The sequence below is a fragment of the Babylonia areolata genome, chromosome 28 (assembly GCF_041734735.1).
Source record: "Babylonia areolata isolate BAREFJ2019XMU chromosome 28, ASM4173473v1, whole genome shotgun sequence".
NCBI classification, from domain to species: domain Eukaryota; kingdom Metazoa; phylum Mollusca; class Gastropoda; order Neogastropoda; family Buccinidae; genus Babylonia; species Babylonia areolata.
The window spans coordinates 15,978,038-16,050,126 of record NC_134903.1 but is presented as its reverse complement, the minus strand read 5'-3'; the positions used below and the strand labels follow the sequence as shown (position 1 = coordinate 16,050,126).

The 72,089-nt window shown below is 42.2% G+C and overlaps 1 protein-coding gene across 4 annotated transcripts; it reads right to left on the bottom strand.

Annotated features, from left to right (window-relative positions):
* Window positions 1-16,064: 16,064 nt before the first annotated feature.
* Window positions 16,065-66,225, bottom strand: LOC143301982 (uncharacterized). Of its 4 annotated transcripts, none has more exons than XM_076616462.1 (16): window positions 65,323-66,225; window positions 59,094-60,951; window positions 55,227-56,347; window positions 42,698-42,819; window positions 39,582-39,722; window positions 37,575-37,635; window positions 36,537-36,621; window positions 30,890-30,995; window positions 30,109-30,169; window positions 28,627-28,760; window positions 25,413-25,530; window positions 23,071-23,134; window positions 21,607-21,727; window positions 21,281-21,336; window positions 18,443-18,559; window positions 16,065-16,479 (listed from the first exon to the last, which is right to left on the bottom strand). In XM_076616462.1, exons 2-16 carry the CDS (start codon window positions 59,431-59,433, stop codon window positions 16,391-16,393), a joined length of 2,736 nt encoding a protein of 911 aa, XP_076472577.1. In that variant the 5' UTR covers window positions 59,434-60,951; window positions 65,323-66,225; the 3' UTR covers window positions 16,065-16,390. The 4 variants fall into 4 exon arrangements, with proteins under 4 accessions (XP_076472577.1, XP_076472578.1, XP_076472580.1 ...); XM_076616463.1 differs by having other exon boundaries at window positions 65,392-66,225; XM_076616465.1 differs by having other exon boundaries at window positions 65,491-66,225.
* Between the last annotated feature and the right edge of the window lie 5,864 nt (window positions 66,226-72,089).

Here is a 72,089-nt window from a genome sequence, read left to right as displayed (position 1 = left end):
AAAATGATGCGTGGGGTGAGGGAATAATAATAAAGATTTAATGTCAAGGTGGTAGTGGAGGGAAGGCGGGTAGCTTGTGCATGCTGAAATCATTGTAACGTTTGCATAGTATCTAGCTACGATATCCATATATGAACACTTCATCTGCCCACTGTTTCTTTTTTTCTTTTTAAAGATTTTATTTCTATCAACCAACCATAAAAAAAAACCCCAAAACAATTATATACATTCCTACCATTCAACCATAGTTTGTTTGGTTTTTTTTGTGGGGGGTTCTCTCCAAATTTAAAACAATTTTTAGAGAAATGACTTAGTCATACGTTTTCATAAAAAAATAAAATAAAATAAAAAAGCAACATAAAAGGAACAATTGTTTACCACAGATTTCCTCGGGCTAGTTTTGAGACTAGAACACACACCCATACCACCACAAAACACTTTCAAATTCAAAATGCATTGATCACAAAACATTTAACTCCATTTATCTGTCCACTCAGTCATATTCTTTTGAACAAAACAACAAAATTAAGTCAGTAAAACCTTTAACAAACAAACTTAAAGGTTTTATCTAAAAAAAAGTTTAAAAAAAGAAAAAGAAAAAAAAAGGAAAAGTTTTACTAAATAAATCAGTCAACACAATTTATGAAAGTTTAAAAGAAAGTTTGAATTTCTTCACATTCATCTGAATTACTACAAAAAAAAATATTTTCCTGGGTTAAATTTTCTTAACAATTACAGAAATAAATCAAACTTAAATAACTGAACATATACATGCAACACAAAGAGGCACCTGGCTAATTCTAAAGTAACAGAATGCCAAGTGATACACTCCTTCAGTAGTTGTACTACCATCACCCTGAACTAACATTTTCCAGAAACTTTTTGACTGTTGCATCAGGATAATCACTTCTATACGTACACAATGATCACTACATGGAAAATCTTTACACAGAAAAAAAAATCCTTTATTGTATTGCTGAACGATTCTGGCCAATACATAAAAATATTTCTACATCAAATATGAAACAAACAAAGAAAAACCCAATGTCATTTTTCATTACTCCCGCAACGACATAACCTAGAGGCATTTAAATCTGTTCATAAATCTACAGGCAGTATCTGACACCTTGACCAAAGACAAAGAATAATAACAACTGTTCGAAAACAATACCTGATAAAACATTTGAACCCAAAATATTCATTACTCCTTCAAAAAAAACAAACTGCACTCCTATAGCTGAAACAGAAAAGAGGCATGGGACATCTTTGTATTATCACAAAAGAAGCCCCTAAATCCTCAACAATGTACTAAAACAGAATTTTTCTCTCAAATTCATTGAAAACCCCCCAAACAACTTGTGAACTAAAGGGAAAAAAAAAGTTAGACCTTGGGACACCAACAGAAATTCTTTCCATTTATGCATTCATTAAAAAAAGAAGAAGAAAAAACAGAAAAAAAAGAGGTGGAAGATGAATATAAGAACAGACACAAAAACACTTTGTCACAGACCAACAACATTCAATATCCAAACTCAGCCACTTGACTAGAAAAAAGTAAATGGCGACAATTTAAAAAAAAAAAAAAGAACACACACTGTAACACTTCTCCCACAACAAATAATAAAAAAAAACGTTCAGCATCTTGCAGGAAGAGGATATTATTTTAAAAAAAACAACACGTCCTGTGTAAAAATCATCCACAACACACACACACACACGTCCCAATGAAGAAGAACAATACAAACCACCACTAACGTTCCTGTTTCCAACCCCCAACACCCCTCTCTCTCTCTCTCTCTCTTTGCAACCAAAACATACCCATCCCGGAACATGCCACACAGTCTTTACATCCAATGGGGTTTGAAAAAAAAAAAAAAAAAAAAAAAAAAAGGATTGACAACAAATTTCGCAGATGGAATGTTCAACACCATTCACGTCAGCAGGCCTCTCCTCGGAACCCAATGATCCAGTATCGTTGTCTGATGGGAGTCTGGGAATCAGGGATAACCCCCCCCCACCCACCCTTCCCAAACACACTCCTCCTCTCAACTCCCAAACAATGAGCACCGCAAAACAGAAACCCCCCCACCCAAAAAAAAACCCAGGTCCAGTATCATCATCCAACCCTCAGCCTTCAAAACAAGAGTGAGGAAGGGGGGGAGGGGGGGGTGGGGGCAGGGAAGGGGGTAGGAGGGGGATGGGGAGGGGGAGGGATTGAAAGGGAAACGGAATGGAAGACCAAGTCTGTTTATTGAACGGGAAGTACAGATTGATTTTTTTTTTTTTTAAAGAAAAAAAAAAAAAAAAAGAAATGTCAGTCGCTGGAAGAAAATTATTTTCCGAGTATTTCAATTCATTCTTTCTTTTAAAAAATCAAATTATTGCATCTGTCTTTTAATTTTTTTTTTTTTTAATGCTGATAATGGCCAAAGTTTTAAAAATTATTGCATTTCTATCATTCTCTCCCTCAATACTGACAATGTCAAAGATGCCAGGGCTCTCTCTCTCTCTCTCTCTCTCACACACACACACACAGGAAAAAAACAACAACAGGAGCCACAGCCTTGTATACAGGAAGACAGCAATGCTGACGACTCTTTAGAACAAACAATATCACTGCCATCAATACTGAAGAGAAGCAGACGTCTGAACAGTGCCACGCTCTGGAACAAAACTCCCAAGCAGCGTCAACACACACACACACACACACACACACAGATGTACCCCCAAACCAACGTCCAATACATGATCCTGTATGTCACCATCACCCGCAGAAACCATCCACCAATAAAACATCAACAACTCAAAAAAAACAACAAACCCAACCAACCAAACACATGAACATCCAAAACGAGGTTCATTACTGGCAGGGAGTGTGGGGTGGGGGGTGGGTTGGGGGGGATTGGGGAGGTGTAAGGGGGAGGATGAAAAAAAAAGAGAAAAAAAAAAAAAAGAACCGCCCACATTCAGGCCTGTACAACACTCCTAACCAATTGGCAATCCTCATGCTCCAAAATGTCCACCCACGCAAAGCAAAAAGACACCAGAACCAACCACCACAAACGTCGCCTGCTACGACGATGCCCCGATCTTTTCAGCTTACACCGCAATATGGTACTGTAAATAAACGTTCTTATTCACAGCATTAAAAAAAAAAAAAAAAAACCCCAAAAAAAACCAACCTTATTTGTATACACATAAAAATATATTAAAAACAGCCACCAAAAAAAACCAAACAAACCCCAAACCAACAACAACAAAAACAAGTTATCATTTATTTGACTAGACTTGAGATTGCTTTGCTGTAATAACATGCATTCCCATCCACAGCTGAGTATTCTTTTAGATCCGTAACATAAATTATAACGCTCTCTCTGAAACAATCATTATCATACACAAGTCTGTACACCAGTGCCTCCCATCCACAATGGCAAACGAATAAACAGCAGGGAAGTAAAAATGACCCAAAAAAAAACAAGAAGGGAAGGGGTGGGTGTTGCAGCAAAAAAAACAACAAAAAAAACAAAACAAAAAAACAAACCAACCTCTGAAGACTGGAAGACAAGCAGCCAGGAATACTGCGTATTACATGCCCCTGACAAATGTCTTTCAAATCAAATACATCACAATTAAACACACCTCAGAAATGCAGCTTCTGCAATTACATGTATTGCGGACAAAGAAAAAAACTTAAAAAAACAAACAAACAAACAAAAACCAACAACATGTAAATTCAAACGTAGACAATACATAAAACCGAACAGACTATAATATATATTCCTGTGTCAGTTCAAAAACCAAAGAAAGTTTCAACACAGGCAACTGGAAAGCGGATGAAACACTCCATAATGTGACTTGACCAACGCCCAGTCTTCCACTGTGCATTGTGTGGAACAGAACGTAAAAAGACTAGACGTGTGCAGAGATCACGGCAACGTGAAACATTTCCATTATCTGAGACAGGCGAAGACCAGTTTTTTGAGAGCAGTTTCAAAGATGACAACCTTGTTACGCACTCCCTGCCCCCCTCCCTCACCCCCACCCTCTCTTCGCATTTCAAGGATTCTCATTTTATTCTATCTCATTTATTTAATTTTATTTCTATGGTGAAACACTCAACCATTCTAGGGGTCCCCCACCCCCCACCCCTTTTACGACCACACATATATATATTTTTCATTATGGATATTACTGAGTGCATTTTCAGTATTTCATTAACAGGTCAATTCCTCAGTTATACTTTCATTTCCAGTGATCAGTGCTGAAGATATGGCCATCCACATTTCATACCAGATGTAAAGAAAAAAAAAAAAAGAAAGAAAAAAAGATTACTATCACAAACAAATTGTGCTCATCGTCATTGACTGCACACGCTAAAACTACTGCCCTTGAAAGAGGAAACTACTCACCTTGTCAAGTTCTTTAGAAATAAACTTCACCCATCTTTTTTTTTTTTTTTTTTGTCTGCTTGTTATCTGCACAAATTGTATATTTACAACAAACAATATTTAGACCAGACCCCGTGGCAAAGCGGTTAGCATAGTGGAATGGCGGCAAGGAGGATGCTTGTTCAATTCCCAGGTTACAGCTCAAATTTCCTGACCAACACTGCAAATGTCTCTCTCTGAGGCCTGGTTAACACCAGGCTATTGATACGAAAAGAAGCCTAAAGTAACAATGTCCCAAACCTAAAATGGTTCTCCACAGCAGCACTGTCATCATCATCATAATTCAATATCAATATAAGGGAAAAAAAAAAAAAAAAAAAGTCCAAAATTCTGTGACCTTTCACACCCTGCTCTCACGGTGACCTCAGTTTCGATCCCCCTCCACTTCTGTGCTCCGCGACTAATCCATTACTGACGTCAGTAGGGGGCTTAGAAGCCGGTGTCCTGCATATGCTGAAACAGAACAGGCACGACTGAACATCACCAAAGTGACTCAGCAGAAGTGCAGGGTCTCCTCTGGTGTGTAGCCTCCTGGTGACTTGACATCGACGGTTCCCTGTAGACTGCCCACACTGGGCCTGTGACTGATGAACCTCAGTTTGGCCATATACTGAGGGGGCAGGGGAGGCGAGGGGCGACTCAGAATGGCTGGCGTGGATAGTAATGCCAACGAAAGGGTGAAGATGATAAAGCAGTAAATAAAAAAAAAAAAGGGAAAGATTAGGGTTAACACTCTTGGGGGGGGTGTGGGGGGGGGCAAGCACCAATGGTATGCAATCAGCGTGAATCCAGGAATTTTTCATACTCACTACAATTCAGAAAAATACTGAGCTTAACATTACATTTTTTTTTTTTTTTTCTTTTTTTTTCTCTTCTCTCTTCTTTTTTAAAATTTTTTTTTTTATTACTTTTTTACTATTTTCATTTTCCAATATTGACGATATTACTTCAACCTCAAGAAGAGGCAAATTCTTAACATTTCCAGTTTTCTGAATTATTGCAGGAATGAATTAATTTACTGGTGACACACAACTGACAAAATACAACCAAGAAAACACGTCCCAGAAAAAAACAAAAAAAAAAAAAAAACGAGCAAAACTAAAAACACAGAACAAAGTGCCAACCAGACAACTACACTACTTCTGAACTGCTTGCAATCAACCGTCATCATCAAACAGAATAAATACTATGTACAGCAACATTCTCATATTCAAAGTGATCCACGAAAACATGACGGACAAACAGCATGCGTGCTGGTCATGATTTTAATTAAAAGTGAAACTGCTGCCATAATGTCATTTAAAAAAAAACACACAAAAAAAACGAGAATCATTTATGTGACGCTCTGCAGATATCAAGAACAAAAAACAGGTTATAAATAAATAAGTGCAAAAAATGTTAAAGGAAAAAAAAATAAAAAGAGCTAAAAAAAAAAAGTTACCCATTTCCAGCGATTAGCCTCTGGACTTAATTGTGTGATTGTGTTTAAGATGCACATTAAAAAATCATCTCTGGCCATCACACAAAATCAATTTCTTCTACAGCTAAAAATCATGAACTGTGTAAAATAACTTAACCCCCCTTTATCAAATGTAAGCTTCTCCTTTTTCTATCTAATGCTAACATCAAATAGTTATGGAATATATAAAAAATATATGAATATATAGCCATGTACGTGTCTGCACTAAATAAAGGACAGTTGCACTAAATAAAGGACAGTTATTGCTACCCAAAATAATTAATCACTGCTTCCTAATGAACAGTTTGAATAGTGTAAATATACCTTTCAATCCGAGTTTATAAGCAACAAAACCCACAAAAACAGATTTCAATGTGGAAACACTGTTGTCACTGCCTTTTACGGGAGCTGAAAGTCAGATAAAAATTTTTGTCTCATAAATAACTATTATAAATGCTGTGAATGTCCCCCTTCATTTAAAAAAAAAAAAAAAAAAAAAGGAAAGAAAGAAAGAAAAACACAGTTAAAATATCTCTCCACACCTCTTAAACAAGTCATAATAAAAATATCATCACTGATACTTGATTAACCAATAAAACGCCAAGACACTCCTCACATAAACAATAAGATGTCCCTATCCAAAATGCAAGTATATGAAATATGTATATTAGTAATACTGCCAAAAAAAACAAAAAACAAAACAAAAAAAACCCAATGCCGAGTAAACCTGACAGAGAAATAAAAAGAATGAACACAAACAACTAAAAAAAAAAAAAGCAAAGCAAGCAGCCATCTTGCCCAATATTCGAAAACAAAAAACAAAAACAAAAAAACCAACAGCAGCAGCCAATAAACAAAACAAACAGAACAACAACAAAAAATCATCATAAAACAAAAAGCAGAATGCCAGTTCATCCAAAAGGAAGCCTGAACAACAAATAGCAGCAAATGTATGTCACTTACATCCGACATCTCCATGGAGACACCACACCGCTCTCTACCCGACAGTGTGAACGACAACAAGCAGACACAAGCCCAAACTCTAGAAAAAACAAAAAACAAAAAAAACAAAAACAAACACCCAAACCCATGAACGATAAAAAGCAGACATAAACCCAAACCCACATTCAATTACACAAGATGAAAGAAAAAAGAAAAGCCCCCATATTTGGCACAGTGACTGTGGACAGCGATCCTATTTCTGACATCTCCGAGCAAAGCAGTCCACGATCTCAATCCATCAAACATCCAGGCAAAGACTCTTGAACAGCAGCTTAAAATAAAAAAAAAAAAAAAAAGTATGGCAGGGGTTGAAAAAAAAAAAAGTATGGCAGGGGTTGAAAAAAAAAAAAGTTTTGAATAACATGTACAGAGATTTGTTAATCAAAAGTGACAAAATAATCTGCCAAATGCAAATGACAGATAAATATGTTTTTAAAAAAACCAACGAGCCAAAATGAAAAAGGAAAACCAAACAATCTCTCTCACAAACATTTACTTATTATATGCTTGAACCTGAAAGCTGTACACAGCTTTTACTCTCTCTTTATGTTTGCCTCCCCACCCCTATTCTTCTACATCATGAACACTTTAACTGTTACAAGATATGACTTATCAATGAAGCGCTGCTGTTGTTTTCCATCAAATGTGAGACGCAAGCAAATTCAGTGAAAATTCTCTCCCCTTCATCTTCCTTTCATAAAATCTATTTGATTTTAAAAGTGATGATAATACAACAGCAGGGAGCAGAGGGAGAGGGGGGCACGGTGGTTAAAGAGTCAGTCAGGCACCGGAATTCTGACCCAGTGTGTGTAAAAAGTGAGGTGTTCACGCATCACACTGCACTGTTCCCGTCAGTGTACGTTCGGCTTTCCTTGTCCCCTCCCACACTGGCTGAAAGGGACCCAGGTACCAAGTCAAGTCAGCTGGACAGCCTGAACGTGTGACAAAACCCTTGCCCAAAGACTGTCGTCTTTCTCTGACTGACTTGTATCAACACGTGACAAAACCCTTGCCCAAAGACTGTCGTCTTTCTCTGACTGACTTGTATCAACACGTGACAAAACCCTTGCCCAAAGACTCTTGTCTTTCTCTGATTGACTTGTATCAACACGTGACAAAACCCTTGCCCAAAGACTGTCGTCTTTCTCTGACTGACTTGTATCAACACGTGACAAAACCCTTGCCCAAAGACTCTTGTCTTTCTCTGATTGACTTGTATCAACACGTGACAAAACCCTTGCCCAAAGACTCTTGTCTTTCTCTGACTGACTTGTATCAACACGTGACAAAACCCTTGCCCAAAGACTCTTGTCTTTCTCTGACTGACTTGTATCAACACGTGACAAAACCCTTGCCCAAAGACTCTTGTCTTTCTCTGATTGACTTGTATCAACACGTGACAAAACCCTTGCCCAAAGACTGTCGTCTTTCTCTGATTGACTTGTATCAACACGTGACAAAACCCTTGCCCAAAGACTCTTGTCTTTCTCTGACTGACTTGTATCAACACGTGACAAAACCCTTGCCCAAAGACTCTTGTCTTTCTCTGACTGACTTGTATCAACACGTGACAAAACCCTTGCCCAAAGACTGTCGTCTTTCTCTGACTGACTTGTATCAACACGTGACAAAACCCTTGCCCAAAGACTGTCGTCTTTCTCTGACTGACTTGTATCAACACGTGACAAAACCCTTGCCCAAAGACTGTCGTCTTTCTCTGATTGACTTGTATCAACACGTGACAAAACCCTTGCCCAAAGACTCTTGTCTTTCTCTGACTGACTTGTATCAACACGTGACAAAACCCTTGCCCAAAGACTCTTGTCTTTCTCTGACTGACTTGTATCAACACGTGACAAAACCCTTGCCCAAAGACTGTCGTCTTTCTCTGACTGACTTGTATCAACACGTGACAAAACCCTTGCCCAAAGACTGTCGTCTTTCTCTGACTGACTTGTATCAACACGTGACAAAACCCTTGCCCAAAGACTGTTGTCTTTCTCTGACTGACTTGTATCAACACGTGACAAAACCCTTGCCCAAAGACTCTTGTCTTTCTCTGACTGACTTGTATCAACACGTGACAAAACCCTTGCCCAAAGACTGTCGTCTTTCTCTGACTGACTTGTATCAACACGTGACAAAACCCTTGCCCAAAGACTCTTGTCTTTCTCTGACCGACTTGTATCAACACGTGACAAAACCCTTGCCCAAAGACTTGTCTTTCTCTGACTGACTTGTATCAACACGTGACAAAACCCTTGCCCAAAGACTGTCGTCTTTCTCTGACTGACTTGTATCAACACGTGACAAAACCCTTGCCCAAAGACTCTTGTCTTTCTCTGACTGACTTGTATCAACACGTGACAAAACCCTTGCCCAAAGACTCTTGTCTTTCTCTGACTGACTTGTATCAACACGTGACAAAACCCTTGCCCAAAGACTGTCGTCTTTCTCTGACTGACTTGTATCAACACGTGACAAAACCCTTGCCCAAAGACTGTCGTCTTTCTCTGACTGACTTGTATCAACACGTGACAAAACCCTTGCCCAAAGACTGTCGTCTTTCTCTGACTGACTTGTATCAACACGTGACAAAACCCTTGCCCAAAGACTCTTGTCTTTCTCTGACTGACTTGTATCAACACGTGACAAAACCCTTGCCCAAAGACTCTTGTCTTTCTCTGACTGACTTGTATCAACACGTGACAAAACCCTTGCCCAAAGACTGTCGTCTTTCTCTGACTGACTTGTATCAACACGTGACAAAACCCTTGCCCAAAGACTTGTCTTTCTCTGACTGACTTGTATCAACACGTGACAAAACCCTTGCCCAAAGACTCTTGTCTTTCTCTGACTGACTTGTATCAACACGTGACAAAACCCTTGCCCAAAGACTTGTCTTTCTCTGACCGACTTGTATCAACACGTGACAAAACCCTTGCCCAAAGACTCTTGTCTTTCTCTGACTGACTTGTATCAACCCGTTTCGTATTCAAAAGAGGGCAACAAAACTGACAAGACTTTACAGACTACATCTTCAAATTATGATCCACACTCACTACGCAGGTCACTTGCGAGTGCCAGGCCCTTGTGCCAGTTGTAAAGGGAAATAATTCAGTTGTAAAGGGAAATAATTCTTAGACTGACTTCACCTTAAAAGTGAATGTTCATGACTCGAAACACAAGTGTCTTCAAGGATCGCATCTCATTTCTCAATCAGGTTTGAACTGTTCTGATTCTCCCCACTAACCCTTCAGAAAACACTGCAAACATCATCAACATGTGTTAGAGCACTGGGTTTTTTTTCTATTTTTAGAGGGGACAACTTCAAATTTTCACAAACCCAAGTCCAGTTTTCACAGACTTTTTGAGGCCTTCAAAAGTGTGCCTCAGTTTCTCTGACCTACTCCAGACCTTCGACGACAGTACAAACCCTGAAATAATTACAGTTGAAAATGTTTTAGTTCTGTTCGTTAACACACCTAGAGAACACTAAACAAGCAAATCAACAGAGCCCCCACCCCAACAAAATAAAAACCATACAAACCCAATGCAGAAAATGTCCAGAGGTCTTGTCATCACCTTCATACATGCATACACATGACCAAAGAACAGCTGACTGATTCGTCAAGCTGCAAGCTGCTTACAGGGTGTACATTTTCAGACAGGCGGAAATATAGCGTCCCCCAATGCATTACTTAGATACACGGGAAAACATTCAATGCATCATGTCATACAGACAAACAAAACACGAACAAGCAGTGAAGATTTAAAATAATGCAACAACATTACAACAATCTACATTCTATGGGTTTATAAAACAGCAATGTAACATCATTACGATATGCTAAAACTTTATATGGTTTAATGTGGTGTATATTACATTTTTGTTTTGACCGAGTGGAAATCTCTTCAAAGATTTCTTCTCGCGTGACCATGAATGCTCTTTTTGATAGATTTTCCGTTTACTTGATGATTAAAAGCTTTCAGTTAAATATATAAACTGCCAACATGTCCTTAAAATGTTTTGCGTTATCAACAAAAATACTTAAAGGACAGGTTGTTTTGGTTTTTTTTTACCACTGATCCAGAAGCCAAAATACTTTCGCTGTATAGTTACAACATAAACACTCACTGACATGCACACAATCATGAGCAAAACAACAACATAAAAAGCATGAGCGTATCAATTCCTCCAAACTGACCTCTTTGTCAGATCTGCCCCAGTATATTGAGGTAACTGCCCTTTTGCAAGGTTTCCATCTGTGTGTGTGAGTGTGTGTGTGTGTGTGTGTGTGTGTGTGCGTGTGTGTGTGTGTTTGTGTGTGTGTGTTAAATACAAACAACAGCCAGGACCCACAAGCTCTCACGTCACAGCTTCTCCAAGACCCACTGAAGGATGAACCAAGAACAACACAAACACCTGAAATTAAGTTACTACGACCACATCATGGCAAGAGCATATGGCAGCAAAAAATCAGTAAAGAAAATAAATATCGTAATTAAAAAAAAAAGAAAGAAAAAAAAAAGAAGAAAAAAACAAAAACCACAAAAAAACTGCTTTTCAGAACCATTGTCTTCACCTTCATCTGGCAGTATTTTCTCAGGGAAAAACAACAAAAAACCCCCACCAAAACCAAAAAAACTCTTGGTTCTCAAAACTAACCTAATGATGGGACAATACTGTACACAAGAGTAACAAAAAAAACAAAAACAAAAACAAAAAACCACGAAAACTCCAGGTTATTTCAGGATACGACTGATGAAACACGCCTCTGGCAATAAAACTGCTTCACACGTAAAACAGGTGCTAAACAAGGCATATTCTGTACATGTCAGCCCTACTTTTGTCCTATTAAACATCCCCCCCACCCCACCCTCCATTTCCGATATACTTTTCCTGCCAACAGGTCCACCAAGCTATGGAAAGTTCCAGAATACTGATGATAACAGAGGGGTCAATACTAGGACCTCAACAAACCATAACTCCATTCCCTACCTCACTTCCCTCTCTCACACCCATACATGGACTTCATCTTTACTATCATGTCAAGGAAGACTTTAACACTTCCCTGCAATCACACACTCACTCACACACATGTGCACACACAAACACTAGCACTGTGTGCAAACACACACACACACACACACACATACGAAGAAAAAGCAAACAGCATATATCGGAAGACAGTATATCACTCCTTAATAAAAACAGACATCACACAATCATGAAAAAAAATCATTCAGCATGTAGGGAAAAATAATACCATTTCTTCCTCAACATATTAAAGTAAACAATATGACCCAAAAGCCCGTCAGCGTATCAAGGAAGACTTTAACCATCTTCAACCCCCACCCCCCACCCCTACCCATCCCTCCCTGCCTCCCTCACACACACACAGACAGGCATCAACCAGTGCATACTGGAAGACACTCAACATCGCTCTTCAAAATGCCGTTAACACCAAAACCAAACCTCCAGCCTAGGCAGAAAGACAAATCGCAACCCCCAACAAACTCCCTTCCACACCAGCAGCAAGCAAATCACGGACTCTTAACTCCCCATTCTCCAACACTCATATCCACACACACACACACACACACAAAAAGAAATACCCAACCAACCAGAAATGCAGCAGGAAACGACCCCAGCTCTCACATAATACGGAAACGGTCCATTTCGCTTTTTAGTAACAAGGTGAATGCTCTTGTTCTATATATACAGACAAGCCCCTCCACCTTTGGTCTGAGGAAGAGGTGGGGGGGGGGGGGGGAAGCGGGGAGGGAAGGTGAGCTCCTGGAATGTCCTGTCTTATTGTTTTTTGGGGTTTTTTTTTTCCTGTACAGCCATGGTTTACCATGACGATCAACACAACAGTCTGGAATCCACGGTGAAGCCGAACACAGCCGACTATGTAATGCTCTGCTGCGATTTGTATTTGCTGATGCTAGGTTCAGGAAGAATGCATTATTGCGCAGCCTCGCATATATTAAGTTTTAGACATGAAGAAATGTTCTCTTTATGGGTGTGCGTGTCTGTGTGTGTGTGTGTGTGTGTGTGTATACAGAACACACTGAACACTGCGTTTTGAATCCAACATGTCTTAACGTTTCAATTTCCCTTGGGAAAGCTCATAACAAGGAAATAAAAGCAAAACAAAAAATACCAAAAGCTAGTATTCCAAGCACAGTTGGCTGAAATTTACATGTCTCACCTAAAAACAACATTTTAAAAATTAAATTAAAAAAAGCAAAAAGTTAACTCTCAAGAGAAGTTATCTTTATAGGCAAGACTCATAATTTTCCCATACTTTTCCATAACCACATAAAAAGAAAGTGTTGAAAATTATCAAAAGCATAGGGAGAAAATTTTGAGGTCTATCAAATGCACAGGCAGAATTTTTTTTTGAAAATTATAAGACGCATTTCCAGAAAAGTCTGAAAATAATTTCAAAGGCGTCTCGTTTGCTTGACGTGAACGCAAGAAGCCTCTTCATGACCAGATTACTGTCGTCTGAACTGAATACTGGAATTTCTGTTTTATAAATCACCGGCTCCGTGTCAGCAGTCACACATTTGAATGAAATCAATGACGATCTTCCAACACGCCTGTCGGTCTGTAGGCATGACCACGCGAGGCCAACACTTCTACAACGAGCATGGCGTGACAAAAAGAGTTGCACGTTTGTTCAGCAACGAAGGTTCTCCAATGAAAACCTGAACAAAACTGCATCAGTTTCTGTCAGCGATGACCTACGTGTGATTAAGCAGACATTCGATGACACAGTGGTAAAAAAAAAACCCTCAATATATATCACCACTTCAAAAGTAGTTGGAATCAAAATTGGCAGCTTGGATCAGGCAAATACAGAGGTCTCTCAATTTAAATATAAAAAAAAAAGCTGTCAGCATTGTAAAGTGGAGTATCAACAGGAATAAGATTCAGTTTCAGTTTTAAGGAGGCATCAATGCGTGTGGACAGATCCATATACGCCACACCACATCTCATCGTGATTCAGGGTTAATAAGACTGAGGTTTACCAACTTAAAAAAGAAAAAAAAATGAAAGAAAGCAGGGCAGCCTTCAACTTGACAACGCATCAACAAAGCAGAGAAACTAAACACTTATTTTCAAAACTACGTACAGCTATATCAGACTACCGCAAGGGACACAACTACATACTCATACCCAGTTCTATTTCATATACACATATCTATACACATATATGCATATACATATATATAGGATATTTTATATATACACATACAAAATGCTCAAAGGTCTTTACAGTCTTTATATAAAAATATCTGACCTCTGTAATGACCCAATGGGGGAAAAAAAAAAACGTCCATGTATGTACAGCAGCATTGAAAAAAAACCCCAACATGGCAGTGTATTCAACATGAAGATTTGCTCCGCATGAAGATGCACTCACCATTCTGATCATTCCACATGAAGCACCACCATATTAGGATGCATTCAGCATGAAAATAAACTCTGGACAAGGATAAGTTTGCCAAAAGGATTCACTCCACATGAGTACGCGCTGCATATAAGGATGCGCTTCACATGGATATTCACTCCACATGAGGAATCACTCCACATAAGGATGTGCTCCATATAAGGATGAGCTCCACTTGAGCATGCGCTGCATTTGAGGATTAGCTCCATATGATGATGTGCTCCACATGAGGAAGAGCTCCATATAAGGATGCACTCCAAACGTGGATGTACTCCACTTGAGGATACTTCCACCATGAAGATACAAACTGCATGAGGATCCTTCATCGTGAAATACACACCACTACAAAGGCTATCCCACCAAGGAAACACACCACCAGTCAGGTTGTTGTCAAAAGGAATGTGTCAGGGCAGGTAACAGTGTGGGCTTACACCAATACCTGGGAGTCCGTCTGCCTACACGTGACGCAGTCACACAAACACACTTTAGGCCTCTTTGAGTCAGTCTGCCTGTCTGCCTGTTCCAAAACCACTTCAGACGAGCCACAGGGAAGGAAGGAAGGACACCAAGTCATCAACAACATCAGTCGACAGGGCCTTGACCCGTGCTTGGCATGCTAGACACGCAGGGAAAGGGGCAGGCCAATGGAAAACAATGCTGACCGTAATAATTCTGGACCCAAACGGCTGCCTAGCGCCTGTTAAAAGACATATGACGACAGCTTTGTAGTGATTGCTTTTTCCTCTCTCCTCAACACAAGCTTTAGTGAGAAGCGCTAACGTAGCTCATTTTGGGCAGGAAAGGATTGATTTCCTGCCAAAACCCACTGGCAGGTTTGAGTCTAATGACAACCAAAGATCTTGGGAACCAGAGAGTGGTACGCTAACTGGATCCAGAATGATTCCGGTCGGCAGGTTTCATCAGTCTGTACATGAAAAGAGACAAGAACCTGAAATCATTTCCTGCATCAACTGCCAAAAAAACCCAACAACAACAAAAAAAGAAGAAAAAAAAAAGGACATACCAAATCAAACAAACAAAAAAACAACAACATTGTTATCACGTCTTCACTGTTTTATTCCCATTAGTTTAGTTAAACTCAACATGTCGAACAAATTAAAAAAACAAAATTTTTTGTTTAATGATTTTCTCAAGTTTGCTCTACATCCTGACAAATACACTGTAAAACCCACCCACACTGATGATTATTCACCTGTTTGTATCCAGACTAGCATCAACATCAACACATGAGGAAACACACTATCAGTATTAAAAAAAAAAAAAAAAAAAAAAAAAAAAAAAAAAAAAAAGTATACCTCTTAAAAACTCAGAGTTATTTCATACAATGATTGTCAACTGTTACCTCCTTCCCAATGTTTTTAACGGTTAGTATCCATAATCTTTCCCAGTCATTTAAATCACTGATTCTACTAGCAACAGCTGCTTTCGATTTCTCCGCTTGGACAGACTAGTAGTACAGGAAATCAGACACCCCTGCCACAGTCTGTACCAGCGAGTCACGGTACAGTATGTGTAATTAAAACCTTTTTTTTTTTTTTTTAAACACACACAAAAAAATCCCCATAAGCAGTAAGTATAATAAACCTATCCAGCAAAGAGGGAACACTTCAAAAAACAACAGCCCCCCCCCCCCCCCCCCCATTCCTCCCCCTCCCGCCCCCCCTAAAACAGGAAAAAGAACACAGAAGTTCCATTCAACACGGAACCCATTCACGGCACTTCCAAGCACTTCCTGACGAGCTTCATTCAGCAAGACCCTTCCTTCAAAGGGCATGGGCAGTCAACGTGTGACACCACTGGAAAGGAAAGGAAACCGTCGTGTCGATCAGCACAATTTCAGGCACTCAGCAGCATACCAAAAAAAATTCAGGCAGGCAGGCAGGCAGGTAGACAGTTCACAGGCAGTCGACAGGTGGCAGGTCACAGCGTCAGCAGAGTGAGGGAGGGAGGGAAGGAAGGAGGGAGGGAAGGAGGGAGGAAGGGAGGGGACTCCATCAGCTGGAGGAGGTGGAAGGGGCGGTGGACTGGGGGTGGGAGGTCTTGCGACGTTTGGCGTAGTGCTCTATCCTCTCCTCCAGGCTCTCTGTTGACAAGCAGTGAAAGGGGGGGGCATGGTCAGATACCTGGGGCGCTCAGTACGCACCTATGTATCTCGTGTTTGTATTTCTTTTTTTTTTTATCACAACAGATTTCTCTGTGTGAAATTTGGGCTGCTCTCTCCAGGGAGAGCGTGTCACGACACTACAGCGCCACCCATTTTTTTTGTATTTTTTTACTGCCTGCAGTTATTTTTTGTTTTTCCTATAGAAGTGGATTTTTCTACAGAATTTTGCCAGGAGCAGCCCTTTTGTTGCTGTGGGTTCTTTTACGTGTGCCAAGTGCATGCTGCACACGGGACCTGGGTTTATCGTCTCATCCGAATGACTAGCGTCCAGACCACCACGCAAGGTCTAGTAGAGGGGGAGAAAATATCGGCGGCTGAGCTGTGATTCGAACCAGCGCACTCAGATTCTCTCACTTCCTAGGCGGATGCGTTACCTCTAGGCCACCACTCAACTATAATCTATGCATGTGTACACACATACACACATAATCTTTCCAGACACAGCTATGCATGTACACACACACATACAAACACACATATCTATGTGTGTATACACACACCCACCTGCATCAATACACACACATCTGTGAATGTATACACATATCTATGCATGTGCACGCACGCACCCACATAAATACATACATACATCTATACATGCACACACCAACATCTTAACACACAGATCAATGCATGTGTAAACACGCAACTACATCAATACATACACACATCTACACATACTCGGACACCCACATCTACACACAAAGATCTATGCATGTGTAAACACGCAACTACATCAATACATACACACATTTACACACACTCACACAACCACATCTATACACACAGATGTACACACACCAACATGTCTGTGCATGTATACACACAATCCACACACACACACACACAAACACACACACAAAAAAAACGCAGCAGGGTAAAAACAGAAAGCCAAACCCCACACATAAAAACAGGCAAAATGTGGAAGTTTTGTAGGCCCATGAATGGAGAAAGAAAAACATGGTTCATGCAGGTTTTCATACATAAAAAAAACCCCAACACAACCACATCTATACACACAGATGTACACACACCAACATGTCTGTGCATGTATACACACAATCTACACACACACACACACACAAAAACAACAACAAAACGCAGCAGGGTAAAAACAGAAAGCCAAACCCCACACATAAAAACAGGCAAAATGTGGAAGTTTTGTAGGCCCATGAACAGAGAAAGAAAAACATGGTTCATGCAGGTTTTCATACATAAAAAAAAACAAACAAACAAGAAACCCCCCCCCCCCCCATCACTTTGAAAGACAGAAGGCCATAACTGTCATGTTAGGAACCCAGACAAAAGGCTTGAAATTTTTAAGTACTAGTGTATGCCCCCAGAATAAAGTCATCCGCTACACAGGTGAGAACCCTAATTTTTTTTTGTTGGAAAACCCTTTTGGTATTGGGTTTAAAATTTTTTTTCTCTCTCTCCTAATACGTTAAAACTGAAAAGCCGGTGGAACAATCTGCTACTCCACTGACAGAAACGATACATTTTTTTTTTGTTCCAATAATATTGAAGAACCAAAACACATCCAAACCCCCCCCCCAAAAAACACCACTTACTTGTGTCATCTATTAAAGACTAAAACAAAACTAGGCATCTCTCTCTTTTATGTTTTAATTCAATTTCTTAACAAATTAAGACTAAAAAAATTTTTTTTAAATATAAAAAAAAAAGCATCTCTCTCTTTCTTAAAATCATTATTTCTTAAATTAATACTTCTTATAAAATCTAAAACGAAAATGAACCCTGGAAAACAACTGACCCCGCAGACTGCAGGACAGACAAGAGGAGAACAACAACAACAACAACGACAACAACAAAAACCACCACCAAGCAAACACACAAACAAAAAACCCCCAGACGATCCACTGACCACAGGTCTGGCGCTGAAGCAGAGGGGTGTAGACCCGGGGCTTGTTGCCCGGCAACATCCACTCGCACTGCTGCAGCACAGGGGCGCTCAGCTCGTTCCAGGGGGCAATGTCCGACTCTGTCCCCAGGGGAAAGGAATGTTCGTTAGGACGTGTTGATTGGGTCGATACGGACACTCAAAAAGCCCCTCTCCTCCTCAGTCAGACAAGTTGTAAGCACTTTACAGATTGACATCATCTCACATTTGGGGCCAACAGCAAAGTTGAGAGCTGTACGATCCATGGTGTCTCCATTGCAATGGGAAGTCATTTACAGTTTAGTCTTTAGTGAAGAATTATGACCCTCAAACTAGGAGGCAAGACTGTACTGGCTCTTAGCGCTGCAGCCCTGGGGGCTAGTTGGCCGTTGGGAACCATCCCCAATGCCGACTGTCCTAAAACCCTCTTGGCCGAGAGAGTGGGGATGTCGCTTGGGCAAGACACTCTCCACTATAATCAAATCCTAACCCAGATAGTTGGGACAGCAGTTGCCTCCTCTGCTGTCCTGATGGTCATAGTTGGACACCACTATCATACAGAGTCATTTGCACAACAGGCTACCTACCTGGGTACAGCTGACCTAGAGCTGCCTTAAGATGCTAATCCATTCTTTTCCGGTGTCATTCAGTAAGGCTTAAGTCTCACACACACACATACCGATATATCAGAGCAGATTTCAATACGAAATTTTGCCAAGGAAAACTCTCTGGTTGCGGTAGGTTCTTCTATGTGTGTTGAGCACATGCTACACATGGCACCTCGGTTTATCACCTCGTCCAAATGAATGGCGTCAAAACCACTGATCAGGAGGGGGACAAAATTCTGGCAAGTGTAGTAATCGATCCTGCATGGTCAGATTCTCTCCCTTCCAAGAAAGACAGACACATTACAACTAGGCAACCACTGCTCACATGTGTAAATGGTTGATGCATTTGCCTTTCATCAAAATCATTCTATCACGCATGCAAGGACCCTCGATGTCAGTGTTATCAACTGCTCACGGACATCACAGATATCGTACTTGATTCATAAGGTTTTGGAGGTAATTATACTGTTTGGCTTTTTCATGATTTTTAGGGTTTTTTTGTTTTTGTTTTTTGGTCAAACACTGAGATACTCAGCAATGTTTCATTCATTCTATGCTGATGGAAACAATACTGCCTGTAATGTCACACTACATTTTTCCCCTTGTTCACAAGGTTTGATGGATGTGATTTCACCTTTATCTAAAAAAAAAAAAAAAAGAAGTGCCTAAATCATGCGTTTATTATCTACTGCTCACACTTACACACACACACACACACACAAGGTCCCAGGTCCCCAACTCAAGTGTCACTATTATCAACCCTTACACACAGCACACACAGGCTCCTCAATTCATGTGTCAGTGTTACCAACTACTCACACACACACATCACATCAAGATCTCCAGTTAAAGTGTCAGCGCATTATTCCCCACTCATTGCACATCATGTGAAATCAGCATTCTCTTTCTCCTAAGATACCGTTCTCCTCCAAAAGCATTTCTTCAACATTCTCGCCAACCATGCAGTACAACAGTGTCAAAAATCTATCCACACAGGCCCAATGACAGACCAGAATACAGAGAACTGATCTCCCCTCTTGTTTTCTACCACTTGACAATCCGTTGCAACTGATCTTAACGTGTATGTTAACTCTTTCACTGCCAGTCAATTTAGAGTGCAAAATGGCAACTGATCTTAACGTGTATGTTAACTCTTTCACTGCCAGTCAATTTAGAGCGCAAAATTCCCTTGTGCTATAACCACAGAAAATATGGTGTTAAAGAATAGCTGGGAATTCCCCCCGCGATGTGTAGAAAATATGGCCTATCCTACCACCAAACATAAAGAGCAGTAGATTCATGGATAACAGTCCCATGATCTGGTCACCCTTCCGTGACATGGGTCCTCTACCTAGCTGCTGCATAAATGGGAGCTTGCCAGTGAAAGGGTTAATGACCATACAACTGATGTCAATCATTTGTTGGATTCTGAAAAAAACAAAAAAATAATCAAGCATCCTGCGGTACAGCCCCTGAAAACTATGTGCGGCTACAAGTTGAAAACCAAAATAGAAAAGTTTATAAAAAAAAAATTAAAAAAAAAAAAAAAAAAAAAAAAAAAAAGTGGAAAGCTGTTCACATCAAAGCCCACTCGTTTAAGCAAATGACATAAGTGAAGACAGCCACCAACACAGATGTTAAGTGAATGCCTACGAACGTCCCCACCAAGCAAAACAAAGAGAGGCAAGGCCTTCAAGGCTCACTTGTGATAAATTAAGTCCCCTAGCATTAACTACAGAGTAATTTCCCTTTTTTACTATCTGCACCAAAACGTTTGCAAAATAAATAAAAATTCCATGCTTAGCTAAAGAAGTTCCTGTTTGAACAAAAAATGATAATAATGACTCCTCTTGTTGTTGTGTCAGAATATGAGGTCAGAGTGTGAAGTTTAGAGAATACAAAAAATATAAATATAACAGTAAATGCAGTTTGCATATATTTAGGCTTCATTTTTTAATTTTTTTTGTGCCCATCCCTGAGGTGCAATATTGTTTTAAACAAGATGACTGGAAAGAACTGAATTTTCCCTATTTTTATGCCAAATTTGGTGTCAACTGACAAAGTATTTGCAGAGAAAATGTCAATGTTAAAGTTTACCATGGACACACAGACACTTTGTTTACACAAGTGAGTCAAAAACCTTAGCAGCGCTACTCCCCGACTACTCCACACTTCTCCCTTATTTACCCAATCACCTCACCCCCACTCTGCTTACCAGTTTCCACCTTGGCTTGGTCCAGTTCTTCCAGCATCCTCTTCAGCATGTTGGCTCTGCAGACAGTACGGTAGAAACATTGTCAGCACGAAATAGCTCATCACTGAATTTTACACACTGTTACAAAGCTTCACAGCTGCAGCCAGTTTTCCCTGCCAGTAGAACAATGACTAACCTTTGCCCCCTGACCCAGTTTGAAGTGACCAAGTCCACTGTGTTGCTTTGACATGAACCAAAGGCTGTAACTGAGAGCAACGTTTCGAAATCATTTGGCGCCGAGGAGTGTTTTCCATACAGAAACTTGGTGGTGAGAGTTAAAAACTGACCGTATGGCGTGCTGGGCCCACATCTGCTGCAGATGGCGGATGTTATCTTCGTGCCAGTCGGCTTCGTACACCCACTCCAGGTCATCCCCGTAATCACAGTCAAACAACACCAGTGGCAGTTCTGAAAACACACCAACAATCATCCCCTGTAATCAGTCAAACAACACCAGTGGCAGTTCTGAAAACACACCAACAATCATCCCCTGTAATCAGTCAAACAACACCAGCAGCAGTTCTGAAAACATCAACAACCATCCCCCGTAATCAGTCAAACAACACCAGCGGCAGTTCTCAAAACACACCAACAATCATCCCCCGTAATCAGTCAAACAACACCAGCAGCAGTTCTGAAAACATCAACAACCATCCTCTGTAATCAGTCAAACAACACCAGTGGCAGTTCTCAAAACACACCAACAATCATCCCCCATAATCACAGTCAAACAACACCAGCAGCAGTTCTCAAAACACACCAACAATCATCCCCCATAATCACAGTCAAACAACACCAGCGGCAGTTCTCAAAACACACCAACAATCATCCCCCATAATCACAGTCAAACAACACCAGCGGCAGTTCTCAAAACACACCAACAATCATCCCCCATAATCACAGTCAAACAACACCAGCAGCAGTTCTCAAAACACACCAACAATCATCCCCTGTAATCAGTCAATACTAGCGGCAGAAATCATCCCTCTGTAATCACAGTCAAACAACACCAGCGACAGTTCTGAAAACACACCAACAATAACCCCCCCCCACCCCCCCCCCCCCCCTGTAATCACAGTCAAAAAACACCAGCGGCAGTTCTGAAAACACCCCCCCCACCCCCACCTCTGTAATCACAGTCAAACAACACCAGCGACAGTTCTGAAAACACACCAACAATCACCCGCCCGTAATCAGTCAAAAAACACCAGCGGCAGTTCTGAAAACACCAACAATCATCCCCTGTAATCAGTCAAACAACAACAGTGGCAGTTCTGAAAACACACCAACAATCACCCCCCCGTAATCAGTCAAAAAAACACCAGCGGCAGTTCTGAAAACACACCTACAATCAACCCTGTAATCAGTCAAACACCAGTGGTAGTTCTGAAAACACACCAACAATCATCCCCTATAATCAGTCAAACACCAGTGGCAGTTCTGAAAAAAACCACCAACAATCATCCCCCGTAATCAGTCAAACAACACCAGCGGCAGTTCTCAAAACACACCAACAATCATCCCCCATAATCACAGCCAAACAACACGAACAGCAGTTCTCAAAACACACAAACAATCATCCCCCATAATCACAGTCAAACAGCACCAGTTCTGAAAACACACCAACAATCATCCCCCATAACCATAGTGCACGTGTACGTGCGTGTGGGCGTGTGTGTGTGTGTGTGTGCATGTGTGTCTGTGTGTGTAAACAGGCACCATCAACCACTGTCACTGGGGGCTCACTATACCTGAGGCCATGCTGTACTGAGGTTTGCGTGGGCACTTGTCCACATTCAGCAAGTCTTCCAGGATCTGCAACAATACACACACACACAACCATCCACGTTAATAATAATAATAATAATAAGCATTTATACACCGCTTACCTTGTGGCTCAAGGGGCATTTAACAATACACAAGACACAGGAATGTAATCTTAAAACTGATTAGATACAAACTCACTAAAAATACTATCTATGCATGAATGTATGCTTGTATGTGTGTGTATGTATGCACTGAGTTCATGTGTGTGTGTGTGTAGACCGAGGGGTACATTTTTGTGTGTACAAGAAACACTGATGTGTTATGTAAAAGCAACTGGATCTCTTTTCTAGACATTATTATCATTACTTCAGCTTAACGCTCAGCTTCTATCACAGACTGACATAACCTTACAGTCTGGCCAAAAGAACAGTCAGGACTGTATGTACAATGGTTTCTCCACTGCCATGGAAATTCATTTACCTTAGTCTTTTGTGAAGGACTTATGACTCTCAAACTTGGGAGGCAAGATTACAATAGTTGGCCTTTGGGGACCATCCAAACACCGACTGTCCTAAAACAACTCTTGGCCAAAAACGGCGGGGATGTGACTTGGGTAAGACACACTCCATTATCATCAAATTCTAGTCCAGACAGTTGGGACAGCAGTTGCCTCCTCTGCTGTTCTGATGGTCAGAGTTGGACGTGACTGACTATGCAAAACAGGGGGGGATAAACTTGGGTGAGACACACTCCATCATCAGCAAATTCTAGCCCACATAGTCAGGACAGCAGTTGCCTCCTCTTCTTTTTTGATGGTCATAGTCGGACACGACTGACTGACATATAAATATCATTATCATCATTATTATCCATTACTGACTGTCACGCAATTTTAACAACTATCCATAACCATGACTAGCTATCACATAATTATAATCATTATCATTATTATTATCATCCACGACTGACTTATCACATAATTCTTATCATCATTATCATTCATCACTGACTGTGATTCACTTATTATCATCCATGACTGACTTGTCATACAATCATCATCATTATCATCATTGACTGACTTGTCATACAATCATCATCATTATCATCCATGACTGACATGTCATACAATCATCATCATCATTATCATCCATGACTGACATGTCATACAATCATCATCATCATTATCATCCATGACTGACATGTCATTCAATCATCATCATTATCATCAATGACTGACTTGTCATTCAATCATCATCATTATCATCCATGACTGACATGTCATACAATCATCATCATTATCATCCATGACTGACTTGTCATTCAATCATCATCATTATCATCCATGACTGACTTGTCATACAATCATCATCATTATCATCCATAACTGACTTGTCATACAATCATCATCATTATCATCCATAACTGTCATTCACTCATCGTTATCATCCATGACTGACTCGTCATACAATCATCATCATTATCATCATTGACTGACTTGTCATACAATCATCATCATTATCATCCATGACTGTCATTCACTCATCATTACCATCCATGACTGACATGTCATTCAATCATCATCATTATCATCCATGACTGACATGTCATTCAATCATCATCATTATCATCCATGACTGACATGTCATACAATCATCATCATTATCATCATTGACTGACTTGTCATACAATCATCATCATTATCATCCATGACTGACTTGTCATACAATCATCATCATTATCATCCATGACTGACTTGTCATACAATCATCATCATTATCATCCATGACTGTCATTCACTCATGATCATCATCCATGACTGACTTGTCATATAATCATCATCATTATCATCCATGACTGACATGTCATACAATCACCATCATTATCATCCATGACTGACATGTCATACAATCATCATCATTATCATCCATGACTGTCATTCACTCATCGTTATCATCCATGACTGACTCGTCATACAATCATCATCATTATCATCATTGACTGACTTGTCATACAATCATCATCATTATCATCCATGACTGACTTGTCATTCAATCATCATCATTATCATCCATGACTGACTTGTCATTCAATCATCATCATTATCATCCTTGACTGACTTGTCATACAATCATCATCATTATCATCCATGACTGACTTGTCATTCAATCATCATCATTATCATCCATGACTGACATGTCATACAATCATCATCATTATCATCCATGACTGACTTGTCATTCAATCATCATCATTATCATCCATGACTGTCATTCACTCATCATTACCATCCATGACTGACATGTCATACAATCATCATCATCATCACCTCTGGCTCCTCCTTGCCCTGCGCGATGAGGAACAGCACAGCCACAATGCAGCGGATCTGGTGCCACAGGAAGGCCTGGCCCACCACCGTCAGTTCACACATCACGTACCCGTTCTCCCTGAACAACACACAGGTAACACATCACGTACCCGTTCTCCCTGAACAACACAAAGGTAACACATCACGTACCCGTTCTCCCTGAACAACACAAAGGTAACACATCATGTACCCGTTCTCTCTGAACAACACACAGGTAACACATCACATACCCGTTCTCCCTGAACAACACAAAGGTAACACATCAGGTACCCGTTCTCCCTGAACAACACAAAGGTAACACATCACGTACCCGTTCTCCCTGAACAACACACAGGTAACACATCATGTACCCGTTTTCCCTGAACAACACACAGGTAACACATCACGTACCCGTTCTCCCTGAACAACACACAGGTAACACATCATGTACCTGTTCTCCCTGAACAACACACAGGTAACACATCATGTACCCGTTCTCCCTGAACAACACAAAGGTAACACATCATGTACCTGTTCTCCCTGAACAACACACAGGTAACATCACGTTACCTGTTCTCTCTGAACAACACACAGGTAACACATCATGTACCTGTTCTCCATGAAAAACAACACACAGGTAACACATCATGTACCTGTTCTCCCTGACACAACACAAAGGTAACACATCACGTACCTGTTCTCCCTGAACAACACACAGGTAACATCACGTTACCTGTTCTCCCTGAACAACACACAGGTAACACATCACGTACCCGTTCTCCCTGAACACACAGGTAACACATCATGTACCCGTTCTCTCTGAACAACACAAAGGTAACACATCATGTACCCGTTCTCTCTGAACAACACAAAGGTAACACATCATGTACCCGTTCTCTCTGAACAACACACAGGTAACATCACGTTACCTGTTCTCTCTGAACAACACACAGGTAACACATCACATACCCGTTCTCCCTGAACAACACACAGGTAACACATCAGGTACCCGTTCTCCCTGAACAACACACAGGTAACACATCATGTACCTGTTCTCCCTGAACAACACAAAGGTAACACATCATGTACCCGTTCTCCCTGAAAAACAACACACAGGTAACACATCATGTACCCGTTTCCCTGAACAACAAAACACAGGTAACACATCACGTTACCTGTTCTCCCTGACTGAATGAGACAGGAAACAAATGATGAGCGCCTTCAGGCAACTGTCAGTCAGCTCTGCCCAGGTAGGCTAATCAATGAATTTGTAAAGCGCTCAGACTTTGGTCTCTGATCGAAGATAGTCACTATGTAACTATAAAATAATTACGCACAATACTGACGCTTTAAAAACGGATTGAATGTACTGCATATTCTGGGTACCTGGGACTTGTACAGATTTCTAGAATGAATAATACTAATAATAATAATGGATACTTATATAGCACACTATCCAGAAATCTGCTCTAGGTGCTTTACAAAAACGCTTTGTTAACATAAAACATTACATCAATGTTACATACACACACCAAAATATGACTACACACACACACACACACACACACACACACACATGAACACATAATACTGATACTTGTACACTCAGTCCTACGAGTAAATACTACCCAATACAACCCTCGACTTACAATTCATAAACAAAATATTCTAAAGAACACGCCACATTGTATCTCCTTTATTTTTCTCTCCGCACCCTCCATATTTCCTAAGGTTCTTCTGATTGATCGAATCGTTATTGCTGCAGGTGCTCATGTCTTCAAACAGGACGCAAGAGTATCTCGCTGGTTTGGGTGATCATTCTAGAATCAAGCCCAGATCCCTGACGATCAGCAGACACTTTGACCCCTTCACGCCACCCCTTTCTCAGCTCTGCCACCCTCCCCCCCCCACCCCCACCCCAAAATCATGTTCTTCTTCTCCTTTGTTCGTGGGCTGCAACTCCCACGTTCACTCGTATATACACGAGTGGGCTTTTACGTGTATGACCGTTTTTACCCCGCCATGTAGGCAGCCATACTCCGCTTTCGGGGGTGTGCATGCTGGGTATGTACTTGTTTCCATAACCCACCGAACGCTGACCTGGGAGATCGCGAATGTTGACCTGGGAGATCGGAAAAATCTCCACCCTTTAACCCACCAGGTGCCGTCACCGAGATTCGAACCCGGGACCCTCAGATTGAAAGTCCAACGCTTTAACCATTCGGCTATTGCGCCCGTCAAAAATCATGTTCAAGTTAACATACTTAACCGTGACCCACTGGCGCACACTCTGACAAGGGTCCTATTCCTGTGCAAAATACTACACCCCACCCACCTCCCTGTGGAGAAATCTAAAGTAGCTGCAGCAAGTAGCCTTTCTGAAAATAATGTTGGTTTTTTTGTTGTTTTTATATATATATATATATATATATGGGACACTTACACAGCGCCTATCCTCAGTCAGATACCAAGCTCAAAGCGCTTCACAAGCTCAAGGTCATTTGCACAACAGGCTGCCCTACCTGGGTATGGAGCCAAGCAACGGCTGCCATTGGGCGCTCGTCATTCGTTTCCTGTGTCATTCAATTGAATCTGATTTCAAGCACACACACATACACACTCAGACAGATGTGTAACATTTTACGTGTTTGACCGCTTTGTTTATTTACCCTGCCATGTAGACAGCCATACTCAAGAAGAACAATTGAAGACTAGGAAAAAAGAGAAAAAGCAAAAAAAACCCACCACATCCATCTTTGTTCTTGGGCTGCAACTCCCACGTTCACTCATATGTACACGAGTGGGCTTTTACATGTATGAACGTTTTTACCCTGCCATGTAGGCAGCCATACTCCATTTTCTGAGGTGTGCATGCTGGGCATGTTCTTGTTTCCATAACCCACCAAACGCTGACATGATTACTGGCTCTTTAACGTGCGTACTTGATCCTCTGCTTGCGTATACACATGAAAGGGGTTTAGGCACAAGCAGGTCTGCACATCTGTTGACCTGGGAGATTGGAAAAATCTCCACCCTTTACCCCCAACCAGGCGCCGTTACCGAGATTCGAACCCGGGACCCTCAGATTGAAAGTCCAACGTTTTGACCACTCGGCTATTGTGCTCATAAAAAGAGAGTGAGAGGGAGAGAGAGAGGGGAAAAAAAAAAAAAAAAAAAAAAAAATCTGCACTTTTACCTCTCTTCCAGCTCGGACACCTCAGTGTGCAGAATGCGCCGCTTGAAGTTGACCACGCCGTTGCCCACGTCCATCTTGCACAGGTTACGGAAATCATGCTCCCCCACCAGCTTTCCCGCTGCCTGCTTCATCAACTGTTGCGTGACAAAACAGTCACAATGGCAAGGTTCATACAGCTAGTTCATCACAAAACTTTTAACAAAAAGGAAAAACAAAAAAAAAAAGTTGAAAAGATTCTTGTTTTCAACAACTGATGATGTTTTGTTTTATAATACTGTTTGCAAAACATTACTTATATTTGTAATATTTAAAAAAAATGGAAGACAACTGTCCACAATATCAGTTGTTTTTTTTAAACAAAAATTAAAAATTTGATACAGATTTGAAGAATATAATGCATATATCAACTTTAACCATGCCACATTCTCTGCCAGATGGCTGCCTTACAAAACTACTGATCACAAACGATTAGTCACCTGTTCATGATCAATGAAAATTAACTACCCATATTTATATTTTCCTTAGATATTTGTAAGAAATGAGTGTTATGTTCACTTTCTGTGAACATACTTCAAGGTCCTTGACAGTTTTTATTTCTGAACAGATTGCATAAGACCTAATAAAATAAATGACAACACTCTATAATAATAACCAACTTATGTACAGTCCAGCTGCTTGTCCGTCTGTCTGACAGTTTGTTTATCCCGGTCTATTTTATCAATTTGTTTTCTCTTTCTTTCTTCCTTTCTAAATGTCCTTTCATTTGTCAAATGTCGACCTACCAAAATGGAATAAAAAATCTTTTAAAAAACAACAACAAAAACTTATTAAAAAAACCCAAAAAACCAACAAACAAAAAAACCCCAACAAACCCACAGGGTAAAAAAAGAAACAAAAACAATTGTTTCAAGTTCGCAGATAAAAGGCATGTTCATTCAGTATTGCCTCTTAAATGAATTCTTATCTGCTACGAAGATCTCAACGGCAATTTTGGTCGGACAGCTTCCTTCCGGATTGCTCTTTTCCTTCTCTTTATATTCGTTTTGAATAAAACATTTCGTTTTTTGCTTCATTTCTCTACACCCTCTGCTGCTGTAAGGAACTGCAGAAGTGACAATGTTCATTCGCTCAAACTGCACTCTGCCACGTTTATAATGAATTCACACATGCACAACAGACCAGCTAACTCACTCTACACACCATGTCTTCATTTGCTCCTTCTGCACACACCAACAGTTCTTACACTCAACCTACAGAGCTAGTGACAGCTTTTTCATCCTTCTGCCGAGTGACTCAAAACTCAACTCTGGCCTTCTCCAACGTCTGATTATCTCTGGTGTAGAGAACATTTCCCAACATATGTACACAAGAAATTGTCCCAAAGCTGGAAAAGCCACACACACACACTCACACACACACACATACGCACACCATAAAGAAAAAAAAACTGTTATAAATAGATCTTTTATATCATCTCCCTACCTGCAGGTCCAGGTTTCCCCGGGGAAAGTAGTACTTGTACGTCCGCTTCTTGCAGCTGAACCTGTAGACACACACAACCACCCGCCTTACAACCAACACTGTCAGTTTCAGTTTCTCAAGGATGGCGTCACTGCCTTCAGTCAAATCCATTTACAGACTTTGCCCTTATGATTTTCTTGCATCCCAGGCGGAGGATGCCTTATCAACTAAATAAAGGACAGTAAGTTCCTCAGAATGAAAAGGTCTGAGCACATCACTTTTGCAACATATCCACTGGCTCCCTGTCTCACACCAAATAAAGTACAAGATCAGCACTCTATGCTACAAATGTATTCACAAATCAGCCCCTTCCTATCTCTGTGGCTGCCTTCACCTCTACACTCCATCTCGATCACTACGATCAGCTTCGGATCCACTCCACTTACGCATACCCAGATTCAAACTCTTGACTGTTGGCCGCCGTTCTTTCTCTGTCTCTGGACCTTGCAATTGGAATGAACTTCCTCTTTCGCTTCGTCAAGTCTCCACACTCAGCTCTTTCAAGTCTGGCCTTAAAACCCACCTCTTCCCAAAATAGCCTCCCTTCCCTGCCTCTTCCTTGTCTTTAGTTTCTCCAGTTTTAGAGTTATGCATTCGTGAGAATGACTGGTGCGAAAGCGCTTAGATTTGTCTATGCACAAGATTCAGCGCTATACAAGTACCATTATTATTATAACTAGGCCAGCACTCCGGACTTCCACAAGGCTGAGCACTAGGAACCCTGCACACCCCTCGGACTCACCTGGCACTGAAGGACTCCTCCACAGGGGCCCAGGCCAGGACGCGAATCTCTGGGGGCAGCACCTTGTTCAGGATGTGCACATAGCGGATCTCCGTCGTGGTCTCCCCTGAAACAGGCACAGGAAAACACCCCCCCGTTTTCAGCAAGCAGTTCTTTCGTTGCTGCCCTAAACGGAAGAGGGCATAATAAAGGGCAATAATAAAGGGCAGTAAGTACCATCAATGTTGTTTTACATGGAACAGTGCATAAAGGGCAGTAAGTAAGTACCATCAATGTTAGTTGTTTTACATGGAACAGTGCATAAAGGACAGTAAGTAAGTACCATCAATGTTATTGTTTTACATGGAACAGTGCATAAAGGGCAGTAAGTAAGTACCATCAATGTTGTTGTTTTACATGGAACAGTGCATAAAGGGCAGTAAGTACGTACCATCAATGTTGTTGTTTTACATGGAACAGTGCATAAAGGGCAGTAAGTACCATCAATGTTATTGTTTTACATGGAACACTGCATAAAGGGCAGTAAGTAAGTACCATCAATGTTGTTGTTTTCCATGGAACAGTGCATAAAGGGCAGTAAGTAAGTACCATCAATGTTGTTGTTTTACATGGAACAGTGCATAAAGGGCAGTAAGTACGTACCATCAATGTTGTTTTACATGGAACAGTGCATAAAGGGCAGTAAGTAAGTACCATCAATGTTAGTTGTTTTACATGGAACAGTGCACAGAGGGCAGTAAGCAAGTACCATCAGTGTTGTTTTGTTTTGTTTGTTTTTTTTACATGGAAGAGTGCATAAAGGGCAGTAAATAAGTACCATCAATGTTGTTTTTTTTCCCACCAAAGCTGTACATCATGTACATCCAAGCCATGGGTCCTGTGTTCAAAACCGTGGCTGTGTATTTGCTAACTGGATGATGAAACATTGTGTTGTACTGTGGATGAAATGCCTTTTTGACTCACTTGTGTAAACAAAGTGAGTATGTTTTAACCCGGTGTTCGGTTGTCTGTGTTGTGTCTGTGTGTCCGTGGTAAACTTTAATATTGACATTTTCTCTGCAAATACTTTGTCAGTTGACACCAAATTAGGCATAAAAATAGGAAAAATTCAGTTCTTTCCAGTCATCTTGTTTAAAACAATATTGCACCTCTGGGATGGGCACCAAAAAAAAAAAAGAAAAAAAAAAAGCCTAATTATATGCAAACTGCGTTTACTGTTATATTTATATTTTTTGTATTCTCTAAACTTGGCACTTTGATCTGATATTCTGACCCAACAACAAGAGCAGTCATTATTATCATTTTTTGTTCAAACAGGAACTTCTTTTGCTAAGCATGAAAGTTTTATTTATTTTGCAAACGTTTTTGGTGTAGATAGTAAAAAAAAGGGAAATTACTCTATAATTAATGCTAGGGGAGTTAATTTGCTTTAAACTGATCTTTCTCATCTTAAACATTACATTTTGAAATTATACTCAATATGTAAAAAGCTTGGATTTTTTATTTTTATTTTTTAAGTGTATCACAAGTGAGTCTTGAAGGCCTTGCCTCTCTTGGTTTTTTTTAATTGGCTGATGCGTCAACAATTTCTCTTCTAGAGATAACAAAGTATTCCTATATCTTGTGTCTCGTTTTTGGTTGGAAAACACAGTACTGAGAACTGATTTATCTGTAACACCCGTTGATAGGAGTGAATGGACGCGAGAGTTGCATCCCACTAACAGACAAAAAAAAACAAAAAACAAAAAACAACCCCACAGAATGGAACAGTCATTATGCACATTTTCTTGTACTTAAAATTAATTTTTTTTATAATAATAATAATAATGATAATAACAAAACAATAATACTAATCACCACACATTTGAAAGAATGAATGGTAATGTCTACACTGCATGTCTCAGTTGTTGTCTCCCCTGTACAACACAATCAAATCATTACATTCGTTCTCAAGATAAACTACAGAACAATCTTCATTTACTTTTTTGTTTGTTGTTTGTTTTTATTCAAAGAAGAGTTTCAACAGGAGAAAATATACACCATAATACATACAAGAGATAAATAGTTCTCATTATATTCACTATAAATTTTTTAAAAAACAAAAAAAAACCCAGAATTTTAGAAAATAATCATCAACGCACAATTTTTTTTTCTCCAAAGGATTAAATAGGAATAATATTTCATGTATAAAATAATAGAGAATTCACCAGTCTCTTCACACTGTTTGAAAATGATTTTTTTTCCTTTACAGGAGAAAATGCAGATGGAGGAAATTGTTAGGGAGGATGCTGATGACTAAGCTAGGGGGGCGGGGGTAGTGACAGAAATGTGGGCACTGTCGAATGCAAGGCGGACTCAGAAAAAGTGACACAAACACATTACTGAGTCACCCTGACAGTCAGACACACAAACACATATATAATGCAATCAAACAGATTTACGCACTCACCATTCCAACTAAAAACTATGCACCAACAAACAGATTATCCCCCCCCCCCTCCCCTGAGAGAGAGAGAGAGGGAGAGAGAGAGAACTCAGAACCTGAACTCAAAACGTTTTTTATTCTAGGATTAAGATTTTAGACATGGCCCATTCTTCTAATCTGTCCTTGCTAATCTACGCAAGTTACAATAGCGTACATATATTTAATGGAAAGCAGAGAAAGAGAGAAGAAAAAACAAAACAAGAGAGACAGACAGACAGATAGACAGAGAGAGAGAGAGAGAGAGAGAGAGCTGAGGGGAAAAAAGACAGACAGAAAGAGAGATGGGGGTAGGGTGGGAGTGGTGGTGGGTCATAAGCCTGATCAGAGGAGGCAGACACAGACAGCAACCCAGCAAACATCTCCCCCTCCCACCGCCCTCCTCCCCCCACCCGCCCCACCTCCTCCCCTGCTCACTAAGCCTGTTTGCGTGCTGCCTTGCACATGACAGCACAGCCCTGCACGTCAGTTATGCCAGGTGCCCCACAGCCCTTGCCCCCACCCCTTGTGAAACATCCCTCCTCCCTGCCCCCTAAACATCCCCCACCCTCCCCCCGCCCCCCTCCCTTCCCTCTATTGATTGTCTCCATCACCACCGTGTACAGCTTGCTAGCTACCCTCCTCCGCCTTACAACGTGCAAACCACAGCAGAGTTGTGAAGAAGCGTCGAGACTTGTCGAGACTTTCAGTCCAAGGGAACATGGGTTTTGTGTTCCCAATACAGACAAGACGCCTGGTGTGGCCTTAGGATGGAGGTCAGAGGTCCCCTTCTCTCTCTCCCCCCCCCCCGTCCCCCCACCACCCCCTTGGTTCCCCCAACTACCCACCCTCCCCTGCTTCGCTCCCCCCCCCCCCCCACCCCTCATTCTACCTGATCTCACAAGTCAACGTGTGTGCAGAGTATCTGTGAAAATAGCCGTCCTTAAGCAATCCTCCTCACGTATCCCCCTCCTTACACGCTCTAACACCAAAACTGATGTGCACCCCCCTCCCCCCCCCAAGCCCCCTCACCACACTCACTTCCCTTTCCCCAACCCTCCTGAATCCCAGACCACATCTTAAACATTCAGAACCCATGAAAATTTGTTAAAAAAAAAAAAAAAAAAAAAAAAAATCAAAGAAAAACGCTGGCATTCCCCTCAAGACGATGGCCTCCCCATCCTCCCACCACCATCACCCACCCTTCTACCCCAAAAACAACTTCAAAAGGCGCAGCAACTTTTCCAACAATTCACTGCCCCACCCAAAGTCCCACCAAACTTACTCTCCCAAGGAAAAAAAAAAAAAAACCCAATGGTTTCCACCCTTAAGCTTTAGCCCCACAACTTGGCTCCATTTCTCTCTCTCTCTCTCCATCTCAAGGCTGTCCCACCATGTTTACTCTCTTATCCACCCCCCCTTCCTCCTACCTCTACCCCACCCTTACCTGTGCTCAAGGGTGCAAACACAAACAACCCCCCCCCCCCCTCAAAACTCTCCCTCCACTTTCACCTTACCCCTCCTTCATCCTCTTCCTCCACAAAACTGGGGGGGGGGGTCCATCGTCATGCACCACCACCTCTTCCTCTCTCTCTCCATCCCCTTCCTTCCTTCCTTCCCCTACCCCTCAACCCCCACCCACTCCAGGCCCCCCCCCCCACCACCACCCCTCCCCCCACAACATGGATGTGACCAAACCAAACCACATCCTCCATGACCATCCTCGCCTGCCACCCCCCCCACCCCCCCCATGGGGAATACGCAATGTCTGTCCAAACTGGAGGGTTGTGATCTTGCTACCCCCCCCCCCCCCCAGCACCCCCCTCCCTTGCCCCCCCTCAACATTCCCCCACCCCACCTCTCCCTGTTCCAACACAGGGGCCTCCTCCATCTCTCCCTGTTTAACACAGGGGCCTGGCACAGAGCCCTGCTTTTCTGTGGGCAGGGAGGGAAGGGCGGACAGAAGGGAGGGAGGGAGGGGTAGGGGCAGTTTTGGAGGGGAGGGGGGGCGAGGAGGTCAGGGGCGAGGGGGGGGAAGAGCTGTGGACAAACATGCCTGCATGCTCCGACCACAGCCCTTGCCCTGCTCCTCCTAGCTCGGTGGCCCACCACCGGGCAAACATCATGAGTTGGGAGATATGGGTTTGGGATGGGGGGGTGTGTGGGGTGGGGGGGACCCTGGTCACCACTCTGAGGGTCTGGACACTGACCCCGTCCCTCCCCCCCCCCACCCACCAACAACCCCCCCCCCAACCCACAACACTCTTCCCCCTCCCGTCTCTCTCTCTCTCTCTCTTGCACTGTTGCACACTGTTCAGGTGAGCGATCATGACCGCATATGCATGTTAAATGTGCGCAAGCATACACTTTGGTCAAACTTTTTTTTTTTTTTTTTTTTTAATAAACTTTTACTTTTAATCCTTTCACTCCTTTTGGGGTGTGGCAGGGATCCAGTAACTTACATTTCGGGATATCTCTCTCTCTCCCTCTCTCTCTCTCTCTATATATATATAGCAAACAACTGCTGAATGCACTTTCATGGTGTTACAAATAACTAATCCCCAAAACCCACATTAACCGTTGAACACGCTTCTGTTGTCTTACAAATTACTAATCCACGACTGACGTCAACTCCTCTTCTTCGTTCATGGGCTGCAACTCCCAAAAATTCACTTGTAAATACAAGAGTGGACTTTTGTGTGTACGACTGTTTTTACCCCACCAGATAAGCAGCCATTCTCCGTTTAACATCAGTTTGAACTAAACATGAAACGCACTCATGTGGGACGCATTTGTTTACGTTGCTACAACACATGAAAAACAGGAAGACAGCGAAAGATAGGACTGGAGTAAAGGGAGACAAGACAAACTTTATACAACTTTGCCCCCACCCCCCCCCCCCCCCCCCACCCCCTCAAAGGGTACCAGGTTCAATGGATTTTTTTTCCCCCTTACCTCAAGACATCACTTTGCAAAAGAAATAACTGGACATATTTCCTGACAATAACAGACAGGCAGATAACTTTCTATCATGAAATTGTATTTTGGACAGACACACACATGCACAACACAAACAAGCAAACACAAAGGTACATCACACAGTTCTTGGGGGGGTGGGGCGTGGGGGGGGGGGGGGATTCAGAGGAAAAAAAAAAAAAAAAAAAGAGTGCCCCAGACTGATCATACCTTGACGCTGGTGAGCAGTGCCCCCTTCTTTAATCTTCACCCCCGGGCCTTTCAACAGGTTGGTGCGAAGGTCCAAGGATATCACCTGCAAGCACAAACCTCACCCACTGAATATCCATATAATTTATGCACCAATCAATGGTCAACTTTTTCACAAATCAGAAAACACACACACACACACAAACCAACCCAATCACCACCACCTCCACCACACAGCCATGTTCTTTCTTAGCAACAGTGAAAAAAAACAACTGTCCTTTTCTCTAAAGTGACAAACACTGTGATCTAAACAACAGTAATTCCTCCACCTTTCCTTTTCCTATTTACCTACCCAAATCTTTCGTTACCCCCTCACGATTCATCCAAAATCCCCACACTCTAGCTTGCCTTCAACAGTCCACAAGCCATGAGGAACGATCAATGTTTTGTAAGGTCGCCACAAGGCCACACGCTTAAGCAGACACTGCACTGCTCCTATCATCGTTTCTAAAGCCAGCACAACTCTGAAAAAGAATGTTCTGGCCTGACATGACTATATCATAAGTGTGTATGAACTGGAAAAGATATATCAGGTTTGTCAGAGACTCAGGAGGGGGAAAACCTCAGGCAATCTGAACTAAGAAGTGTGAATCACCAGCTGCCATGGTGAAGTGGTTCAAACTGCACACTGACAACTGGGCCGACACGAATTCAAGCCTCATCAGGTGTTGGGTTTTGGTGGGGTTTTTTTTTTTCAGCTTAAGGCAGGCTCCTACCCAGAGCTGAATGTTCCATGGAGTTGACTGGAATGACACACAGCCGAGGGTTATCCACTTCACTGATGCCTCTTTGGGGGGATTATAGGACAAGTTGCCCTTCCCTTGGATATCATGCAAACCATGGCAGCAGTGTCGTCGGAACGGTCACAGTCCTTTATGTTTTTCTGTGACAAATTCCGGAACGGTAGGCACCAATCCGTGTATCCTAATTTCATTCACCCACACCCTCCTCCCGCCTGGAGAACCCATTCCTCATCATGTACCAGTGACGGTCACTGACCTGACCAAAAGCGCTGACTCCCTTGTCTGTCCGGCCACACCGATGGTAGTTGGACGTCTCCCTGAAGAAAAAAAAACACAAAAAAAACCCCCACACAATAAAACAATAACAGTGGAAACATATCTTCATGTATGTTTGTGATGTATGCTTTGTCCATGCTTGTGAGAAAGACATATTTCGTGGGTTTTTTTTATGCAGTTCAGCTCAGTTGCTCAAGGAGGCGACAATGCATTCGGACGAACCAATATATATGCTACACCGCATCTGCTAAGCAGATGCCTGACCAGGAACATACCCAATGAGCTTAGTAAGGCCGTAAGGAAAAACAAATTTATAAATTTTTATATTAAAAAAAGTACTAATAATGATGCAATCTGCATCATGTTCTGGTGTGTGTATGTGTATGATTATATCTGGGAGAGAGAGGGAGAGAGGAGAGAGAGAGAGAGAGAGAGAGAGTGTGTGAGTGAGTGTGTGTGTGTGTGTGTTCTCTCTCTGGTGTTGTATGTCATTATATACTACTAGTACATGGTTAAACTTAAGTCTGTGTGACATTCTGTTTGGAATGAAAAGAACAGAGCAGGATAAAGGTAATCACATGAAAAATACAATTCACCATATTATCCAGACAGAGAAAATGTGCATTTGTTTATAGTAAAAAAAAAAAAAAAAAAAAAAAAAAAAAAAAAAAAAAAAAGAAAAAAAGTTAAAACATTAATATACTTGATTTTTTAGCAACAAATCTGGTGCAAACAGAAAAACTAAGCAATCAACTACAGTGTAAAGCAGTGAATAAGCTAGCAATTATAAACTATATTGATGAGTTATATGACAAACAAGCATGCACACACACACTCACTCACAACTGCCTCTTTACTAAGTAAAGGATCCGAGCTCTGTCTCGGAGTGAAGAAGACAGGTGCTATACAAGTAACAATACAACAACAACAACAACAATAATCCAACCAGGACCCAGAAGACAGACAGCTGACCTGGACTTCTGCATGTGCAGAGGAGGGCAGAGAAGAGGGCGGCTATTTTGTATTTTGTATTTCTTTTTATCACAACAGATTTCTGTGTGTGAAATTCGGGGCTGCTCTCCCTAGGGAGATCACGTCGCTATACTACAGCGACACCCTTTTTTTTTCTTTCTTTTTCCTGCATGCAGTTTTATTTGATTTTCCCATCGAAGTGGATTTTTCTACAAAATTACGCCAGGAACAACCCTTTTGTTGCCGTGGGTTCTTTTACATGCGCTAAGTGCATGCTGCACACGGGACCACCACTCAAGGGCTAGTAGAGGGGGAGAAAATGTCAGCAGCTGAGCCATGATTCGAACTGTCTGGCTTCCTAGGCGGACGCGTTACCTCTAGGCCATGACTCCACTCAATGTGTGGAGGAGGGCCCAGTTCCCAGTTCAGGCTCAACTAGTCAGATACAGAGCCATACTGTAAATCTTAGTTGTGATCTGTGCATTTGTCTATTCCTATTGCATTGTACCAGACTGATGATTACATTTGGCCTTTTATTTCATTTTATTCCCCCCCCCCCATTTGTATTATCCCCCCTTTTGTTCCTTCTTTTAAAATTATCTCCGCTCTTCCTCTGTGGCCGTCATCCTGTTATTGTCATGTTTCCTTGTTTCTCTATGACTCAAAAGAGTTAATGGGAATAAGCGTACATACATAAATAAATAATAATTATGATATAAATTTAAAAAAAAAAAAAAAAAAAAAAGTAGTAATGAAAATAATGATAAAATAATAATAATAATAATAATAATATATATATATATTTTTTTTTCTCAAGGCCTGACTAAGCGCGTTCGGTTACGCTGCTGGTCAGGCATCTGCTTGGCAGATGTGGTGTAGCGTATATGGATTTGTCCGAACGCAGTGACGCCTCCTTGAGCTACTGAAACTGAAACTGAAACTCATGGGAATAAACAAATTCTGAATTCTGAATTCTGGCAGGACAGGACAGGACAGGACAGGCAGACCAGCTGACCTGGACTCGACGAGGCGTGTGCGGAGGAGGGCGGAGAAGAGGGCGGCCTCAATGGTGCGCTCCGTGTCCTCCTGCACCACAAAGCCCTGGTAGTCCCAGCCCAGGTAGGCCACCTTCAGGGCCACGTGACGCGTGTTGTACCTGTGTCACACACACACACACATGCACACGCACGCACGCACACGCACACACACATGTATGCACACATCTGTTTATGTGCCTCACTTAACATGATACAGATATCTGTACATGACAAGAGAGAGAGAGAGAGAGAGAGAGAGAGAGAGAGAGAGAGTCTATGTGTGTGTGAGTGAGTGTGCATGTATAAGAGTGTGCGTGTATTGTGTGTGTGTGTTTTATCTTCAGTTTAACGTCTATTCACTATAAGTGTGTGTGTGTGTTTAAGTGTGTGTGTGTGTGTGTGTAAGTGTGCGAGTGAGTATGTTTAAGTGTGTGAGTGAGTAGGGGGGAGAGAGAGAGAGAGAGAGAGAGAGTATGCATGTGTGTTTGTGTGCACGTATAAGTGTGTGCGTGTGTGTGTGTGTGTGTGTGTTTAAGTGTGTGAGTGAGTGTGTTTAAGTGTGTGAGTGAGTGGGGTAGAGAGAGAGGGAGAGAGAGAGAGAGAGAGAGAGAGAGAGCATGCATGCATGCATGCGTGCATGTGCACGCCCCAAACCAAATCCATTGTCTGTGGACAAAAAAAGAAAACTGGTGTTACTGGATAGTAATATTTCAGGTTATTTTGACCTGGAAGTGGAATATGTCCTTTTCATAAGATTCTGACTTGTGTGCACAGTTTTGATTAAATCAAGACAGATTCTATCACTAGTTGGATAAGAACCTGTCAATATTTGATCAAAACTACATATTACAAATCCATATCCAAGCAAATGATGTACATCCTCCCCTTGAAAAAAAAAAAAAAAAGGAAAAGCCAAACACGATTTACTGCTGTGTACATTCAGCAAAAGCCATGAAATCGCTGCACGCATTCATCACTTTACTCAATGAAAACTGACACCAGTGCATACAATGTGCAATGTTTGTTTGTTTGGTCTTTTCCCTTAGATTAAGTCAAGTGATGATAATGCAGAAAAAATCATTCCATGGCTGCAGTTAACACATCAGTTGGATCTGGAAGTGAAACGTATCATTCTGATCAATTCAAGACAGCAAGAATCATGTAGAAGTCATCCACAGTATAATGCATGAAATTCGGTTTTGCTCAAACACACACCTTTCTCTCATTTGCATGTTGGTGTATAATAAAAACAACAACAACAACAAAAAAAAACAAAAAACAATGCCCAACGCCATCTCACCCACCCAAAGAAAATTGTGAGTCTACATCTGACAAACTGAATGGCAGTGTGATGTGTGCACACAGACACATACTGCAGAGAACACACATTTAATCAGATATGAGAGAAAAAAAAAAAGGAAAAAAAAAAAGCACAGCTTTATCAAGGGACAGATTAAAAAAAATAAATAAATAAAAAAAATAAAGGAAAAAAAAGAGATCAATCCCATTTCATCTTTCCCCAGAACGTCTGGTCAAAAAAAAGTAAGAAATGGAAACACTTTTCTTGTTTGTCACTCTTCACACCATTCATGAAATGGATACCAACATTACACGACTGCTGATATACAGCTGCACATTTTGGCAAGCTACACACACACACACACACACACACACACTGTAACTCCCACCATCTGTGCACAGCAAAAGGGACACCCCAGACAAATCTGCTTATTTGCTGGCTTCTCCCCCTCCAACCCCTCTCTATTCACAATGACACAGTGTACACAAGACTCAAAAAACACTTCACCAGCACCATGCCACACACAGTATCAGTAACAAACTTATGTTTATCAAGTTATGGGCCATATTCTGAGTCGTGACATCTGAGACACCTCTATCCTAGTGGGATAATTGGCTCACTCTCTCTCTCTCCATCACTTTGTTCTTTGGTACAAAGTAACTCCTTCATTTTCCTGTCGTTTGTTCTCTTCTTCTCATTGTTAAATTCTATTCTTAGACTCAGCTATTATTCATTAACATGTCAGTTTATCCTGTTGTCTGTACACTACGGTTATTCCTTTTGCTCCCAAAATAGCTCAGGTTTTGGCTATCATCAACAGCTTGTAATTACTGTAACTACTGTGCAATGAATATAACTATTACAAGTGTTAAAATGCAAACAGATATGAAATTCCTGAATCTGTGCTTTAATTCTTGATCACATAAAAACTTCAAACCAGACAAAGCTACAAGAAACCACTACTAAATGACTATACCTGTGTATGTTTTCAACATTAAACAGACCAACACAAAACCAACACTGATCAACTGAAGTATCCATCCAAAATAATTTTCAACACACACACAACACATTCTCAACAAACACTCACACACAGACCTACAACACATTCTCTACACACACACACACACACAGACCCAACAACACATTGTCAACAGAGAGAGACCCAATGAATTAATATCATCAAACACACCTAGACTCAACAACATATCAACAATCACATACGCACTGACTCTATAACACATTTTCAAATGCACACACAATCAATAATACATTCTCAATTCATTAACTACACGTTCCAAGCACACACACAGACTCAACAACACATTTTCAACTTACATGTAGACTCAATGACACGTTCTCAATACACACACACTCAAGTGAACAACGCATTCACAACACACACATACACAGAAACTCAAAAGACACATCCTCTACACACACGCACCCATGCAGTGATTCATTTTGAAAATACAGACTCAACACACACACATATATATATATATACACACACACTCACTGACTCAGTGACACATTTTCATATACATACACTGAAGCTCAACGACTGATTCACAACACACAAACACACAGAGACTCAACTCATTTATTCAAGTCAATTTGTTGCTGCCCCAACTCATTCTCAACACACAGAGACACACACACACAGACACAAGAACACATTCTCCACATGTTCACACACTGAACAACAGATTCTCAACACATATACAAAACTCCAATCCCCAGTTCTTACACACACACACACATACACACACACACACAGACTCCTTGACTCACTTGTTGAAGTCGAACTGTCGCTGGGCCTTGTCTTTGCGGGATGAGGCTTTGTCTCCCTTGAGGATGATGTGACGGAGCTGTGTGACGTGAGCCTCCAACTGCTGCACCCGCGACATCAAATCCTGAAACACCACACGGTCACCACCCTCCTGTTAACTGTGTTCGCTTCTTCTCGCACACTTACCCGTGCATGAACTTCACGCTTAATCATGACCCGATTTTCATGCACTCCAATTTTTATGTATGTATTTGTATAGAATATATAACATCCAGATGCCCCCCCTCCCTCCTCCTCCCCCCCCCCCACCCCCCTCTCCAAGGCGTTAACGGCACATTTCGTTAAAACAAAGGACATATGACACAGCCACCACTGTTACACTACAGTATATGTTTTCTAACATCTGTCTGAATAAATCATGTATTATACACCTTATGGCGTCAGCGAATGCTCGTTTTAAATATTTCTAAGTGCTCTATATTATAATAATGTGTATATGTATATATATAAACAATGAACTATAAACTTTAATTCAAAAGTTGAGGAGAAAGGGGGGAAAGGGTAAATGAATTAGGGGGTTGGGTGAGGGTGGGGGCTGCAAGTTGCAATGGAAAAAAAAAAATAAAAAAAAATCGAAAGAACTATTTTCCTTTTTATCAGATCAGATCTTACAGCACAGCATCAACATTATAAGGGAAGGGGAGGGAGGGGGGGGGGGATGAAGCTGAAAAAGTTCCAAACTTTCTTCTCCAACAATTTTACCGTTTCATCTGACAACCATGTCTCACAACACAGTATCATCATTATTGAGATCAACATTGACAGAAGGGAACAATGCTCTCTATTATGTGTGGCAGTCCGTCAGAAAAAAAACAAACTTCTGGATACACTAGTAAAGTAGTATAAGTAGTACAGCAAGCCTACTTGAAAATGACCTACACACACACACACACACACACACACACTGCTGCAAGATTTCGTCACATATTCCGTACATATTCCACACATCTGTTTTATGTGGTGACATCAAGTTATATGCACTTTCCTATTAATGAAAAAAAAATCTGTTTGAAAAAAAAGAAAGAAAAAGAAATAATGTTCAGTACACCAAATTACCAAAGCTTTTTTTCTTTTCCTAAACCTCAAGCGAAACACTTATTAAATCTTTCAATACACAGGCAAACAGTGAAGTCATATGACATCCAAGTCCTACAACCCTAACAGCCACAACAGAGACGGACACACCCTGGAGTTAAAAACACAGTGGAATCTTCACATCCGATCAGCCCAATCAGTGCAAGCCTAAATCAATTTCTGACATCAAGTTATCAAAGAATACAGAGCAAAATGCGCTGCGCGCACACACACACACACACACACACACTTTATAAAAATATAAAATGTATATGCGGTAAGCAAATAACTGTAAGCAATCTACTCATTCATTGCCCGAGCATAAGACAAAACTTCCAAAAGATGTAGTCGATGACTTTTCTTCCAATATTTCATTAGCCACTGAAAAGACTTTGAATGATTATTCATTGCTTAGAATGTTTTCAGAAATTTTAAACTCCAGTCCAGTTGGTATCCTCCTTTGATGTATTATATTTAATACTGTTATTTATATTTACATTGTTGTAGATTAATACTTGTTGATATGCATATACATATTCTCCTTCCCATGACAACTCATTCAATACACACCACAACCTCTTTAGACTTTTTCTTATACTTTTCACTGATACATAGAACTTTTTTTTTTTTTTTAATTGTTTTTTTTACACTAATATTCACATGCATTCCCTTTCCTTTATACACTACTTTACTCCTTTCCGTCTAAAAACACTTATAGTGAATAGACGTTAAACTGAAGAAAACACACACACACACTCTTCAAAAATAAATCGCTGGATTCATCAGAGCATGAGAGCTCCCTCCCACCACCTGCCCAAACCCCCTTCTCGCCCTGCTAATGCTCTGGCAAGATAAAGCTCTTTCAGGTTCAAAGACACCGCCAGTTCAAGCAACAGTATCCCAATTCTATTGTCACAGAGCCCCCTGGGATACATCCGTTAAAACTGACAGACTTAACCAACGAACAGACAAAGCACATTAACCAAACCTCTGCTGCATCACCTTCCCTCCTGGCATCAAATTCAACATCATCACTGAATTCGTTTTCACTACTTCCTCACACTAACCTAACTCATTCTATTTATCCATTCTGAATGGGCAACAGCCTCCTATTTTGTACTGCTTGTATTATAACATACATTATTCAGAGTGAAGAAGAAGATTAACATCAAAATACTTTAGATGTTCAATGCTTTTATTTTGCCGAAATGCTCACTTCATTTAGCTGCCATTTTGCTTGACAGTGTCATGAGACTTTGCCACAGGCGAGGAGTATATAGTGTGGTGACAATGATGATGATTATCATGTGATGGTGGCAGTATGTGTTACTGTGTGCACATGTTTGCCTGCACACACACACACACACACACACACACATATATAGTTTTATATATACACACGCACACACTCACACATGCATGTGTTTGTTAGGAGACCTGCTGAAAGTCAAGGTGTCTGTCTCAAGCAGCAGCAAAAAATAACCTGAGAGCCTGAGAAATGCTAAACCTGCTCATTTATATATATATATATATATATAATTCATATAAACACAAATTTCGTATATTTGTTATTGTTTTTGTTGTACAACATAACTGATGCAAAAGAGGTGGAAAACAAGTGCAAGTAACGAAAAAAAGATGTGCAAAGAGGAGTAAAGACATAAAACCAAAAATTAAATCAAACTAACAAGAGGAGTGTGTATTTGTGCATGGGGGGTGGGGGGGGAAGGATACATAATATGGAATAAATCAGTAGCCAAATACATGGGAAACCATGTTATACATCCTGACTAATAATTCTGGATCAGCACTGTTCCACTTTTGCCACAACAAAGTTTCACCAATTTTTTGGGACACACTAAGTAATAATAATAATAGTGATGATGATGGTATTTATATAGCGCTAAATCTTGTGCAGAGACAAATCTAAGCGCTTTCACACCTGTCATTCACACGCATGCATAACTCTAAAACTGAAGAAACTGAAGACAAGGAAGAGGTAGGGTAGGGAAGGTATCTTGTGAAGAGGTGGGTTTTAAGGCCATACTTGAAAGAGCCGAGTCTGGAGACCTGACAAAGCGAAAGAAGAAGTTCATTCCAAATACAAGGTCCAGAGACAGAGAAAGAACGGCGTCCGACAGTGGAGTGTTTGAATTTGGGTATGCGTAAACAGAGTGGATCCGAAGCCAATCGTAGAGAGCGAGATGGAGTATAGAGGTGAAGGCCGCCACAAAGATAGGAAGGGGCAGATTTGTGAATGCATTTAAAACAGAGTGCTGATCTTATACTTTATTCTGTGTGAGACAGGGAGCCAATGGAGATGTTGCAAAATAGGAGCGATGTGCTCAGATCTTTTCTTTCTGAGGACGAGTCGGGCTGCAGAGTTTTGTATGTGCTGAAGGGACTGAATGGATGAAGCAGGCAAACCAGACAATAGGGAGTTACAGTAGTCAAGGCAAGAGAGAATGAGAGAAACGACAAGTCTAGATGTTGCGTCGGTGGACAGATATTTCCGAATGGAACTGATGCGTCGCAATTGACAGTAGCAGGACTGACATGTCTGACTGATAAATTTTTGCATGGGCAGTGTGTTGTCAAGGACAACGCCGAGGTTCCTGAATGAGCTGGAAAGAGGGATGGATATAACTGACTTCCCTTCTTCATGTGTATATATATATATATATATATATATAAATTTATTTTTAGCTTTGCCAATGAGACTCCAATGGCAGGCAGGAGATGAACAAATGCAAAAGCACAGTCAACATTGAAGACAACAACGATAATTAGCCAATGTTTCAACATCCTCCTAATCCTCTTGCACCTGGCTGTCACTGCCACTCTCGTCACATTACTTTCTAGCGCCAACGTCTTCATCATCTGACAACAGCACCATCATCGTTAATTCTTATGACATGCACAACTACCATCACCCCCTTTCCACTGCTGGTAGTGTCGTTTCAGGGCTCTACGCTTTTTTTTATCGTCATCATTCATCAGCGACTGATCAAAAGCATGAGTAAGGGGTGTTAAGACAGACACAGTCCGTTGTTCTCCATTATATTTTTGCACATTGTATCACACAGTGCAGCTCCCTTCAGTCAGGGCTTGATTTTTCTCTCTCTCTCTCTCTCTCTCCGTCCATAGCTGTGTGCTGAGCCTTACTCACTGCATGACATTTTGAAATTAAATACATTTGCTGACAAAAGGGCACTGCCTGCATTATTTAATTTCATTCTATTTCAATCTTAAGTTGTAGAAATAACAAATGTTAGGTTTCACCCTAAAAAAAAAAATTAAAAAAAAGTGCAGAATAAGATTTTTTTTTAAACCCCCAAAACCCAATATAACAGCAAAGAGGAAAAGAATCAGAACAGGGTAAGAAAATTTATGGGTTTTTTTTTAAGGAAAAGAAAAGCACAAATATTACCAAGCAAAAACCAACCCACAGAACAAAAAAAAAAAAAAAAAAAAACAGAAAAAAGAAAAAAAAACTCCGTGTAAACATTTATCAAAAAACATTTTTAGAAGAAGAAAAAAAAAAAAGAAAGAAAAGTAAGGAAAAGAAAAGAAAAAGAAAAGCGAACAAGGTAATAACATTTTTTATGCGCCTGTACCTTATGCGTTCAAACCTCATTGCACACTCAAACATGCTCAAGAGCCGCAGGACAAGCAATATAAATGCATTTATCATTATCATTCTTGCTCCCATAACTGAAGACAAAAGAAAAAAGTGGAGAAAGAAAAGAAAGTTACCTAAAAAAAAAACAACCAAACACACCACCCCAAAACAAAACAAACAAAAAAAAAAAAAAGAAAAAAAAAGAGGGGTAGGGTGGGGTGGATTACTGTGAGCAGTCTTCAAAGCACAAGATGTCTTACTATTTCTTATCATTATTTTCATCATCATTACTATAATCATCATTCATTTTTTGTTCGTCACAATCATATATGTTTGTTATTAATAATATATCTACTACTCTGAACTCAAACACACATTCTATTCATAACTAGCTAAAAAAAAACAAAAAAAAAAAAAAACAAAAAACGGAACTGGTAGATGCTGCAAGCATTTGCACAAAGATGGCCATTCAAGACCAACAAAACCGTCAATGCAATGAACAAGATGGGGGGGAAACATGAGTCACACATGAACGACGGGGCGCAACAGCCAAGCGGTTAATGAGTTGTGACTTTCAATCCGAGGATTCCTGGGGGTTCAAATCCGGGTCGTGGTGACTGTATGGTGGGTTAGTTAGCTAACTCACCGAGTCCTACCCCCGTCAGCATTGCTCTGGCATCAAGATTTGTCTCATTAAAAAAAAGACGGGCGCAATAGCCGAGTGGTTAAAACGTTGGACTGTCAATCTGAGGGTTCCGAGTTCGAATCACGGTGACGGCGCCTGTTGGGTAAAGGGTGGAGATTTTTACGATCTCCCAGGTCAACAGATGTGCAGACCTGCTAGTGCCTGAACCCCCTTCGTGTGTATATGCAAGCAGAAGATCAAATACGCACGTTAAAGATCCTGTGATCCATGTCAGCGTTCGGTGGGTTATGGAAACAAGAACATACCCAGCATGCACACACCCCCGAAAACGGAGTATGGCTGCCTACATGGCGGGGTAAAAACGGTCATACACGTAAAAGCCCGCTCGTGTGCATACGAGTGAACGTGGGAGTTGCAGCCCACGAACGCAGAAGAAGAAGAAGTCTCATTAAAATCAGTTTTCACGTTCCCCACATACGTATAAATCTCAAGGAAATGGGGCTACTTGTTTCCGGATTTGTCCACACGCATTTTGGAGAAAACCCCCCCCAAAAAAACCCAGTACATTTTACGCCTTTCTTCTGCAATGACGTGGCATGGAAGCCTGTCGAAGCTGCTGTAAACTCTCCAGGGTTGGATGGGTTAAGAGTGTACATTTTCCCACCATCTCCTTGTCATGCCTGAACCTCCCCTTTGTGTACTCACACATACGTGATGAAGATGATCAAACACGCCAGTTAAGATCCTCCTAATCATAATCCATGTCAGTGTACATTCCTGGCATGCACACGCCCGAACATGGAGTATAGCTGCCGACAAGGCGGACCAGCAACGGATATTCATGCATGCAGAGGCCCTCTCTCACATATATAAAATACGTGTGACTGTGACTAGTGTGAGTGTGGCATTTGCTGACCAGGAGTGCGGAGGAGGAAGTGATTACAATCCGATTCATGAATAATTCTTCGGAACAAGGTTCACTGGATCCTTTTTTTTTTTTTTTTTTAATGATTATTCAAGAAATAATTCTTATTCAATTTATTCCTTTGTTTCCCTTCAGTGTAAAATTCTTTCAAAACAATCATCAGACCATATTCATTACAGTTAGAAAAAAAAAATCGCTTAAAAAAAAAAGAAAAAAAAAAGATTAATGACAGCAGTTAAAATTTTTTTTAAAAATAGAGAGAGAGAGAGAGAGAGAGAGAGAGAGAGAGAGAGAAGAAGAAGAGTCGTCTTTTTTTGGAACTGCTATTGTTATTTGAGAGAGAGAGAGAGAGAGAGAGAGAGAGAAGAAAAGTCGTCTTTTTTTTGGAACTGCTATTGTTATTTTTTTTTCTTCTTCTGAGCAAAACAACCTTTTTCAAGAAATATAACAAGTAACAATATATAATGCATAATGTGATGGTGCAGAATAACTTTTGGGGAAAAGCCAGGGTTTTATTATTGTTGTGTTGTTGTTTTTAGAAATTGAGATAGACAAAGAAAAGGCTTGTACTCCTCATGAGAAATCTGTCATTCGCTATCTTGTTCCCCCCCCCCCCCCCCCCCCCCCCCCCCCCTCCTTTTGTTTCATTTACGTTTCCTCTTCCGTTTTCATAAACAGACACTCCTCAGTCTTTGACAGCAAATTACTGTTACATTGTACCTCCTTTTCTATAACCAAAAGCTCCTTTGTGAGAAAAAAAAACAAACAAAAAAACAACAACATCCACTGCTGACATTATAAAAAATAAAAAAAAATTTAAAAAAAGTTGTCAATGAACTGATTATCAATTCTCCCCCCCCCCCCCCCCTCTCTACCTGAGAAAGGGCGCTTGTGTGTGAAGATACACTGGTGTGATGGTTCTGTTGTTTTTAGATGGATAGCTTTGTCAACCCATTTTGATTTTCTCTTTCACACAAAAGGACCTGTTTTTATTGTTTTCTGTGACACTGATCCACTGCTGATGTTTGCAAACTTAACAAAGTGCCTTGGTTTCAACAGAATATGGTTTTAGTAAAGGTTAAGGTCAAATCTATCTGTAAAAGAAACAATAAAACTTTGTCCCTAATAACTAACTGTGACTGTGTACAGACCTCTCCTGTTTCAATCATTGCAATTGTTCCATTTCCAGTGGGCTTTTTTCATTTTTCTCCCAATTTCGATGACATTTGATTAAATGTCCATCCCCCAAACTCAGCCCACGCCATAACATCTGGTCAGAAGTGGACAATCAAAAGCTTTTTTTTTGTTTTGTTTTTTTGTTCGTTTTGTTTTCGTTATCTTGTTGCTGAAATTTAAAAACTGTTAGAAAATAGATGGACTAGCACAGACTGCATTAAAGGGACGGCTTGTCAACTTGGTGAAGCATCACTTTTCAGAGTTTTTCTTCTGTCCAAATACATCTATTTCTCTAGGACACAAAGTTGATTTTCTTAGGAGAACTGCACAAAATCAATCACTCTGTTACTGCTGGACATAATTTCACAAAGGACAGAAGAAAACATGTTTAAGAGTCATACACATACACACTCACTACCATTACGGTGACCACCAATATTTAAAAAAAAAGAAAAGAAAAAAAAGAAGAAAAAAAAAAAGAAAAGAAAAAGGGACTGAATTGACAAAGTGTTTGGGATACCAACACTCATCATAATAAAACAGTTACTGAAACTTACTCCCTTTGTTTTTATCATGATTCTACTTCACAGCTATGCAGCAAAACTTGACAGAAACTCATATTCATCCCCCATTCTATGACTCCTGAAACCCCAACCAAAATCATTACCATCTTACAGTTATGTGTGAAACTGCCTACCCCCACCCCCCTTAAAAAAAGACAGAAACGCTTTCTGCCATCAGAAGAATACCACAGAAACGTACGTATACACGAACCACTTCACTGTACAAGTGGGCTGGAGAGTCTGAGAGCGTCGCCACCTAATCAAAGCGGAGCTCTCTCTCAACCCCTCCACAACCTGAACGCCTAAGTGGGTCTCTATTTTCTGGGTAACCAATTACTTCTCATGTCCTGAGCTGCTGTGGAAAAGGGAGTGAAAAACCAAAGGAATGGCGAGACAATACAGAAGAGAGGCAAAGGAAAACAGAGCCACAGAGACAGAGAGAGAGAGAGAGAGAGAGAGAGAGGCAGGGATGGAAGAAGAGAATAGCAGCCAGAGCCAGAGAAGAGAGGGAGGAGACAGACAAGATGAACACAGAGAGAGAGAGAGAGAGAGAGAGAGAGAGAGAGAGAGAGAGAGGGAGGTGGCTATGAAGAATGCAGTGACAGGAGTTTTCACTTCCTGACTTGACTGTTGAATACAAATACTCACTAAAAATGTCATCACAGAGCCCAAATATACAAAGTTGCCCACACTGTGCCGTTTAATCTCTACAGAGACAGACAGAGAGACAGACAGACAGGCAGGCAGGCAAGCAGACACACAAGAGAAAGCTATGCATCTCATGTTTAAAACAGTGTCAATCTTGCAGCCTTTACTATCTTAACATGCAACAGATCTTACAATATTTTTTCCATACAATCTAAAAACAACAGCAATGTTCAACTAAACACCCACCCATTCCAACACTCATTCCATTTAAAAAGACAAACACACAACACAAATCAAACAGGTACTAAGAACACCCAAACAACTAAACATTTGAGTGCATCAAGTAGAAGTTATACAACTTAAATCAGCGACTTAAAAGTTCAACCCCGCTGTACAGGACAGCACTTCCACGCATGCATGTACACCAATATCAGGTCGATTCTCCATTCCCGCACTGTATCCTTCCTCTGATGCGATTCTCTCTTCCCAGATATACAGACAACAGAACCAGAGTGCAATATGGGGAGGATGTATGTCAGCTAGTGGCAGGCATGCATCATGCAAGCTCAAGAGGTCAGTCTACAGTCACAATGCCCACTGTACTTCTGCACAACCACACGCACACACACACACAACCACTGCTTATTTCCTATCCTCTTACCATACAGGCATGCTGCTGCTATCAGGGCACTCCTTAGTCACATACCAACACACACACACACACACACACACACACACACACACAGAGTGTATATAATATATATATCTATATGTCCCTCTCAACCAAAACCACCATCAGTAGTACAAGTACCCACAACAGTTTTTAGTCTGAATCCACCAGTCACTGGTATACAGACTACATATAATGATATAATAGACATATATATGTAGCATATGATGATGACAACAAACATCAGTCAAGACCCAAACTTGTTAAAAAAAGAGTATTTAATTCCATCACACAGCATACTTCATACAATACTGATCCATAATCCAAACCTTTTCTGTACACATACATACACTGTAACTAAGACAGTGACACACTTACACACACTGTGAAATAAGTATACGGATCATTTCATGGAAAAGACAAGGAAGGCATGGCATTGTAAAGAAGTGACCCGCTACACAGTCAACTAGTCTACTTCCATCCTGGGCAGGCTCATAGTCACATACACAACACAATGAGGACTGCATGCTCTTGGCAATCTTTCATGCTAAATGGTAAATCTCATAAACATGCCAGTTAATCATGAAAGGAACTCTTAAAAAAAATAAATAAATAAATTGTCCACCCTTCTTTCACTTTTAACAAGTACTTGGACAGCATGACACACATTGTAACACAACAGAGATTATTCTTCTGTTGATCACACGGAATGCATAATTGTTGGACATTAAATGCATGACCACTGAACACAAGATATATGACTATTGGATATAAAATTAACGACTTGACAAAAGATGTACGATTGGTGGACATTTAATTATAATACTGTTGGACATAGGATAATGTATCACTATTCGACATAAAACACACCACAAATCTGTTAAATTCTGATGGGGGACAGGTGATCAAAAACACTAACAAAGCCAACATGAATAACTGCACTTTTCTCCAAAGCGTCCTTCAACATCAACTGTCCATAAAGAAAACAGCCTCCACATCTCCTAACTGAACTGTGCACGTGCAAGACCAGTGCAAAAACTGGGCAGCGGGAGAGGGGGGGGGGGGGGGGGAGAAAATGAACAGAGGGTGAAAGAACAAGGGTTTCAATCCACAAAAAGAATGTTTGCACCACCGACTATCGAACATCACCTGGACATTTAGATTAAGGGTCACTCAAGGTTGATCAGCTTATATAAACTTACGCCACATTTGATCCCCATCTGTTACTCCTTAAATTGATATGACAGGCAGCACTGAGAGAGAGAGAGAGAGAGAGAGAGAGAGAGAGAGAGAGAGAGAGAGTATAATGAACAGAACTATTAGTTCTGTTCAAATTATTACTTGGATTCAGTTGATTCTATACACTGAACTCTTACCCCCCCCCCCCCCCCCCTTTTTTTTTGCTTATATACTGCTGTACCTGAACTTTAATCTTACTAACTTAACAAAGTAAGTTACTTCCAGACAGTTATATGACAGTAAAGATAAGACGAAACAAGACTTACAATGATATGTGCACGAAGACAAAGTCTACAAGATCGTTTGAATTTAAAACAAAGCAGATCCTGCCTGCACGCATAAATGTACCAGTTCAGAGGACAAAGACACTTGTGTTGCATCACTATTTCTGCAAGAAAACTGCTCACAGTCACAGTAAGCAGATCCACTGAACTGAACTTGAAGCTTAAAAAAAAAAAAAATAATAATAATAATGGCCCATGAGGGGTTGTGGCTGACTGGAAGATTGAGAATCATCAAGGCTGAAGTGCAGCACCACCCCACTCTGAGGAACACCCAAAACCTTGCAATTCAAGCTGAAATGAAAGATCTACAGCCAGCAGAAAGCAGAGAGTACGCAGTTAGCATTAATTTCTGTTCACCTCCTGTGTCAATAAGTACACCTTTCCACCATCATTCAAATCTCGAGAATTAGCACTAACTTCTGTCCACATTTGGGGTCAATAAATACACCCTCCTGTGTCAATAAGTACACCTTCCACCATCATTCAAATCTCAAGAATTAGCACTAACTTCTGTCCACATTTGGCGTCAATAAATACACCTTCCACCATCATTTAAATCCCAAGAATAAGCATTAATTTCTGTCCACATTCTATGCCAATACATGCACCTTACACCATCATTTAAACCTCCCCACAGTATACTTACACTTGACAATACATGAAACTGTGAACATGCTCATATTCACTTCTCATGATATAAATATATAAACACATGTATATCAGTTATACTTATAAACAACCAAATAAAATGGATTAGCTCTGGTGTAAACTGATCCAAAATTACCAAAAGGGAAGAAGCCCCTTACCCGAAGCAAAATGAATAAACATATCAATTAAAAAAAAGAAAAAAAAGGGGGGTGGAAGGGGGGAGGGAGAGGGGGGGGGGCAATATTCATGCATCCTGCAAAAGGAAACCTTCAAACAAAAACATTCAAAACAAACAAAAAAAAAAAAAAAAAAAAAAAAAGGAGAAAAGGTTTCAATGCAACCAACTTCCAGCACAGCCACTGAAATTTCAGACTTTCCATCGGCAAACCATTCATTTATTTAGAGCAACAGCATGCTCCACGCAACAGTACTGCAGAGTATACTGTTTGCTGAGCCAGACATAAGTTGGAAGCTGGCTGCATCTTGTCACCATCAACAACCCTTACCAAGGCAAAATTAACAAACAACCAACATGTAAAGTATCACCGTGAATGCCCCCAAAACAACAGGAAGTAACAAACGGAGGAGGGGGGGGGGACAAATCAACCATAACAGAAATAATACATGGCATACATATATTAATATATATCCCGGCAACCCCTGCAAAGTACATCTTCCTCCGATGGGTATGTCATGTACTGAACAGTGGAAACAAAAAAGCAGTGGGAAAGTTTTCTCTCTTGTTATGGAGCCGAACAGCCAAGTCCAACCAACATCAAGACACCATCATGCATCAACTATGAAGGAAACAACAAAGGGACAAAAGACAAAGCTACCCGGCATGTCAAGACAAAGGCGCCATGCACATGCTCTCGCCATTGGCAACAAGACCCCCCGAAGGGAAGCAAGTGGGTAAAGGGGGTGGGGGGGAAGATTTCATGCCAACAAAGTCCCTTCACCCACAACATCGTGCTACCTTGTCTTCTTCTTCCTCCTCCTCCTCTTCCTCCATGGCCTCTTCCCCAGCTTCGTCTTCAGCAGAGTCACGTCCATCATCAATGACCAGGTTGCTCTCCTCCTCGTCATCCTCCTCCACCTCCTCTTCCTCCACCTCCATCGATTTGTCATGGCCGTTCTGGGGGCTGGGGGTGGGGGACAGTTCAGGGGTAGAGAACTGGTACGTCCAGTACTTCTTTGACGCCTCTTGCCCCCCGCACTCCAGGGAGGCTTTGGACGACAATTCTGAGACACTATCACCGTTGGTGTTGCTGGGCTTGTTGGACTTTTTGGACGTGTCCTGTGACTCCTGCGTCCTTTTTGACAGGTCCGCTACCACACTATCACCATTGTCAGAAGTAGGCTTGCCGTTTTTCTGGGGCCCCTCAGAATTCAAGTACGATTTTAACAACTCGTTTCTCTCGGTCCATGAATCGCCACTAAACGCTGTTGTCACATGCCCATTCTTCGCAGGTTTGTCTAAAACCGAGGCTTTGCTGGTCAGCTCTATGGGTGAGTCGTTCTCTCCCTCGGCCGGCAGACCATCGCTCTTGCTAGCCCCTGCGACCGGCTCCGATTTACAACTCAAGTCCAAGGAAGACAACTGCGGCTGGGAATGCAAGACAGAAGCAGCGGCTGTGGCAGCTGCGGCGGCCAGGGCTTGGCGCTGGCGATGCTGAGCGCCAATGGAGAAGGGCTCCGGGAAGACAGGGATGTTGAGGGGGGACGCTGTGCTGAGGTAGAGGACAGGGGGAGAGCTCCGGTACTGTTCGCAAATGGCGGCAGCGGCAGCGGCACTGGCCCCGTTCTGCCTCAACAGGGCCGCCACTTCCGGCATGGGGGAGTGGCGCTGCTGCTGCACATCGTCCGAGGTGGCCGAGCCACTGCTGTCCCCACTAAGGCTGTAGTCGGTGGGCTCTGGCTTGTCCCCCCCTCCTCCTCCTGCGCCACTGGAGGTGGCCACAGGAGAGTCTCCCGTCTCCTTGAAGGCATTGTGGCTGCCCAGGATCTCCACAAACCAGTGGTCTACGAAGCCAAGGCGCATGGTCAGCTTGACCCGAAAGCTGCATTTGTGACCGCGCACTTTGGCCTTGTCGCAATCTGAAAAAGGCACAGCAGTTCACCATGAACTCCCATGGTCCCTGATCCTGCCTCTTAAAAAAGAAAAAGAAAAAAATAAGGTCATTACTTGACCAAAAAATTAATCAAAGTTTACAATGCCATGTGACAGACTAAACTTCCCAATTTTTTGTATTTTTTTCCTGAAAGCAGTTTTGTTTAGCCTGTCGAAGTGGACTTTTCTACAGAATTTTGCCAGGAACAACCCTTTTGTTGCCGTGGGTTCTTTTATGTGCTCTAAGTGCATGCTGCACACGGGACCTCGGTTTATAGTCTCATCCGAATGACTAGTGTCCAGACCACCACTCAAGGTCTAGTGGAGGGGGAGAAAATATCGGCGGCTGAGCCGTGATTCGAACCAGCATGCTCAGATTCTGATTCTCTTGCTTCCTAGGCGGATGTGTTACCTCTAGGCCATCACTCCTTATACAAGTAAGTATGAAAAAGTCCATTTAACTTCACTGATAATTCAAACTCCAAAGGATACCGTGTTTACAATGCCAGTTTACAAAGGACCACTCCATCTGTACTTATTCCCTGTGGGACAACTTATTTGACATATCTTCCTTCCCTGTACTATTCACCGATCACTAATGCTGTCTCAAGAGCCAGTAAAAAAAAAACACGACTAAACTTACGTTTTTCTTATTTTTTTCCCTTCAAACTTTCATTCTCACTAAATTAGTAATATCATAATGGGAAATACATCACTTTGTAATGTCACCCGATTAAAAAAAAAAAAAAAAAAAAAAGATTATGACAATGTAATGACAGTCTAAAAACACCCCTTAGAATACTCATCATGAAACACTATCATCCACAGTGCAATGGCTGATTTTCATTTCTATACATGTAATATATACTGGCTATACTAGGAATTCCCATATTATCAACAGAGCCCCCCCCACATCCCCCCTCCCCCCCCCCCCCCCCCCCTGTCCCCCCACCATCACTCCCTTCCCTACAGTTTGCCAAGGAATGCAGGATACAAACTGACAGCCAGCCTTTCAACACCAGCAACCTTACACCTGACATCACATGTCTGTCAACCCATGACCCAAACCAACTGTCCACCCCCCCCCCCCACTCTCTTCCTACCCCTCAACCACCCTACCCTTCCAATCACCTTTCAAAACGCCAAAGTATAGAATGAAATTCCAACATTTCATTTTATTTTATGACGACTATCAATGCACCCACCATACATACAAATGTATCTGAAATGACCCACAATATAGTTTCAAGCCATCTACACTTCCGTGATAAAAAACATACATGTACACAGCAACCAGGCTTTATTTATCTTCTGCCCAGCCACCACAAAACTGGTGACTCATGCCTACCGCATTGCTTACCCTCAAAAACCTGGGGAAGCAGCCACATAACTTGCTATTGTCTACAAGTACACATTTCTCCCATCAAATCTGAAGCTTACAGCTTAGTCACACTGCTCAAGCATTCTTCATCAGAGTTCATGGGCTGAAACTTTACATGTTCACTCTCTTTAGTGAAACAGATTTTCTTCCTCTTTTGTGCCATATGTGTAACTCACTAACTGTGCTGTTCTTTTTCCTGCAGAACTTTCTGTTCTGATGAAGTTTCTCCACATTCAGAGGGATTCATGTTTCAACTTTCAGTCATCTGTAACTACTCCCCCCCCCCCCCCCCCCCCCCCGAGATAAAAAACCAAACATACAAAAAAAACAAAAAAAAACAAACAAACAAAAAAACAAGACCCCCTGAAAACCCCAAAACAAGTCCTGGGCTTTCAAAAGACAAACGCTGGCCCAGTCACCTCCCTACCTTCCCCCTGACTGACAAACCCCAAGCCACCCCACGCACAAGTAAAGACCCACGGGAGGTGCCCCCTGTCTCTCCTGGCAGACACTGGCCCTGTCACCCCCACATTCCCCATACACCCTGACTGACAAACCCCCCAGCAACCCCCCCACACGAAAAGACCCAGGAGGTGCCCCCTGTCTCTCTCTCTCTCCTGGCAGACACTGGCCCTGTCACCCCCCACCTTCCCCCTACACCCTGACTAACCCCCAACCACCCCCCCACAAGGAAAGACCCACAGGAGGTGCCCCCCCACACCCCCCTACACCCTGACTGACAAACCGCCAGCCACCCCCCCACAAGAAAAGACCCACAGGAGGTGCCCCCCACACCCCCCTACACCCTGACTGACAAACCGCCAGCGACCCCCCCCCCCACAAGAAAAGACCCACAGGAGGTGCCCCCCACACCCACCCCTACACCCTGACTGACTAACCCCCAACCACTCCCCATAAGAAAAGACCCACAGGAGGTGCCTTGTCTCTCTCCCTCTCTCATCTGGCAGACACTGACCCTGTCATCCTCCAACCTTCCCCCTACACCCTGACTAACCCACCCCCAGCCACTCCCCACAAGAAAAGACCCACAGGAGGTGCCCCCCACACAAGAAAAGACCCACAGGGGGTGCCCCCCAAACCCCCCTACACCCTGACTGACAAACCCCCAGCCACCCCCCCACAAGAAAAGACCCACAGGAGGTGCCCCCCACACCCCCCTACACCCTGACTGACAAACCCCCAGCCACCCCCCCCCCCCCCCCCACAAGAAAAGACCCACAGGAGGTGCCCCCTACACCCTGACTGACAAACCTCCAGCCAACCCCCTACAAGAAAAGACCCACAGGAGGTGCCCCCCACCCGTCTCTCTCTCCCCCCTCTCTCTCTCTCACCTGGCAGACACTGGCCCTGCCCCCCACAGGCCCGCATACAGCCCGTGGTGCCGCTGCAGTAGAGCGTCTCGCGGGCCACCACAATCTGCCGCACGTTGCGTGCACGCCCCGCCCGCACGCTCCCGCTCTCCAGCACCATGCGACCAAACTCCGTCAGTGAGAAGCGGTCGTCCATGAAGCTGAGCCCCTTGTGCACGTCCACGTAGATCTTGTGCACCTCCCTCCCTTTGCGCAGCATGCTGGCCTGCCGGTACAGGTCCAGGCCGTACAGGTACTGCCGCAGGTCCTGGCACTGCACCTTCTCCCCCTTCAGCGTCGCCGCCTTGCGCTTCGAAGACATTATCGCAGGTCCTTCTCTCTCCTCCTCTCCCTTTGTTTTTCTTCTGTTCCCTTCCTTCTTTCCTTGCTTCGGTTTTCCCTTTCTTTTGTTTCACACCCACACTCTTTTTTTTTTTTTTTTTTTTTAATGGCTTCGATCAAGTCGCTGCCTTATGCTTCCACGACATGATCACAGGCTTTCTCTTTCCTCCCTTTGCTTGTTAAAATTCCTTCTTTCGGCTTCACCGAACGCTCGCTTCAATCAGGTCTCTGGCATGGTGAGGTATATGACGATGGACAAAATATCACACACAGGGTTAATCACACTTTAATTACAACGGTTCTGGAGTCATCTGGTGTCTGCATCCGATTTTCTTCAACTTCTCTCTCATCCAGTCGCTTTGAATAAAAGGCAAGCCAGTCTCCGTTCAATGCCAAAGATTCGTTGTCGATTCCAAAGAAAAAAATCTTTTATGAATAAAAAAAAATGTTAAATCACTTTTTTCTCTTTTGAATATAAATTACAAAACAAATCACAGCTGCATTCCAAGTTTCCAATAATGTCACAATAATGGAAGACCAAAAATAATTGACTGCAGAGGAAAAAACCACACAAACTCTTGCTAATGAGATAGAAGCCCAAATTCCTCTTGACTAGAGTAGAGCTGTAAAGTAATACTAAATGCCGTCAGAGTAAACAAGATACAGCCTTCCTTTGCATGAGTATTGTCAAATATGGCAGAATCTCAACAAGAGACGAGTTAACAGCAGCTGTTTGCAAATCGACTAGAAAGTAGACTGGGTGATAAATGCCACCATCCCTCCTTTGAGCAAGAAGAAAATGTCTTTATAATAAATAATCAGGCCAATACTGCTACGCAGGATGCCCAAGCGATGTTGCGACAACTGCAACACTCCAAATGGAAAAAGACAGCTATGCCCAAATGCTGTGCCCACATGCCAAGTCAGTGCCAGAGGTCGGTAAAAACAGCTGTCAAGAGCTTCAAAGATTCATTCATCAAATCTCTGATCACAGCGTGCAGGTCTGACTTAACACTGCATAATCATTGCAGACCAGTGGCTTCACAAAGTTCCAGCACAATGTCTTTTACAGTGTTAAAGGAGTTTTGTCTCTCGACAACAAACTCCCCAAAAATAAAAACAAAACTCAAGTCATGGCAGTATGGGGAAATAATAATTAAAATACGATGACTAGAAGTAGAACTGTATTGCAGAAGGGAACGCTTCAACTCACAGCTTATAGGGGTCGATCAAGGAAAACAGCCGCACAGCTATCAGCATCGACTACAAGAAAAAAAAAAGTTCTCACTAAAACTACAAGTCCTAGTGCACCCTGCGCTAGTTCATCATCCTGGCGCTCTTTCTACAGGGTGTGGGGGAGGGAGGAGGAAGGGTCAATGCTGTGTTCTACAACACCACAGACCAGTGTTCCACCACCGAGGCTGGGTGTCCCTGTGGATCCCTGCAATGGCCGACAGGATGAGTACCCACCCAGCTGATGCCATGCTCCTGCTTCTCACTGGATCAACCAACAAAGCATCACGGTCAGGCACACATACATGTATTGTTCAACACAACAACAGCATTCCCCCCCACCCCCGCCCCCCCAACCCCTCCTCTCTCAACATTCAAATGAAGTATTTCTGTCAGCTTGAAGGTAAGCTGCACAAGACACAAACCGACATTTTTTCTTTCCTTTAAAAAAAAAAAAAAAAAAAAATCACACATGGATAAAAATCGGATCACACACATGTAGCAAAAGCAAGCCAACATTTTGTAATTTATTTACATATTTTTAAAGAGCTGCACGTGAAGTCTGCTCTGAGAGAGAGAAAAACAAATGGGTCAGTACTTCAAACCATGTAATGCAAACTAATATTTACAGGAAAAAACAAAGAATGCAAACTTGGAAGTGTGTGTGCACAGGTATTGGTATCCCTCTAGTGTTCTGCGGTGCTATTTTCACCATGGTGTATTATATGTGTGTGTCACTGTAGTGTATGTATCAAGTGTACAAAGGTGATGTTTTGTTTAATTCTGAACAGTCTACTTTACAAAGTGATTTTTGTTCATTTTGATTCAAAAGAAATGCAAATGTGTTTTTTTTCTTCCTTTTTTCAGTATCATAATCATGACAGCATGTCAGTACATCCAATTTAACTTGACATTATTGATTTATTCCAACGACTAAATTCCTATTAGCTAAACTGATGAAGATGAAAATACTGAAGTGTGTGCATATAAAAAATTAGATGTGCGCTTGCAAGCAGTCATATGCATGAACATATGTATGTAATAATGTATATATATATATATATATATATATATATATATCTCGAACACCTCCATTCCCCGCCACACACACACAGTTCTTTATTTTAATCTGTGACCCTAAAAACTGGTGAAATCGAGCTTGCATCATCTTGTGACAAGACAGAAAAAAGAAAAGGGACATGCAACAACATGCAAATCAATTATCAAACTTATATTAGTAAATGACCCACTGCCTGAAAAAATATATCTGAGCAGACACACTTAGCTTGTGAAGACAAACACACTGAAACGTTAGTAGTTTGTTAGAATACTAACTCAGTAACTGCTTGGGCTCCATAACAAAACACACTGTTACAAATCTACACCCGCCATCAATTTCAACCACATGTCTGAAGTACTAGAACTGTACATGAGAACTTATTATCTTGTTAATTCAGCCCGGTCTCAGTTGGACTGACCAATATCATGATACGCTGATACAGAATTTATACACTGATGTGATCAATAGTATACCAGTCCTGCAACTTTTGCTAACTCGGCACTGATTCATTGAACCCAACCTGCCTGTGCAACTATTCGTCCTTAAACCCTGGGATTCTCGTTTATTAATTTAACGTGTGCTTAAGTGTAACTATAATTTATAAATCAGCAAATGCATTAACCTTTTGGGTGCCAGTTCTCAAGGCAACACCAATCTGTTCTTTGCCAAGAGAGTCAAACCTTTCTTGTTTTTGTTACCTTTTTTTTCTTTTTTCTTTTGTGCCCTTTTTTTTTTCCATCATCAAATCTATTTGTAACTGTCATGCTTGGAGAAAAATGATGGCAGAATATTTCACTGTTATGTATGTTTTACAGAAATTCTGCCTTAAAAAATTAAAAAGTACTTACTCAGTTACTGACTTATCAGTTCTAAATCTATGTTGCATGTGGTCACATCTGGGGAAATGTCAGAACAAGTATGCTTCATGAGAGGAAACAATTGAGGTCTATGGTTGTGAAGCTGCAAGGGAAACTACTCCAACAGACTTAGCTCCCTTTTCCCATGAAAGAGAGAGAGAGAGAGAGAGAGAGAGGGGGGGGGGAGAGTCAGAGAGAGAGAGAGAGGAGAGAGAGAGAGTGTGTGATAGAGACAGAGTGTCTATCTTTTCTCTAATTTTCTTTACACATATTGAAAAGTCAAAAAATGAGTAAAACCAAAATGGGGGGGGGGAAGAATCGGTTCAACAAGAAATCCCCATGTAATAAACATGATTAAAAATAAATAAATAAATAAATAACCAAACCCTCTTTATCTAACCACATCACATTTTGCAGCTGCTGACATCATCATACCCCACAGTTGCTGGGCCCTAACACTATTTCAGTTGCAGAACTTTTGGATACACATGCCCTTCAAACCACGTCACAGCTGTCATAGCTCTAGCAAGCAAGAGCTTCACAGACCCCTGACAATCCATTTTATTTGAAACAAATTTAATAGATAACACCAACACCTACCCAAACCAGGAGCCCTGATATGGCCCTGCATAGTCAGCTTGGCTATTTAAGCGACAAAGACAAGTATGCGTACCAAAATCAGCTTCACTTTCGCAAACTTGGGCTATTTAAGCGACAAAGACAAGTATGCGTACCAAAATCAGCTTCACTTTCGCAAACTAAGTCTCAACAAATTGTTTTGGATGATTTTCAAGCAACTTAACAATACCGTGAATACATGTATGCAAGTATTCATTAATTATTCTTCTCATTTTAATGAATGATATGCAGAGTGAAGTAAACTAATTAACTAGAATTAACAATCAAAGCAAATGAAAAATGACATAATATGCAGAAGAGGAATTTTTTATCCAATAAAAGTCAACTTCAGAAAAGAAGAGAGAGGGGAATAACAGACATAAGGGGACAAAACAGAACCAAGGGGAGTATAAAATCAAAAACAAACTAAAATTTTAAATAAAAATTAAAAACAAACAAGGGATTTGAAAATATACCATTTCCCAGAAATTGATGAATTTAGTTTCAACGGTATTTACTTGAATTCAACTTCAAGCAAATAAATAACAGTCTGTTCAATACTGTTTAGTGTTTGTGAACACACACACGGCGACACGCACACATACATACACACACACAGAGGCAAAGTACAAAGAGAAACTTTGAAAGGAGGAACAGTGAAAAGGATTGTGAGAAATATACAAGGAGAGAGAAAGAAAGAAAGGAAAAATGGTGGAAATAGGCACATTACTCATTTAAATCCTATTTATAACATCTAGCTTTTTAAAGCAAAGCTGGAATTAAAACAGCTAATGTTTCAAAGTTTTAAGTTTTACCCCCTCCCCTGGAATGAGTGAGTCAGTGAGTGAGTGAGTGAGAGAGAGAGAGAGAGTGTGTGTGTGTGTGTGTGTGTTATGAGTGCACACACATGTATACATACACAGACACATTCTTTTCTCATTCAAAGTCAAACCGTTTGCTTCTACATTGTTTGTAGACAAGATTTTTCAACAAAGCAATACAAATCAGTCCTTTTATTTCAATGTTAACGAGGATGCACATTACTGTTATGGTCACCTGTGTCTGTTACCAATACTTTCTAGGTAATTACAAGCATCAATTACCACATTCACAGTGGTTAGCTGTTGAAAATCACCACTGTTTTATGGTGCCATTAGTAATAAGCATTATTTAATAATCAATGACTAAACCCAGTAGTATTACATGAAATCAACATGTTTTTTTTTTTTTTTTCTCATGTGAAAACTAACTATGGGTGATTTTATCCATTGCTAAAAGAGCTGGGCAGTTTCAAAATAATTCTGAGGAAAAAATGAAAAAAACAAACAAACCAAAAAAAACCCACAAACAAACCCTAATGAATATAATACTTAGAATTTACATTTTCTGTTTATTCATTTCACTTTTTTTTCTGTGTGTGTTTTCCAATGATGCATCAACATGTAAGCTCTAACAAAAAGTTGATGACTGACACCAGCTCTGACCAAACTGTAAACACTTCGCACATCATCTGATGATCATTAAGAGATAAAGTGCTATATTTTTCAACAGAATGTGCTCCTTTATTTTTCATTTTTTACTTTATATATATATATATATATAACTAGGACCTTTCCTACAAGTGTTAACCAACTTAAACAAAAAGCTGCATTTTGCATAAAATTTCTATCATCATTATCTTAAAAACAAAACAAAAAACAAAAACGAAGAAAAATGTCCCATCCTTTGCTCTCACATGACTCTCTCTCTCTCACACACACACACACACACACACACTCGCCAAAAAAGGAAGCTGTGTTAAAACTTTCAAGAGACTGGCAGAGACAGAGAGTGAAAAGGTTGCTACATTTAAATAACCAACTGTGTTCCCTATCCACACACACACACACACAAATCAAAACTTGACAGGGCCACACATCCACACATGTGCAAGGGCACACACCCACACCGCCCAACAGTTTTTCTCTCACACAGTATTGTTATCCTATTGATTCAAGTGTTCTTCTGTGGAGCTATGTGACATAGGTCTCTGTGTATGAAGTGCTGTCATGCCATGTGCACATGTGTAAGTTTGCAACAAGAACACAGAATGAAAACTAACCTGGAAATTATCTTATCACACATGTACACAACCTCCACCGACCCCTTGCCTACGTCACGCACGACTGACCTGAATGATAATGAAAGCAAAAGCCCGCGAGAGGCGAACCATGAGTCCCTACCCCGAGTGAAACCACAGCTATTTTGTAACGGTAAACCTCAACACCACCTTGTTCTGTCACCGACACAAAATGCGCACGTTCCGTTATGTTTCTTCCCCGTTGTTCGTCGACACTTCGGCGCTCGGCCACTAAGTGGAGGCGATACTTAGTCGAACACGTAGTTTGTCACATCTGGGTATTTCGGTCATCTCATTAGCTCACACTGGCAATGCTGTGAGAGCTTGTGAGGAAACCCGCAACGACAAAGACTGCGAAAAGTGTTCCCACCCCCCTCACTCTCTCCATCCGTTGTAAGTGGTGGCGACGACTGCAACTCAACTTGTACCACGGACTTGAAAGCCGGATAGGCAAGCCACAAAGCAAGCCACCACCCCGGCCTAGAACTGAATCAGCTTACCTCCTTGGACATTTGCTCCAAAGGGACGGGTGGTGGTTTTGTGGCAGCTGCCACCACATCGCTCGCTGTTTCGGGTGAAGCCATGTTGTTTCTTGACTCGCCACGCACGCAGCGACGTCTGTCGGCAGGGTGGCGCAATAATACCCGTAACTCTGCTACCCTGTTTAGTCTCGTGTGTTATACGGTTAGCTTCGCTACTTTCGATACCTCCGTTCCTTACGCGTGCGCGTATGTTTTAATAAATTACAAATCGCAAACTCTGGTGTCAACATGGACTCGGGGTTTGTCCTCTGTCGCAGTTACCCTGAAATACTTGCTGCTCGATGACAAATTTTGTTCATGCGATGTGTCGCTCCCTCTCTCGTGTAGCGTGTAGTCTAACCGGATTTTCTACCAATGGACGAGTCATCGGGGCACAAGAACAGGATTTTTTCCCCACCCTCTCTCTCTCTCTCTCTCCTCTCTCTCTCTCTCCTGCTATGTCTACCTCCTGGGATGCTGAGGCTAAGAGTCGTTCATTTGTTTCCTTTTCAACCCGCACACACACACACACACACACACACACACACACACACACACACACACACACACATACTCACACAAAGAGAGGTACACACACACACACACACACACACACACACACACACACACAATCAAACAAAAACGTTTCCCTCTTTTTGTGGTTTTTGTGTTTCCTTTGTGTGAAGTACGTGATCGGACATTAGCCAGTGAGCTGATTTCAGCGGCTTTAATTGTGAGATCGATGGGGGAGTTTGAAATGAAGTACCCCCCAGTCAGTTAACAGGCTTTGTAGTGTAATACACGTGCGAAACGTAGATGAACATTGAGATGCTGTTGGTGTTGGATCAGTGGGTGCATACAGAGAGACAGAGACACACACAGAGAGAGAGAGGCAGACAGACAGACAGACAGACAGAGATGAAGAGAGGCAGACAGAAGGAACGGGGAAGGGAAGATGGGTACGTGTGAGAGAGAGAGAGAGAGAGAGAGAGAGAGAGAGAGAGAGAAGAAGTGGAGGCTTGAAGGGGTTTGGGGGAGGGGGGGGGGAGGGGGGGCGCTGAAAGGGAAGTGAGGATTTAAAGTGAGACAGACATAGAGAGATACTGAGACACACAGACGGACAGACTGGACACAGAGACAGGGTGAACTCTGTGTGTGTGTGTGTGTGTGTGTGTGTGTGTGTGTGTGTGTGTGTGTGTGTGTGTGTACCTCTCTTTGTGTGAGTATGTGTGTGTGTGTGTGTGTGTGTGTGTGTGCGCGCAGAGTGGCTGTTGCTCATGCGCCGCGGCGCACCGCTCGCACGTGTGTGTGTGTGTGTGTGTGTGTGTGTGTGTGTAACCTATAGATCACATGTACGTTTGCGTGTTGGTGGATCTCTTGTCTTACTACCCCAGTCTATGCTGCGATGGCGGGGCATGCGCGCGTCACTCAGTGCGTCAGTGTACACATGGTGGTTGCTGCATCGGCGCGCGGCAGAGGGAGAAGGGGAGGATGAGGGGGGTGGGGAAGGGGGGAGGAGGGAAAGGAGGGGGAGGGCGGGGGTGGGGGGGGAATGGGGGTGGGGGGGGGGGGGGGGGGGTGGGGGCGGGGACAACTTGACTCGATCCAAGTCATGGGTGTGACTTGGCAGCCAGTGTAGTAGTATAGTGTTTGCGTCGGCTGTATGATAGGGAGTGTGAATCGAGAACGAGGAAGGAGGGGGGGCGGGAGGTGGGGGGGGGGGGGGGAGGAAGGAGGAGGATGGGGGCGGGGTATCCAGTTAGGCCCCATGCAGCGTGTGTGTGTGTGGCTGTGTGTGTGTGTGTGCGCGGCGCCGCTGACGCGAGTCGGTTTGCATGTCACGTGTTAGTGCGTCAGTATTTTCTCAGATCTGCGCGTGAGTGAGACTGACTTGACTTCATATGACACTGACTTTACATAGCCCGTCTCATCAGCTGCAGCAACTGCATCAATGATGTTTCGATGCAGTCCGAGGTGCGCGCGCGCGTGCGCGGCGTGTGCGCGTGCCTGGCTCACTACCATGAGTTGGAGTCAACTGCATGAACGAGGTGTCAATTGAAACTAATTAAACTACTGAAGTGTGTATGATAGACAGGACAATGAATGCAAGAAAGTGAGAGAGAGAGAAAGAGAGAGAGATGGAGAGAGAGAGAGATAGAGAGAGAGAGAGTGTGTGTGAAGAGAGAGAAAGAGAGAGAGGGAGAGTAACGCATTGAAAATAAACATGACTGCATCTCTTATCACAATGCTGATGTCATTTTGAAGGAACTTGAAATGGGGTAATAGGGAGATCCTTATATTGTGCCCCATAATTATGTTTGGCCGATAACACGGCAGGAAGGTTATATTTCTTGAGAGAGAGACTCGGAGAGAGAGAGAGAGAGAGAGAGAGAGAGAGAGAGCCGGCGAGAGGGAGAGAGGGAGAGAGAGATAGTGAGAGAGAGAGGGAGAGAGACTCGGAGAGGGAGAGAGAGAGTGTGTGTGGAGAGAGATATATACAGAGAGAGAGGGAGAGAGATAGATAGATAGATAGATAGATAGAGAGAGAGAGAGAGAGAGAGAGAGAGAGAGAGAGAGAGAGAGAGAGAGAGAGAGAGAGACTGCCTCAGAACGGAAACGGACGGATATAGAGTCAAATACACAGCGTCAGTGAGACAGAAGCCGGGAAAGGACACACACACACACACACACACACACACACACACACACACACACACACACACACACACACACACACACACACACACACACCATAGTAAACGGGCCGGCTAAACCAGCATCCTGTTTTGGTCCTGAACTGAACAAACATGTGTCAGTGGATGATGATGACGATACCCGTAGCGGCCGGTGGCTGCCAAACTGAATACAAGAGGTGGCTGTCTGTACTCGCTTGCTGCCTTCAATTCACACTGCATCGAATCAGTGTACACAGTAACAGCGACCCTATATTGGGTGCTGGGACCCCGGCAGACGACGTCAGTGCAGGGCCGTAGGGCTATACTGGTATAGTAGGCCCTCTTAATAGCTCTGCTGGGCTGTGAGCAAAACTGACTTCCTGTTCTTTAATCAACAGCGTATGCATCCGTGTACATACCCCCCCTCGCCCCCTCTCTGTCTCTCTCTCCTCTCCCTCCCCCCTCCCCGACACACACACACACACACACACACACACACACACACACACACTGGTTGCAGCAGCATCCTTTATCCCTCCCCCCCCCCCCCCTCCCACACCTCCGTCCAACCTGTCCATTCATTCATCCACCAACTATGTATTTCACTCGTCAACTACTGTATTTCATTGCATGCGTATAAGATGACCGTTTATTTCTTTGTTCCTTTTGTTCTTTGCTGTGTCTATTAATCCTTCGGGATTTTATGACAATAAATGAAGTAGAGTCGAGTCCACCCATACGTCCGTCCGTCCATCCATCCGTCCATCCATCCATCCATGCGTCCGTCCGACAGTCCGTCCATTCATCCATCCATCCGTCCGTCTGTCCGTCTATTCATCCATCCGTCTGTCCGTCCATTCATTCATCCATCCATCCATCCGTCCGTCCGACAGTCCGTTCATTTATCCATCCATCCATACATCCATCCGTCGGTCTGTCCGTCCATTCATCCATCCATCCGTCCGTCTGTCCGTCAATTCATCCATCCATCCATCCATCCGTCTGTCCATCCATCCATCCGTCCGTCCGTCTGTCCGTTCATTCATCCATCCATCCATCCGTCTGTCCGTTCATTCATCCATCCATCCATCCGTCCGTCAGTCTGTCCGTCCATCCATCCATCCATCCATGCGTCCGTCCGACAGTCCGTTCATTTATCCATCCATCCATCCGTCCGTCCGTCTGTCCGTCCATTCATCCATCCGTCTGTCCGTTCATTCATTCATCCATCCATCCATCCGTCCGTCCGTCTGTCCGTTCATTCATCTATCCATCCGTCCGTCTGTCCGTCTATTCATCCATTCATCCATCCATCCGTCTGTCCATCCATTCATCCATCCATCCGTCTGTCCGTTCATTCATTCATCCATCCATCCATCCATCCATCCGTCTGTCCGTCCATTCATCCATCCATCCATCCGTCCGTCCGTCTGTCCGTTCATTCATCCATCCATCCGTCTGTCCGTTCATTCATCCATCCATCCATCCGTCCGTCCGTCTGTCCGTTCATTCATCCACCCATCCATCCATCCGTCCGTCTGTCTGTCCGTCAATTCATCCATCCATCCATCCCTCCGTCTGTCCGTCCATTCATCCATCCGTCCGTCCGTCTATCCGTCCATTCATCCATCCATCCATCCGTCCGTCCGTCTGTCCGTCCATTCATCCATCCATCCATCCGTCCGTCCGTCTGTCCGTCCATTCATCCATCCATCCATCTGTCCGTCTGGCCGTCCATCCATCCATCCATCCGTCCCTCCATCCACGAGTGGAGCGCAGTGCATTTCTCTCAAGTCGTGTCATGTTTAGTGGTGCAGTGTCGTGAACTGTCATGTCAGTGCAGTGTTGTGTCCTGTAAACGTCGTGTCATGCCTGTCTACTGTATGTGTGTGTGTGTCATGTCTGTCGACCGCCGCGTCATGTTGTGTCGTGTCAGTGTACTCTCATGTCAGGACATGTCAGTGCTGTGCTGCGTCCTAGTACTTAGGTGTGTTATGTCACATCAGTTTGTGCAGTGCTATGTCAGTCATGTCCGTACTGTGTTATGTCACGTCAGTCAGTGTAATGTTGTGTCACGTCAGTCCGTGTAATGTTGTGTCACGTCAGTCAGTGTAATGTTGTGTCACGTCAGTCAGTGTAATGTTGTGTCATGTCAATCAGTAAGTATTATGTTGTGTCGGTCAGTGTAGTGTTATGCCATGTCAGTCAGTGCAGTGCTGTGTCATGTCGGTCAGTGCAGTGTTATGTCATGTCAGTCAGTGCAGTGCTGTGTCATGTCAATCAGTAAGTATTATGTTGTGTCGGTCAGTGCAGTGTTATGTCATGTCGGTCAGTGCAGTGCTGTGTCATGTTCGTCAGTGCAGTGTTACGCCGTGTCAATGTAGTGTTACGTCATGTCAATGTAGTGTTAATGCCAGTGTAACGCAGTGTCATTATCAGTCAGTGCAGTGTTACGTCATATCATTGCAGTGTTACTACGTCATGTCAATGTAGTGCCGTGTCAGTCAGACGCCGGACAAGAGTGCACAACGCAGTTCCAGTCCATACCGCATGCTCCACGCTGTTCCCACTGCCCAACGTGACGCGCAGAGAGGAAGGAAGTTTGTTCAACATCAGAGCACACACACACACACACACACACACACACACACACACTGCAAAAGTTCACCAAAAGTTCTTTTGAATGTGTTATTAACTTCACCAAAAGTTCTTTTGAATGTGTTATTAACAATTCCAATATGTTATTTGCTGTTGCAGAAGGTTTGCTGCATAGTCCAATAGGACATTTGTTATAGTTGTTTGATATTGATATTTATTTATTTATTTATGTAAGCTTATCTATTATTCTTTTTTTTTTCTTCTCAAGGCCTGACTAAGCGCGTTGGGTTACGCTGCTCAGCTGGTCAGGCATCTGCTTGGCAGATGTGGTGTAGCATATATGGATTTGTCCGAACGCAGTGACGCCTCCTTGAGCTACTGAAACTGAAACTGAAACTGATATTGGCGTTTATATCGTTTCCATTTTCCCCTAGCATTGTCTCTCCCTATTCACCCTCCACATATACACACACTTTTTTACCACCACTCCCCTCCCACAACCCCTACCCCCACGGGTTTTTTTTTTTTTCTTTTTCCGTCTAATATCACTTCAAGTGGAAAGACGTTAAACTGAAGACAACAACAACAACAACAACAACACACACACACACACACACTCACACCATCACCACCACCACCACCACCACCACGTCATCACAGCCCACAACAGAAGCCCTGTGTCTGAAGCAGCACAATTACGACAACAAAGAAACCAACCAACCAGCCAACCAACAAAGAAACCAACCAACCAACCAGCCAGCCAACAAAGAAACCAACCAGCCAGCCAGCCAACAAAGAAACCAACCAGCCAGCCAGCCAGCCAACAAAGAAACCAACCAACCAGCCAGCCAGCCAACAAAGAAACCAACCAACCAACCAGCCAACAAAGAAACCAGCCAGCCAGCCAGCCAGCCAACAAAGAAACCAACCAGCCAGCCAGCCAACAAAGAAACCA

What these genes read in the sequence shown, in the direction of transcription:
- LOC143301982 (XM_076616462.1), bottom strand. Translation starts at nt 59,433, where the DNA reads ATGTCTTCGAAGCGCAAGGCGGCGACGCTGAAGGGGGAGAAGGTGCAG. An exon ending in AGGAGGAAGAAGAAGACAAG is followed by an intron (nt 42,820 to 55,226) that starts GTAGCACGATGT and finishes GTGGTGTTTCAG; the next exon opens with GATTTGATGTCGCGGGTGCA. An exon ending in GGGGAAACCTGGACCTGCAG is followed by an intron (nt 28,761 to 30,108) that starts GTAGGGAGATGA and finishes GTCACGCAACAG; the next exon opens with TTGATGAAGCAGGCAGCGGG.